This window comes from Chlamydotis macqueenii, chromosome 7, assembly GCF_036417535.1.
Source record: "Chlamydotis macqueenii isolate bChlMac1 chromosome 7, bChlMac1.mat, whole genome shotgun sequence".
Lineage (NCBI taxonomy): Eukaryota > Metazoa > Chordata > Aves > Otidiformes > Otididae > Chlamydotis > Chlamydotis macqueenii.
In genome coordinates this window covers 7,619,819-7,675,267 of record NC_141562.1, presented here as the reverse complement: position 1 = coordinate 7,675,267, position 55,449 = coordinate 7,619,819, and the positions used below count along the sequence as shown (strand labels likewise).

Sequence of the window (55,449 nt, the reverse complement as noted above, 5' to 3'; positions counted from 1 at the left end):
ATTGTTAGGCTCAAAGTGAGAGGATGCTTTACCATTTCCAAATTGCTTTGCTTTAAGAAGAGATTATACTTTAGATTTGAGCCTATGTTAGTTTGTAGTCTCCATGTGTAATACACTCATTGGGAAACAAAGTAAAATGGAGTCTCTGTGCTTGGCTTAAGAGAACTTCTGGTAAACCTCGTCTCTAGTGGAATTACATTGCTAATAACTAATGAAGAGTTGCCAAAAATACATAAATGTATCTGTCTCAGGAGGGGAAGCTATTAATGAGATTGTCCTTCTATGAGTAATCCTGTACCTAGACCACCTCCTATGAGATTACCCTTTGAAGAGACAAGCCTACTGAGAAGTCATGCTGTGTTAGAGAGAGCCGTGTGAAGCAATTAACCACAGGAACCACAATGCTGATTGCGAGTAGCTGCTGATCTGGCAAGGAAAACTGGTGTACCAAAACCAAGCAAAGACAGAAGCAAGGCATTAAAGAGTCATGCAATACTATACTGTGGAACAAATGATGGGTCACGTTGTGCCCTCAGTGGGCCACATGCTGTGTTTCCAAAACCAGCTTGGTTCTAGTTTTGTTAAGACATGCTGTGGTTTGTTCATATAGGTTGGTTCCAAGCTTGGTTAACTCATGCCTGAGTTAAGACATAAAGCAGGCAGAAATAAGTAAGAAAGCCTATCAGATTCACACTGATATGCTACAGAAAATAAGGATAAACATAAAAATAGATGATGGTGACGCAGTGTGTCTTTCAGCATAACAGACAATTTCACATCTGACTTCCCTCTCAGGGGTACTATGGTGACTATCCTGTGTTACACATTTCATTCACTTCAAAACTTCTCTAATGCGTAACACTTTTTCAGTGCAGAGCTGGCCTGAGAACGATGCTAAGCAAGCTGGCAAATTTGGCTCTGTGTCTGCTATGAATTGCACTTTTTCTAAGTTTTCATTCCACTGATGGCCTTTCATTCCAGCCAATTTCAAAGTGTGATTGTTTAGCAGAAAGCAGAGCCAATGTTTTTGTCTCCCTTTGAGTGGTGGGAGGGAGAGGTAAGCATACAAGTGGGCACATAAATGGGCAGGTAAACATGAACTGTAATTCAAAATTTTAAGAATTAAAACTAGAATCATGAGAAAATAGCTGATTGTCCATCAGAGGGGCTCACTGGAGAGCAAACATGAGTGGCAAGAGGGTATGGCTCAGGAGGCACAGACTGGTGGCAAAGTGACACTGAATGAAGGAAAGCCAGCAGCAGTAAGGCAATGCCTCAGCACTGGAAGAGCTGGTGGGGCAGGCACCGAAAGCTGAGTGGGAGAGGTGGGAGGGAAATCCAGTTATAGTAAATACTGGAGAACTTGGGAGTTGCTTCAAAGCACAATAAACCAGAATGTTGCTGTTTCAAGCACTCAAATTCCCATTGTGTAAAGAATTTAAAAAAAAAAAAAAGAAGAAGAGAAAGAATATAAATATTGTGAAACTGGGCAAAGGCTTCAGGGAACAACATAAGCACTTTAAACATACTGTAGTACCTCAGTGTCTATCCAAGCGTATTTACCCTGTTCACTGCAATGGTATTCAAAGTCAGATTTGACATGTGGGTTTCCCTCTGAAGTAGAGGAGAGGTCTGCTTGTCCTCACTATAATTTTTAATTGAATTTATGTTCAATCAGCATAACATGATTGCTCTAAAGATGGCTTATTTTGGCTCATAATAAGGTTAAAACTCAATTAGTAGCTGCAGCATCTAACAATATTTCACGACTTGCCAGAAGGCTCAACCAGCATCTGGCTAGCTGTAAGTAACTGGTGCAGCACACGTTTCATTTTGCAGTGGTGATGGACTCCCCCAGGCAGCGTGGTGGCCACCCTCGCTGGCAGCACCGTCCGCAGGATGGGCTGTCCTGCAGTGCTTCCCGAGCCATCGCTCTGTGCAATCTAGTTCCTAGGCTAAATACTGTATCACAAAAATGTTAACACAAAGTCATTCACACCTTCACTCCGCAGTATTTATCAATTTTTTGAAGACACACAGCTGCTAAGAAAACTGCTGAGATGATAATAAGGCTTTTGATTTATTTATGTGAGAGTTAATATTTTTTTTTTATCTAGAAGAAAGTAATTTTACTCTAATCAGCAATTGTAATAACCAACAAGTCTCATTAAAATCTGTGTGACCATTAGGCGACAATGCCCCAGATGAAGCCTGTTGTGTTCCTTCCTATGGGTTTTACTTTCCATTTCTGCCCACCTGACCCTGATAAACTCATTTTTGCAGTATACCCTTTGCACAAAACAAATTACAGCTCTTTTTCTCTTCTCCTTCCTTTTGAGGCACACCCACTTTTCCCATTATACATATCTTATTATTTATCCAGAAAAGTATCAAACATTGGTATTTATGTAATGGTGACAATATTTACCTGAAACATCAATTTCAGTGTCTGTATAGATGATTGACCTTGGTTGTATGTACAGTGTGACTTGATTAAGAGCAGGTAAATAGCAAATATGTCATATTGTGCATTATTACAGAAAATGGCTAGACATTTATAATTTGAAGACATCCAGGACAGAAGAAGACTTGGAAGATATAAATAAAAATTCTGCCAGCAAAGGAATACCTAAAATCATATTGTTTTGCATTTTATATTTGGCCACTTAACCTGCGATAATAACTCACTCAAAAAAATGCCTCAAATGTAGTTCAAATCATTTTGTCAAGGTCTATTACTTTCAGTCTACTTTATGTACTAATTTTGAAGAGAAAACATGTGTCCATGGAACACTTTACCACTCTTTTGTGAAACTTCCAGTCATTTCTGTACAGGGAACAACTTGTTCTTTAGATGTGTTTTCCTTTGTGTTCCCTTCACAGCTATCCATCTGAAAAGTGCTTTTGTTTATACTTAGATTGTATTTTTAATGAAAACTGTTGGGCAGGGATCACCAAAGGACTTTCTATGATTAGACATAAGGAAGAAATGTTTTACAATGAGGGTGCTGGAACACTGGAACAGGCTGCCCAGAGAGGTGGTGGATGCCCCATCCCTGGAAACAGTCAAGGCCAGGTTGGATGAGGCTCTGAGCAACCTGATCTAGTCGGGGATGTCCCTGCTCCTTGCAGAGGGGTTGGACTAGATGACCTTTGAAGGTCCCTTCCAACCCAAACTGTTCTATGATTCTACGTACACACAAAGTTGAATGCTGCCCTCTGCCATTAATGTCAAGCGTGATTACTTTGTTTGTGCTGTTATCTTTATAGGCCTGAAGACTATAAAGGAGGGCGTAGCACACTGTCTTCACAGCCAGGACAATCTTTTACATCCCTGAGATGCCTCACACTGTGCAGTTGCAAAAGTGTCCACTTCTGTCCTTAGTTTTACTGACAATCACCCAGAAATCTTGCAAATGCATGTTCATTTTACCCTGTTTTCTGTCCGACCAGGTAGATCTCCTGTTGCACAACCCCCATGGCAGGTGGCCATACCAGAGGGTCACACTCTCTGGCCGGGGTGGCATCCAGCCCAGCACTGCTTTCACGCTACAGCAGGAGAGGTGACTGCAGCAGCCACGGGGCTTCCGAGAACGCCCAGCTCCTTGCTGGAGCACATCAGCACCGAGATATTCCCCACCTCGCACCTTGCCAGCAGCCCGCACCCTGGACCTAAAATGGCGTCGCTGGTGATCGGCGCTGAGAGGCCGCGAGACAGGGCGTGGCCTTCGGCGGGGGCGTGGCCGAGGGTGCGGCGGCCGCGCCTGGCGGCCGCGATGCCGAAGACAGCGCCCCGCGGCCCCGCCCCGCCGTGACCTCACCGCGCGCACCGGGCGCGGCGGCCGTTGCGGCGCGCGCCTCACGTGACGCAGGTAACGGTTCCCCGCCCCGCCGCTCCCTTGGCGCGGCCGGTGCCCCGGGCGCTGCCGCTGCCCACGGGCGGGCCGGAGCTTCCCCGCCCCCGCAGGTCTGTCGGCGTCGGCGAGGGGCGGGGGGCGACGGGCGACGGTCCTGGCGACCAGGCCGGACCCGGCTTGGCTCGGCTCGGGGGCGGCAGGCTGCGGGTGGCGCGGCGCAGCGCAGCCAGGCCGGGCTCGGCCCGTGTGAACGTACCGGGCGGTCGGAGTCACCGCCCTCCGAGGCGGCGGGGACCGCTTGCCGTGCGGCTGTGAGGGGTCGCGCCGCAGGGCCGGGCCTGGCCACGGAGCGCGGCCTTTCGGCGGGGCCCCGCAGCTGGGGCGAGTGGGGCAGGCGGCCCACCTGGGCCGGGCTCCGGTGAAACCTCAGCCCCGCCGTGGCCGGGAGCGCCTTGGCAGCCTCGCTGGCTCCGGCCTCTGGTCGCAGACAAGGTGAACAGGACGCTGGCCTGGCAAGGTTTTGCCGGGTGGCCGTGGAGGGACGCGTCCTTGCGTTACGGGCAGAGGCGGAAAAATAGAACAAGCCTCTTCCAGGTGTTTGCCCCTAGCTCTTTTCCAGCGGTTTGGTAGCTTAGAGTCTGTGGGGATGTTATCCCTTTGGTACGCACTGAAGATGTTTTCTTTGAGGGGAGAGTAATGTGTTGGGTAGTTTTCCTGCGTGGAGATGCCTCCCTTGCCCCAGACTTCCAGCATACGCCTTGTGGTGAATGCGCGGCTTGTCAGCTTCCTCCGGGCCAACTTTTTGGATGGAGAATTATGCTTCTTTTTGCAGTATGTCACATCTGTGCTGAAAAGAAAATAAATGTTTAGCATGTGGAGGTGTATATTCCTGAAGTAGCCTTATTTAATAAGGATATTCCATGCCTCTCTAGTTTCAATTACCCGTGACAGACTTTTGGAGATACTTTATTATCTTAATCCATTTTTTTTTCCACTGTTGGCCTCGTTTTGTTAGCATTATTCACTCTTAAGAAGAGCTTTAGGAGTGAGTTGTACAGTGAATATAGGAGAAAATGGCCATGACAGTGGAGGAAGGAGCATTTTTGTAAAATATAGACCAGATATATTAATGACTACTTCTGCAGAGCATAACAAACGTTTGTTAGCATTGGTAGCAGGACTTCATGCTGTGTTAAGAAACTCAGTAAGGGTACTGGCAATACCAGGAGAATATTGATTCATATGACATGAGCCTGTGCAATGTACTTATGTTTAAAGTGATCTTGAAAAAAATCTAGATAAACATTAACTATCAGAAGTGTCTTGCTGTCTCTTTTTCGTATGCTTCTGTTACCCTTTAGAAACCTGGGTATAATAATTGACAAGATTGTCCATAGCATTAGGCCACTTCTAGAGTTGAAAGTGCCAAGGTGAAAGCTAGCTCATAGCTTGAGACACACGTGCTGTCATAGAATCTATACTGCAGAACAGCTGCAGGAATTTTCAACTGCTTAGGGCTTTCATTTACTTCCACCATTTTAAGGGTGCTTTGGTGCATTAAATAACAGTCTGTTCTTTTGGTTCACTGCTTCTTTCTTATTTTTGACCTCCGGTAGAGATTTAATTAATATCTTCCTTTAGGTTGCTCTTAACTCAGCTTGATTCCTTGCCAATCACTCTTTTTCATTTCAGGGTTGATTTAGGAAACATAGCAGAGTGGAACAATCCTAACTATTTCTGACTTCTGCTTGCTGATTTTTGACTGACAGTCTCAAGGCTGAGTGGGCTGGAATGGTCTATGATCATGCTGGTGGTCTCCAATTTGTTTAGCTGCTGACAGCTGACATCTGTGCTGAAGAGTGGTATGTGCCAAAGGAAAAACTAGGAAGAAGTCAGTTTTGTTGAATGAAATTAATCTGTAGTTGAAATCTGACGGGAATTACACCGTTAGTGGCTTTGTCCATTTTTTGTTTCGTGCCTGCATAAAAATGGAGGCATTACTTTTTCATGAGGTGGGAATAACGTCTGTGATAACAGTTTTCTTCACCCATGATCTTTATATCTTCACGGGAGTGACATAGCCCATATCCGCTCTTACAGATTGCATATTCGATAGTTACAACTTGAAATATGGCTCTCACCCCATTTTGAAATTTAAATGGAACTGGAGGGAAGTGACTGCTACCACTTATAAGTGCTTTGTTTCTATTATATCTTATGTCATTGGCATGCATTTTCACATCTCCCTGACAAATTGTTGTTATTTTGCTATACGTTCTTCGCTAACTGCTAGAAGAAAGATCTATGCGTCCTCCAGGGAGACATCTTAGCAGGAGAGAATGGGAAATTACCTGTACTTAAGAAGCTTGCCACTGTAGTGTGATAAACTGAGGAAAATGTTCCTCTTATTCCTTTCTTTCCCAGCTCTTTGCAAAGTGCTTTAAATGAGGGTAGGTAACCCTTCGGGAATGAGTGTCCACTCCTGGGGTATGTGTGCAGAGGTTTGGGTTGGGTGGGATGTGCGTGGAATAAGATAGGTGGAATAGTAATTTATATCAGAATGATACAAGCTAGGCATCAGATCTGCTAGTGGATGAGAGCGAAAAGGCTGCAGATGTCTTGAAAGAGGAAACAAGGGAGTTTGGTGTGCTGAAGGAGGAGAGTTCACTGCTGGCATGATATGGTTAAAGTCAGTGACTAGGAAAGGGATCCAGTCAGCAGCTGTCAAAATAGATGTAGAGTTTAAAATGTCATGTTAAAAATGTGATGCCAGAGAAGAGTGTACTGTTTTATTCAGTAGGTGACTTTTTTTCAAGACCAATATTGGTTTTTAAAGTGGATGATGAAAAATATAGTGCTGCCTATCCCTTGCAAATTTAGGAAATTTATGACCACATATTTCCTTTTCTGAAGGGAGAGAGGGAAGAAGAAAACAGTGAGAAAATAATTTAATGGGATTTATATACTGAAAATGTTTATACAGAATTTTTAAGGTATCTATTGCTTCTTGAATTAGAGCTAAAATAATCTTTACATGTAATAGGTAACATAAAATGTGATCTATGACTCAAAATGACAGTGTTGTTTTTAAAACACTTTAAAGTTCATTTGGCAGTTGAGTACTATTGTTTGGTTTTAGCAATTGTTCAACTAGGCACACTAAACAACAAAAAACTTGAATTTTGCCTTCTGACCAAATAAATTATTTCTCTAGATGAACAACAAAACAAATGAGAGACACTTCAGAGTTAAACCTGCATTTTTCTTCCTTTTGATTAATATTTAAGTTTATGTTCCTGTAGCTTTCCAAATACTTCTAAAATAAAAACAAAACTAGTAATTTATTTTCACATTATTGCCATGCCTTTGCAATTTTAGCAACTTCAGCATTAGTATTACACTGCTCTTGGTCTAAATCTAAGCTACATTTGTTCTTTTTATTCTGAAGGTGAGCTTTGATTCTCTTTGCTAGCACTGGAGCTGATGGTGTTCAGCATTCCCAGGATTCAACTCTTACTGTTTTTCTCACTGTATTCAAAATTACAGGGAATCTGCTCTTCTTGTTAAAAAGCTCATAAGAGGTCTTTGGAAGGACAAGTTAAATGTTGCTAGTTAGGAAAGGAAATTAAACTGAGCCTTTTCTTAGCGTAACACTGTTTGATTCAAGGCTAATATCAGTATGAACACTTAACTAACACTTTTAATTATTTTTTCAGCTCCATTATTCATGGCATAAATTTGAGGTAGGAGACTTTTTTTTCAGCCACTGCGTTTGTGGTTCCCGCTTTTCATTGAACCTACCCCAGTCTGGCTTGGTAAAAGGCCGCAGCTTTCTACAACCCAGAGACAGCAGTTACGGTTGCCAAGAGCTCCAGAGAAGTCAATAATTAGCAGACGTGTTTGTTCCCAGGGAATCAGGGCTCAGAGGGCATGTGGTACAAGTGGTATCATGGTAACTTCAGGAACCAGGATGATGTTATCGGTTACAGAAGCTGTGAGGTGAACTGACCGATGTGGGAATGGCTGTCAGCAGCGTTTCCGCTGCTGTGAAGTATAGCTCTACAATCAGTCACGGAGAGGCCTCTCTCCTGAAGAGACCTTCGTGCCTAGGCCTGTTGAAGAGCACCCTAGCCGTAAACCTCAGTTTTCTCTGTGAGACTGAAACGCGTCTGCAGTTCATTGGCTCTTTTTCTGATTAGGTTTGGTTTTGTCTTTATTAATAGACTTGGATCTTGTGTCTCATAAACAAACATGAGTTATCTGAAGTTGTTTGCGGCTACGCTGAAGTGGCATGGCATTAAACTTCTGGAAAAGCAAAGTATAGCCAGAGGGGTATTTTTACATGGCCAACGGTATGCTTCATCAGGATCCTCAGAACCATTCCTGAGTGGGAGTAATTCAAATTATGTGGAGGAGATGTATTACGCATGGCTTGAAAACCCTAAAAGCGTACATAAGGTAAGTCTAAAATTTTACTGTAAATGATCATATTAGGTTAAGAGTGGAATTGATTTTTTTTTTAACTTGTTTTATAAAAAGTCCAGAAAAAGGTCTTACGTGAAATGAAAAATGTGAAACTAATTTTCCACATATTGATTGTTGTAAGATGTGATATTGTAGCAGAAACAGTACAGAGGAGCCACAAGCATGATGAGCTGAGCGGAAAGGATGAGAAGTCCAGACCAGATATAGTAAGCTGTTCAGAAACTTTCAGCATTCCTCCATGGAAACGCTGTTCAAGCAGTCTGTTAGGTAATTAGTTACATCTGGAAGAAGACATAAGAAGTAAAATACTTTAAATTTTTTTGTTTATTATAACAAGATGGTATCAGAGGGTACGTGGTATTTAAATAGTATGTGTTGACATTGGTACTGCTCAGCTGTCTGAAGATGAATGTTCAGTCTCCTTTAGGCAGCTGTGGAAGTTGCAACCTTTAAACTGAACCTGACATTGTCAGAAAAGCCTTCTGAAGTATCTTGAAAAGTATTTTGTTCTGCCTCTCTCTCTGCAGCCTACATAATTTATTTACTTTTACTTTAAATCTATTGCCCAAATCCTTTCTTCCGGGCAAAATGCATGGACTTACTTTTAACAAGCTTTCTGCTTGTTAAGGCTCTCTTATGGTGATACATGTATAGTAACTCAAGAAGCTGATGAGAAGTCTGATAAATTCTCAGACAGACAAGTCATTTTCTGGAGAAGTAATGTGAATTGTTCCCAAAATGTTCACCAAATTGGTTATGTATTCCCTTATTCTTGAGGCATATATATAAAATTGTCACTTAGAAGTTGTTGCTCTAAGTCTGAGAATCTTTCTAGAGCATGAGGAAGTGACGCATGTTGAGGGAAAAAAAGAAGAGACAAAAAAAAAGCAGTTTGGTAGATGGATTTTTTGGATGTTGTGTATGAATTTAGTCTTGTTGGAAGGTGACAGATGCAGTGACAACTCTGAAGCCTGAATGTTATTCACATAGTAGATAGATCCTGGGTCTTTTGTGTAATGCCTTAACTTGGAACTGAAGAGACCTTCTCCAGGGGTGGCTCTTCTCATCCTATCTATCTGTCTTTGATTCTTCATCATTAACTGCCAGCTAAATTTCCAGCCAGTGCAGAGCAGGGTAGCACATTGTGTGGATGCCTTGAATTAATTTCTGAGAAGCCCTCATGATGTGTTGGTGCTATAGATCGATATTAACCCACTATTTTGAGGACACTGAAGGGGTGAGGGAGGTCATGTGGAAGGAGCGTGTGTGGTGACATCTTGTTTTCACTTGTTTAATTTAAGTCACATCGACTCACCACAAGCTTCTTTCCTTTAAGCAGGACTAAATTTCTTGTTCAGACCCTTTACAGCGGAGTGTACTGTGCTGCTGTGAAGTCTGGCACACTTCTCATGGGGCTTTCACCCCGGCAGACGGGCAGGAGCGTCAGGCGCCGAGAGCGGGGCTGAGCTGGAGCCGCCCCCGCTGCCGCCCGGAGCTGGCCAGGGTGCTGAACGGCGAGGCCCGCCCCGCCCCGCAGGCCAGCCACGTCCTCTGCGGGGCGGGATACCCAGCGAAGAGCAAAGGCTTCTGCTAAGTTTAGACCTGCTCGTTATTTTACTGATATGTGGGGGTAGGTGGAAATGCCAGAAATCCTGCCGAAAGACTGTCCAGTTCTTCTGGCAGTTCAGGCATGGTTGGGCGATGGATCCTGATGAAGTGATGCAGTTTGTAGGTTGAACAGCGACTGATAGATTAGCAGAAGTGAATGGACAGAGGAATGTAAATGTAGGGTGTAGGGTGTCACCTAGGGAGTGGATCCCAGGTAGTTCAAGATGCATTTTGAAAATGTGTCAATTCTTTTCCAACTTAACTATATGTAATATAGTTTCAACAGTAATGAACTGAAGTAAATTCACTGTGTGCCTGGTTTATGAGGCTTAAAAGAATATGATTGATGGACATCATAGATACTTTACAGCTATTCTTGCCTAAATAATTAGGTTTTTCACAGCCTGGAGAAAAAGAGGGGGAGGAGAATGATGCTGATTAATTTTACTTTGTGTTATTAACAAAATTAATTTTTAGTTTTTGAAAATAATCTTGTTTTGTCAGCTGAAAGCTGTAATTACTTACCCAAGATTTTTGTTGACAGAAATTGTACAATTTGAGCTTTAATAAAACAAGTTTAAAATGTTGAGAGTTTAACTCACCCTGTTTTCTTAAAAATACAGAAAAATTCATGCTGAACTTGCATGGCTAAAGGCAAGTTGTGAATTTGTCATTATGCTACAGAAAGTGGTGGAAGTATTGGAAAATAATGTCAAGAGACACCAACGGCCTATTTGGTGTTGGTTATGGTATTATTAATAGTTTGAATCTCTCTGCAGGCCACTCGTATATAGTTGTTTTATCTGCTATGTCCAGCATTGATAAGAGAGCCATTTTGTGCTAGGCATTTAGACCTTATATTCTCTTTCCTCTTTACTTCCTATTTTTCCTCGTGTTTCTTCTTCTTGGATATCCCCTTCTTGTCAGAGAGGATGTATTTCCTTCCAATTGATTAGATGAAAAAGCTTTATTTTTTCCTGGGCTTTAAAAATCATACTTTATTCACTACTTCTTAAAAATTCCAATTAATCAAAGCTCCTCAAATTATTTCCCTCTCAGAAGATTTGACTGAACATCTCTTCCCATGTGTCCTTATTTAAAACTGTTTGAAATATGGCTGTCGCGTTCCAATGAGCATATTCAGCATTACTTGTGGTTTTTTTCTAAGAATCTCTCCTTTCTATATATACTGTGGTTATATAAAAAAGAATATGCATTTATATCCATAGGAGCTTTTATTTTTTTGTGCAAACCCATTCTTGATGATTTCCTGCTTTTCCTTGTCTTTTGGATTTCTATCCTTAGAGCGGGCCAGAACAACAATCAGAATAAAATGACGTGGGCTCTGAAAAAGGCTTCATTATTTCTCCTTGAAGCATAGTGTCAGGGCCATAGATCATAAGGGAGAAGCTTGACAAGGCTCAGTTATTACTATCACAAGATTAATTACAAAACTGCATGGTTGGATATTGAGTACATCATGCCTGCCATATTATCCTGTATGCAGCCGCTGTACCATGAGTGTGTAACCACTTCCTTGTTTTATGTACTTGAAAGAAGTGTGGGGTTTTTGTTTTGTTTTCACTTAATATTTTTCATTTATTTATTTATTTTATTTTAAATGATGTGATTCTCAGTGGATGTCATCTAAGGCTTTACTGTCCTCACTACAGTTGATAAATATTGTGATATCACTAGGAAAAAACCAAACCATCAAGATAATGAATATGTTACTTGTGATTCAATGTGTAACACTGCTAATTATATGAAAGTAGAATATTGCTGCTGAATCACTTAAGTTGTATTATATTATTTGAGAAAATAATGGTTAACTACAATATAGATTTGCTGATAGGAAAAAAACCCAGGAATTTATCATGTATCACTATAGTAATTTAGTTTTTACATATGTATTTTTCTGTTATAAATCTCCTCTACAATTTTCTTGAAGACCTTTACTAATTTAGTTGAGAACCTGCAGGTTTGCTGTGAGACCAAGCTGGTCTTCTGTCTATTCAGTCACATGGCAAATGCTGTTGCCAAAGACTGACATTGATACACAGGACTTGAAGACTATAATCTGATATCAATCTTGAAAGACACTATAGAAATTTGTAAAGGCTTTGATGGATGTGTATCTAGAAAAAACTAATTTTCTGTAGCCAAATGATGTATTTTCCCTCCCCTCTGATTAAATGTCAAGCCTGCCCAACAAATCAATAAGTTCAGAAATGTGATAGGAAAAAATACTGTAAGTTCCTTCTGTCCCAGCTGGCTGCATCTTCAGATGTAAACATTTTGAAGGTATTTATTTATGTCTGTGGGTTTGCATGGAGAAAGGGTCCTATGCTTTTTCTCCTTAAATGAGTAGCTTGTTAAGCAAGTGTATTTGGATTTTGTTAGCAACTGTCTCAGCAGAGCACTTGTCTAAAAATGTATTCAGTTGTTTGTGGGACTGTACTGTGATAAGTTTTGCATCTTAATGATGCATTGTTTTGGCTCAACAATGGAATAGTTATATTATCATCACCATTGTATGTGTATCATGGTGTTATAAAAAGCGAGGAGGGAATCTTAATGTAAACAAAGCATAAGCTTTATTAAAACTTCCAATGAATACTGAATATCAGATTTGTCATGCATCCAAATATATGTTTGGGATTTCCTAATTTAATGAAAATTAATAACTGTGTATAGCCAGGATAATTCCTCCGGTTTGAGTAGCTGTAGTTGTGAGACAAAGGGATTCTATCTGTTTTTCACCGTCTGGGAACTGCAAGCACTCAGACTAGGTGCTGCATAGGCGTGGAATAACAATACTGTTGTTAATACAGAGTAAAAAGATGTATAGAGAGACTACTGGAGGAAGTGCAGCTACACTAATAGTCTCTTGTAGACCATTTGTAGGATGTTGTGTAAGTTCAAACTTCTGATCTCAGTGCAGTTAGCAAGGTGTCAAGGTAAGAAGAATATGGGAAATGGGCATAAATGAGAGAAGGAAGGAGGAATGAATTCTTCTTGTGTCTGGAACTGACCACCAAGCATGATCTGTCTGCTTTATTTATCATGGCATATAAAAGTTATGCTATGTTTAGATCAAGTCTGAGCAAGAGTAGAGTGATGAATCAAGTTAGTTTGTTGTATTTGTATCAGTTCAGTTTTGTATTAGTAAAGAAGTGAGAGGGGTGCATTAAAGCAGTGTTTATTGGGCAGTGGCTTCATGCTCGTAATGAGGTTTACACCACAGGTTCAGTAATGTTCTTCAAATCTTTGGGCTACTTTTTGTCTTTTCTGACACTGGTTCCTTGAAATGTGTTAGTAAGCTCACAGCCAGGGTACGTAACATGCACTGTACAAAATTAAATTTAGCTTTTACAATTCTTCTATTCCAGTCACAACGATTTTAAAGTTTTGAAGTAGCTCCCTTTTTTTCCCAAGTTGGCCAAACTGAGGAAAGTGCTTTATGACCTTTTGTTACCTTTTATGGAAACTGTAACCCAAGCATAAGTATTGATTAGTCCTCTGCTAGTGCAGGCTTTCTTCTCTGTTGGGTTTAAGCATCTGAGATGTTTTATCCCATTCTGCTGCTGTCTGTTGGCATCCATATATTTAATACTATTCTAACCTGGGACAGTGACCACCTCGTCAAAATGGAAACAGTTCAGGAAAACTAGATTTGGGCATATATGGAGGAAGTGGCTTGTGTAAAAGTGCGGATGGAAATAAAAGGATCTTTTGTTGTGATTCAGTTTCTGAAATATGTACTCTTCTAAAGTTATGACTTGCACCTGAAACCAGGTCCATAACTTCTTTCATAGTAAGGTAACTTAAGCTAGTGAGGAAAGGATCTTAGACCAAAAGCCTCACTCAGAAAAGCTGTAATTGCTTTTAAACAGTTTTTTCAACAAAGGCCCTTAAGGCCTGATTCTGATTCAGCATATTCAGTGAGTGTCTTAAGTATCATAAATTCTTTAAGTATCGTTAAAGGAATGGATTAATTTAATTTATTAAGGTTTTTCAGTTTTGTAGGCTTGATAACTCCTTACTAGCAGCGTAACATCATACCCTTTACCGGTTGCCTGAGTAAACATCACAGTTAAAAAGAGCTGTGTGAATGAATAATGTACGAAGATACTTTGCACTGATACATGCTGGAAGAGTTATCCACCGAACAAGCTCAGTGTAAGAAATGAGATGAGGAGGGCTTTGTGTAATGACACACACAGTTGCTACCAAGTTGTGGACATATCAGTGCTCTCGTTTTGCTGGCTGTTAGTGGTACTTAATACTGTAATGCAGTGAGGTACCATTTGCAGCTTGAAGGAGCTGCTTTTGATTGGGACTTTTGTTTAAGGTAATAAATTTTCCTTCTTTCCTTTTCTCTACACATATCCAGTCCTGGGATTTGTTTTTCCAAAAAGTTAATGCTGGCCAAGCATATGATCCCCATCTACCAGACCAGTTGGAAAGAAAGGCATCATTTCTTCAGAGCCATGGCCTGGCCCAGACACCAGGTAAAGCTGAAAAGCTTGTTGAAGATCACCTTGCTGTGCAGTCTTTGATAAGAGCATACCAAGTAAGTATACCTTGGGGTAGGTGCGGAAGAGCCTCTCCTTTGCAAACAACCTTTTTCTTCCTTGTTATATTCTTGTTTGTTTTCTGGTCTTAACTCTTGCTTCTGATCCAAAATGTCTTGAACTAGACAGTCGTCCCTGCACAGTGTCTGAGCACTGAGCTCCTGGATTCAGACTGGGATGCTCTTCTGCCTTAGCAAATTCAAGATTCAGATTGCGCACAGCCCTGATGCTGATCATCTGACTTAACCTGGAAGCTCTTTATGGAGATAGTCTTTTGTGAAAGGGAACATGGATCTCTTGGGTCCTGTTTAGCAGGAGCCAAACATGTTAAAGCTTAGTCTTTACTATTCTTTTGGCTCACTTGACTATATTAGTGGGGTGTTTTTGTGTGTGTGTGTGTGTGTCTGATTCAGTAGGTTACTCAGCCAAATTAGAAAACTAAGTTACCTGAAATAGTTTTGCTTTTTATAAAGGGAGTTGTCCTGGATATACTGGTACTAATGAATCTCCTGATATGTGCAACGAAATAAGAGCTTTTCCCTCTCTTCAACAGCAAACTTCCATGTTCCAAGTCTGTATTCACCTCTGGGAAAGTTTGTATTACAGTTCTAAATGTTAGTACCTTTCTTTAAGAAAGGAGGAAGTGTGCTTGCCTTCTTATACCTTTAGTGTGAATTTTGAGATTCCTGGTTTGAGCAGGGTTGTAGGTAAAAAGAGAGAGGAGAAATAATGAATTAACCAGACGTTGACTTCTTGGAGGCTAACAGTACTGAGTTTGGGTCAGCTTTGATAAATTTATTTTAGAGAGCTGTTCATCAAAGTTGACTTTTCCACTTATTATTATGAAATAAAAAATTTAAATGGTTTTATTAAATTAAGAAAGTAAGTCTAATTTCCTTTTCCTCTAAAAGAAGGAGGATTTTTTAAATACCATAATGGTTTTGGTTAGATGTATTCTAAATGTAAAACAAGTTTAAACATTTATATTTAGGCTTGGCTTTAATATCTTAATTTCAATAAGAGACTTAAAACCAGTGTGAAACAAAAAATATCACGCTAAACATGTACATCTCTGTGGAGCAAAACATTCCAGTTTGATTTTTAAATTGGGAGGGGGTTTACCTTTTTTTAAAAATAAGTGTGTAACTTCCAAAGAAGTTTGCTACAGTTTGACTTGGGCATATCTGTTCTGCCCTGCGCTAAGATTTTTAACTACTGTTTGCTATCATCAGAGGAGTAGAAGAGGGACTTTTTTAAAAACCTTTTTTTTTCTGTACACATCACATTGTCACTATTGATTCAGGTACGAAGCATGTTAATCCAGCTGTTGCAGAAGTGTTGTAAAAGAATTGAAAGGTTTGTGAACATAAAGAATATACAAAATTTACGTAGAAATAGATATGTAGAAAACAACCACTTCATCCTATTCACTTTTGCTTGCGGTAAAAATTTGTTGAAGAATTAGAGAAATTGGAGAATGTTAGGCTACTTTGACATCATTTACCTGAAAATACTTCAGACATTGTAATTTTGTTTCCTGTATTTGAAAGAGTGTGCTCTTCAACTCAAGTGATGGAACAGAAATGTCTGTATAAATGGCAGGCAGCCATATGTCTACAACAGACAATGAAAGAGGATTACCTAAGGCAACGGTCTGTTTTTAAAAGGTGTTTAATACCCTCTACACTCAGCGTTGAAGGGATGCGATCAATTTGTGACCTTCCTTTGCCTGATAATGAAATGAAATGAAATGGAGAAGGATGCAGAATTCAGTTTCTCAAACCTGTCAGTATTTGATGGTTTTTGAGGTAAACTGCTTTGTGGTCTGTTGAGCTGGTCTTCTGGAAAGACAGTTAATCTGTTGCTTTTTCTAATGCAGAGTGCTGGATTTACTGAAAGAAGAATTTCAAGTTAAATGTGTCTGCTTAACAAAAATGAGTGTAGATAAATTAATTTATTGAGTCATCTTTTTTTTTTATGTAGATTTTGTTTTTTTCATCTGTGAAATATGTTTTAAAGTCTCCTTTCAGGTAGTCTGTACTTACATTTAGTAAAATTTATTGCAATTGCTTAAAATTTTCTGTGCATGTGTTTTCATAAGTTTGATCTCTGATTTTTGCAGTTTTTGCTTTTTTCTGTATCCAGTGAAAAAAAATGGAAGTTATTAAAAAATGACTTGATATTGAATAAAATACTGTCTTTTAGTTAAAGACCAAACTGCTACTGGAGTGTAATATGGCACAGCACTTTACTGATTTGCTCTCCTGGATTTTAGCATTCTTGCTAATCCTCTTCTTCTTCCTGCTAATACTGCAGAGCAGATGTAGCTTAGGAAGGTGAATTATTTCCTGTTGATGATGCTTGAGCAGAATTGTTTGCTTAGTTCCAGTCAGATAGACTTTGTGTTGCTGTAAACAATGAGGTGGCACAGATGTTGCCATGGGCATCATTTGGCCTGTCAGAGTTTTATTACTGGTGATTCATGAGGTGCAAAGAATCTCAGAGGCCAGTCTGAATTTACAGGTCTGGTGGTGCTATAAAAGATGCCATATTTCTATTTGCTTATGAGTAGAAAGCATTTTGTTATGAACTGTCCTGCAAATATAGAACATTTGAATAGTGTTTTTTACAAGTCACTTCCTGATGAAGTACACTTTAATCTCACTCTATTACTGTATGATGCAATTCATTATTAATATTGCATTTTGCTAATATTTTTCTTCAGAGACAATTAGGATACTAATAGTGTGAATGAAATTCTCCCCAAGTGAATCCTTTTGTCCTTAAAAAGAAAAATATTAAGGAGAAAGTATTCCTATGTTGATCTACAAACAGCTCTTAATGAGCTAATTTGGTATATAAGATTTACGCACAAGAGAGATTATATTAAAAAATTGGTTTTATTTGTGGCTCTATTGAATCAATTAGGTATTTCTTCTGTAGCAATGTTATATGTTACTATAAGGTACTAGTTTATAGCAACTTGTGGTTTGCATTAAACTAGTCATATTGGTAACTGAAAGCTGGATAAATTCCCCATTGAGTTTGTTCTTTGGTGTCTTGAATGTCAATTTTCTCCCTTCTGGTGAGAGTGGAGTACTGTGTCCAGCCTTCTGCACAAGAAAGACATGGGCCACTTGGAGAGGGTCCAGAGGAGGCCACGAAGATGGTCAGAGGGCTGGAGCACCTCTCCTGTGAGGACAGGCTGAGAGAGTTGGGGCTGTTCAGCCTGGAGAAGGCTCCAGGGAGACCTTAGAGCGGCCTTCCAGTACCCAAAGGGGGCTTATAAGGAAAAATAGGGGGAAACTCTTTAGCAGGGCCTGTTCTGATAGGACAAGGGGTAATCGTTTTAAAACAGGAGGAGGTAGATTCAGACTGAAGAATTTCTCCCCATCTTTCCCAACCCCCCTTAGGTACTGGTCTTCCAGTACCTGAAGGAGACTTATAAAAAAGATGAGGAGGAACATTTTAGCAGGGCCTGCAGCTATCGGACAAGGGATAGTGGTTTTAAACTAAAAGAAAGTGTATTTAGACTAGATATAAGGAAGAAGGTTTTTACAATGAGGATGGTGAAGCACTGGAATAGGTTGCCCAGCGATGGATGCCCCATCCCTGGAAACATTCAAGGCCAGATTGGGTGAGGCTGGATGAGCAACCTGATCTGGTTGGAGATGCCCCTGCTTCTTGCAGGGGGGTGGGACTGGATGACCTTTAAAGGTCCCTTCCAACCCTAACCATTCTATGATTCTATGAATTTTATCATAGATGAAATTCCTGAGATTTTATGAATGAAAATAAATCTGTGGAGCAGAACTCATGAAGAGTGATCTCTTCACTTCCAATATAAACTTCTTCAGCACCAATCTATGTTTTAGGTCAGTGGTGTTGTGTTTTAATATTCTGCAGGTGCAGAAAGGAAGATTCAGGCAAAATACAAAATGACTGAATTAGCAAATGATGGAATCTATAGGCTGGTCATAGTTTCTTAATCTTATCCAGAGATTTAGAGTACAATCTTTAGTAGTTGTCTTTATTTAGACTTCAGTGTAATTCTGGCTTGAATTGTATGTCAGACAAAATAAAGGTTATATTCTAATGTTTATTCAGCAGTTTTTAATAGAGATAGTATACATACCCAGAGATATAATGCTTCTTTCCTTGTCTTACGGGAAAACTTGGGAAATAGGACCCTCTCTTGACATTGGTGGTGTTTGCTTGTTTGACTTCATGACTGATATACATACTGTAGAGATGTATCAGTGACTTCTTCCCTTTGTCTGACTATTGCTAGTGTGATTTTGTTTTTCTCTTACTTTCCTCCTTTTTCAGATCCGTGGCCATCATGTGGCTCAGCTGGATCCCCTTGGAATTCTGGATGCAGATTTGGATTCGTTTGTTCCATCTGACTTAATCACTACAATCGATAAACTCGGTGCGTACACTGTATGCCTTGTTATTTGCAATGGACATTTGTCTCTTTTGTCTCATTGGGCTGAGGTGATTTAATAAGATGGTTCAGGGAAGCTTCTAATTCTTCTGTTTGCTGGTATCATGAAATACTTTTTTTGAGCATTTGTAAGGAGGCTCAAATTTCAGAACGATGGAATTTCTACTATGACATCACAAGTGAGGTTCCTGTGAAGTCACCTTTTGATGAATGATTATTATAAACACTTTATAAAAACTCCAAATCTTACTGTTTTGAACCACAACAGAAATTAATACTAATCAAGACATCAGACCAAGATTCCGGTAATCTAAATTACTTTTATAGCATTGTGCTCGATACTTGGTTTGACGAAGGACATCTGAAGGCTAGCCAGTAGGAAAAACGAGCGATTAAAAAAAAACAGTGGATAGAGTAACTTAGGGTAGATTTCATACCAAATTTGGATTCTAGCCTCTGATAGTTATTCCTTCTGTATAGCTTGGAGAAGCTTGTTTGAAGTTATCAGAAGAAAACATTGAAAGTGTAGAATTCTTGACTTGTGTATGTAATCCAGTGGTGATCATTTTGGTTTACTGCTGGAAGAGTGTAGTACGCTAGGGTTTGCTTTTGCAAAGGTTTTCTGGTTGCTAAGAGGGCATGTCTTTGAGAAATTGCACTCATCAATTTATTTGGTCCTCTCTGCTTGAATAAAAAAACCCATCTGATTGATTTTTCTTTACTCTTCAACCTACCTGGTATGTTTAAAAGGTGCTTTTCTACTTGATAAAGACACTGAATCAATTTTTCTTTGATATGTAGGGAAGCTTTTTGGACCAGACATAAAACATAGTGCAAATAATAGATAAAATACATTCTACTTAATTTTGCTGTAAGTACATCTACTGCCTCTTTGCTGCTGTGTTTTCTATTTCTGGTGGTAGGCAAAGAAGCAATTCTAACCCTTGATCATATAAAGGCAGTGGAGTGCTTGACTGTAAATAGAGAGGTGCTTACACAAATCAGGGATTCTTTTTGAAGTCTGTCAGCTTTAATTCAAGGAAAGTACCTACTAGAAAGTACATTAGACATTTACTGAATAAATATAATTTCTTTGGAGCATGGGTGGTGCTAGCACATCAGTACAAATCTCTTCAAACTCTACAGATAGCTTGGTACAGAGTGTTGCGAGTGGTCAGAAGGCATCGTACTGAAGCCCTCGTGAGCATAGCAAAAATATGCTAGACCTCTGAATGAGATGAGGGCGTGTGTCTGGGAGTATAACTGAGGTGATATTTCAGTTTGTGAGGGGAAACAAAACTTCTAATCTAGTTTTGGCACAGCAGAAAAGAGAAGGATCTCAAATGTTGCCTTTCATTGAATGTTCCAGGCAGGAAACTTACAAAAGGTCTTTGATAGTACAGAAAGTATTTCAGTGCTTGATTCTTCCCTGCATTTTCTTTGTTCCATCTTCTGGTTTCTATTTTGAGAAACGTTCTGGTAGAAAGTTTCTTCTAGGAGTTGCTTCTAAAAATACAGCTAGTTACAGGTGTACCTACTGCGTGATTCAAGTTATAGAATTGCTTTCAGGAACTTTTGGATTTCAATAAGGGTCGTATCTCTTTAAACATGAGGTGATGCTTCAATAGATATGCAGGGCTGCAGTACAAAGCACAGATGTTCTGTGTGTGTCCAAATCACTCCTGCACGTGTTCTGGTTTTTGCATGACAGAACATGAAGAGCCTGTGAAGTCTGAGAGAAAGTCAGTGAAGGAAAAAAAAAAACCCACCAAACCAAAAAACCCTGATGTTAGCACTGCTTTGTTTCAAATGACACTAAAGGCTTTGTCATTCTCTGTGTCCTTCCTCCTTTTTTCTTCCTTTTAATATTTTTTTGGTTTTCAGCATTATAGAAAACCAGAATTAATCTGGTGCTGGAAAAACCCATTACAGTACCAAAAAGGAGAAATAGTGGTACACAGTCAATTTTTTGGCACTTCAGATTTGACATTTTAATATATTATTAAAATTATTATTAAAATGTAAATTCATATTATAAAACATATTAATTTTAAATATATTATTTAAAAAACACAAAATGTGTTATTACTGATAGTGCTGTATAGTAAAAGTGGTGACAACACAATCCTATGGCCTGACTTCAACTCTAAATGCTAAGTTCCATTATTATTTTGTCTTTAAATTGGTTCTTTGTTTTCATCTTCAGAAATTCATTTAACAGGTAATACGGAGCGCTATTCTCTATTGATTTAAGAGTTATGTGGAGGCTATCATCAGTGTTAAAGTAGATGCCTGCAGCTTATCTGGAACTAAGATAAAGAGTTCAAAATTAAAAACAGAGAAGCTATTTTTAGTTTTTAAAATATTTTTACATGTGCACACACATACCTATATATGATTTTTATGTACATATATCTTTCTATAACTGTATGTAATGTGTATTATACATTCGCTTTTTAAGATTGTAAGAAGCTATTTTCCCTTTCTTCCTAGAACAGGTCTAGATTAAACTTTATCGTGCAAAGCCTTTAACTTGCACTGATACCAGTCTTCCAGTCTTGTCTGTTGTGTATTTTGGCTTTTGAAACTGCATAATAATTAAGTTAAATATTTTCTTAAACTGTATTCTCAGCCAGAAAAAGTTTAGATCTGTCTAAATCAAGCTGGGACGATATGATGAAACAAGGCCTTGTTTTAGTTGGGGAGGGGTGTGTGTGTAAATCTGTTTTATAAGAGTTTGCTGATTTGAAAATAGAGCTGTGCAGGCCGTTATTACATGGCTATTTCAAATTAACTTCCCTATAAAGAGAAAGAGGGTGAATGAAGATACCTTGAAAGTTCTACCAGAGTGTTTGCACAGTGTTACATTGAACATGTTCTGTATTTTCTCTTAGTCTATGTATTAATGTTATATAAATTAATCTAGTATGCTTCCAACCATTTCTGTGAAAAGTGGTTCTTTTTGTGTTTGTTGCTCATGATAGAGCAAGGAAGAAATCCCAGTCATTAGAATTAGTTATTTTTCTAAACAGTGAAGTGCAAGGTATAGTATGGCATATATGTTACTATGCTAAAATGTAAAAAAATTTGGATTATTTTAATTTCAGTTGTTCTATCTGAGCATTTAAGAAAGAGTGGTTTGGTACTTCTAATCAGAAAATAACTATTTAATTTAAACATTTCTTTTAAAAATCACACTAAAGTACATTGTACTAATGAATGCCTTCAAAATATTGGCACTTTCAATTTTTAATCTGGTCCCTTCTCACTTAATATTGCTTTATTAAACTTAATTGTTTGAAAAACAATACTAATTCCCTTTTTTTCCTCCTGCCCTACTTTGCAAATTGATAATGTACCTGTTGTAGGGTTTTATGGCTTGCATGAATCAGATTTGGACAAAGTCTTTCAGCTGCCTACAACCACCTTCATAGGAGGAAACGAGAACAGTCTTTCTTTACGGGAGATCATCAAACGATTGGAGGTCAGTGGGATGGTTTTGGATTTGTGATTGTTTTCATGCAAACAGAAGTTAACTTTTTCCAGTTGTCAGTCACAGAAACGTTATCATTTGTCGATTATTAATACAGCACATAAAGAATTCAAATGACATTAAAAATAACCCTTGTATTGTTTCTAGAGATGGCAGCACCATTAGTTTCATTGCCTGGTTATCTCAAATACGTAGATTAAGGATGAGTATAAAAGAGGTGAATATGATAGAATACTAATTCAAGCCCTAGTTCTGTAAAGAGCTGATGTTGTTTAAAAGGAGTAGAGCCTTTAGAACTTGTCTTGTAAGTGTCCTACCACGATAAAACACCTTTGCATACAGTATTTAAGATGTGCAGGGGTTGCTGTAAGAGCCCTGGCTTTAGTGAGACTTTTTACCTGAGTAAAAATATGAGAGTTGGGTACCAAATTCATGAAAGCCCAGCTGTAGTTTCTAGATAGTGATAGTCCCTGTCTTCCATTCACAATAGTTTTTCTAAGAGTTTCATTATCTGACAGGTGTTGTGGTTATGCCATGTGAAGCCATCAAAGCTAAAATAATTTAAAGCAAAAATAATTTAAAGGAATAAATACAATTAGAGGATAACGCCAAACAGCAAAACAGCAAGTAGGAGTGGTAATGGATTTGTAAACTACTGAGTTAATAAGCATTGGATATTCTCGATTGTGCTTTTCCCAGGATTTTGGAGCACTGAAGTTGTAGAAATTTCTGTTGCACGGTAGCAAAATGCTTTGCCATAAAAAGTGCTAGGGGTGAGGAAATATTTTAAAGGATGAAATGTGGAACTGATTTACAATAATGTAAAAATAAAATAATTACTAAGCATATAAGAGTTTGTGGCTTTGACCTGTTGCAAGTGTGAGAGAATGTGTTGATTTGCATGTTGACTTGCTTCAGCTTAGCTGAAGCACGGTAAGTTGTTATGCAACAATATCTCTGTTGTGCATTTGAGCTCTATATTTACTTTTTGGTTTTTGCACTTCTAGCATTGTCTGTGCAGCAGTTTTCAAGAGATAATCCTTAAAATTGTAATGTGCAAATAAATGAACAAAATCAATAGCCAAATCTAAAAGCCTCAAGGAACTGATTTGTGTTAAAGAAAAAATAACCTTCTGGTTTTCCTCTTCTCTCCAGAGCTTTGGATTTTTTTCTTATTTAAGTTAACATTAAATTCCTTTTTAGAGGCAGTAGAGATCACATACTGTGTGTTCAGAGTGGTTTTATCTCAAAGTAAACTCACAATGGATCTTATTTCTTTTTTACTTGTATTTTGGACACATTTTTTCTGGTGAAGTATTCTTTTTAAGGTAAGAAAAAGAAAATTAAAAAAATGCAACAAGGAGATAAAATTTCTGAAGTGTCTGTGTTTTTTCCTGCCCTTTCTCTGCTCTCAGCTGCTTGAATTCTTTTTCAGATTTCCAGCCTTCTGAGACTTGACAGTTATCAGATAATTTGCATGAGGCTTCATAGCTGTCTTCTCATTGTCTTTATTGCCTGATTTCAGATGACATTTTAAAAAAGACAGGGTAAATTTTGATAAATGACCTGAAATTTTTGCTGGTGCATCTGAAGAAAAGACTCTGTTATGCCTATAAGAACAGTAGCGAGTTAGGTGAAATATGCCAGTCAATTTAAGGCAGGTTTTTTGGCCTTCTTTGAATGTGCTACTAAATGAGAATCTTCCAGATTCAAAATTTTTAAATGTTCCTTTGTAGAGAAAGCTTTCTGGCATAAAACTAGATTCAATAGAATAGTTTATTCACTTATGGGATTACTGTGGGGAACAGGAAGATGACAAGATCACTTTCAGAAGAGTAATACACGCAGAAAATATAATTTAAAAATATATTTGTTTCTTCATGGCCCATTAACTTCTAAAGCTTCTGTGTTGATGTTTTCACATCCTAGAACACCTACTGCCAACACATTGGCTTGGAGTTCATGTTCATCAATGATGTGGAGCAGTGCCAGTGGATCCGGCAGAAGTTTGAGACGCCGGGAGTTATGAAGTTTTCTAACGAGGAAAAAAGGACTTTGTTGGCAAGGCTGGTGCGCTCAATGAGGTATGCTGAGGTGGTGCTGGGAAACTGTTCTGTGACTGCTGGTTGTAAGCAGATGCAGGAAGTTGGTGTGGTCTGTAAAGTTCTAAGGTGGAGGTGAAGAGTCTTCAGTGAAATCTTGAGTGCAGGTGGGTGTAGTTAACTTGGCTGTAATATCAAAGGAAAGTGTATGCTGGGGTATGTCAGGGTCTGTGTAGTCACTGTTAATATTCTGTTTTCTTAAAAGGCAGGTTGTGTTGTCTAACGCTCGTGCTGCCTTTACTAGCATATCTGGCAGTGTTTTTATTGACTTGCAGAGATAAACTGGAAAAAAAATTGTTTCTACAGTCTAGTAATATGCATCTATGTTAAAGATTCATAACCTGTCTCAGAAAATACGTGTTGGAAAAATGTTGGATATTGATCTTCTGCTATATTCTGTCTACTGTGCATCTTTCTAGTAGCACATGATCAAAGGAAGCCATCCTAACAGTCAGCTTAAGGAGAGTTTTTAGATGGGTGAAATGTTGGCATGAGCATTGTTTGATTCACTGGGGTGCTAAAGGTCTCTTGGGAAGATGGAAGATCCCAAGATGGGACTGGATTTGAGAGGCATAATGTGATTCCAAGTCCTTTTTTTGCCCTTTTCCTTTTGAGATATGCCAAGATGTGCTGTACTCTTGCATGACCTGGCAGCAGGAGTTTTGGTCTCTGCAATATGTGAAAGCATGTCTGGAAACAGCTTATTGGTTGCTCCCATTGTGGCTGCCTGTATGGAAATACTGTGATACCAGAGACTGACTTACTCTCTCGCCCCTAGACCAAGACTTCTTCTCAGGCACAAGATTTATTACAGTTCTTGCAACAGTTTTCTGAAACAGTTTGCATGCCCTTTGATAAACACAAGAATTAGAGATTTATTAAGGCACATTTTTGATTAAGCTTCTATGTTCAAAGACTTAAAAATGAAGTGCTCATTGGAGGTGTTGGAAGGTATTTTTGCCAGGCTTTGTTTGCCAATATTGCAGCAAGCTTGTTTGTCTGGTTAAAAGTTTCATTTAAACAGAAATAAAAAAAAAGTCATTTAATGGTTGAATGAATATTGCACTTGAGTAAGTTTGCTTAACAAGCTCTCAGTATGAACCACCTCCATTTATCTTCAGACAAAGATAATCTTTCCTGCCTGTCTGAGCTGCGGAAAGATCTGGGGTTTCTAGTAACATGAAGGAGCTGAACTTTCATCTTCTGCCAAACTAATTGTCTGCTGAAAATAGAAGAAAAAAACTTTTACATTAATTTCTATTCAGCTATTTCTAACATGCTTTTTTTTTTTTTGTCTGAAAACGATCAAGAAAAAAAAATCAGTTTCGTGGATAGCTGATTGTGCTCTTGAGATTCATGGCTTTGTAAAGTAGATAGTCCTCATTTTGCTCAAGAATACTATCTTCAAAAATGTTAATTCTGAGTACTACATACTTCAGGTACTTGGAACTGAATTTTACATTAGGGTTTCTCACCCTTTGTAGCCTTCACTGATAGGTTATTGAACAAAAGGTCATTTTTAATTCTTCCTCCTGTAAAATATTCATTGTATATCTTTGAGCTACTTGTTGTATGCATTAGTAAACATGTTAGACTTAGATTGTGTAGTCTGATCTGGGCATCTTCTTAAGACTGTGAAGGGTCAAGCATTTCTAGATGATCGCTTCTGAGAGTAACCATCTTTCGTAAGACTTGCTTCTTGTTGGGTACCGAACACATGCAGTGACAGCGGATGAGCTGCCAGCCCTTGTGAACTCACAGTGGCATGTGGGGGACTTGCAAGATGTGCAGAACTACAATATTTCACAGTCACACTTAGTGGCAGTTTGCCTGAAATAACAAACTTTCTGCTTGTCCAATACTGACTTAACTTGCAGCTGCAAAGAGGAGGAAAAAAGCATGTACAACCACCACTTTGATTTGCTCTGAAGGACTTACTGTTCACATGGGACCTTATTTTCAGTTTATATAAACTGGCATAGCCCTGCAGACTTCCCTGAGGAATTCTGGCAGCATAGCTCAGCTGAGGATCTGGCTTGTTGCTTAGATGGCTGAATTGTAAGGGTATTGATGGGTGAGCTAAGGAGAGTCTTTTGGCAACTCTTCATTTCATTGCTTTTAGGACTTCAGTCTGAAGAGGTAAATGTCAGAATTCTAAGTGAGGAATAAGCTGAGTATTAATGGATTATGGCAGTGTTACGAGTCAAGGCATTCCACAGATGATGTATCCAATACAGTTATTTTCATGAAGATGTGTTTTCTTTGCCTTTTCTGTCTCCAAGCTTTACAACATATAATCCCTTCAGCATTTGTTAAAAGGTCCTTTGTAACCACTCACATTGCCTCTGGCCCAAATGCATTAAAGAATGAAAGAACATAGAGCTGTTAAGGATTGACATCTTTCTCCTGCTGCAGCTGAGGCCGAGATACCAGTGTCCTAGTTCTTAGCACGTTACCAACCATTACATCACACAGTCTGAGGAGCCCTGCCATTGAATAGGACCTATGAAATAGGCGTTCTTTCAACTGTATTTCTGCTAGTTTTTAGTCATTACTTCCAGAAAATACAGGTTCTGTTATGTCTTCTTCAATCCACAGAAGAGACTTCTCTGCTGTTACTCTGCCTTCCCAGTGGACAGTATACATATTGTATACAAGGGAAGGAGCAGAATTTAACTTAGGAAGTGAGTCTTGTCTGAGGTGGAGACTCTTCTTCCTGTCTGAATTGTTTCAAAGTCCTGGTAAATACTTCTCAGATGGAGAGAAAGAAGTCTTAATTCTCTCCTGTGTCTGCCTCCCTACATGTAACTTAATTCCAGAGGCCTAAAAACATGTATTCACAGATGTTTTAAAACAGAGTAAAGTAATTTTATTTGCTAAAAGATGTTTGACGGTAAGTATTTTCTACATTATTTTAATACAAACTCTCTCTTTTGTTTTTGTTTGTTTGTTTGTTTGTTTGTTTGTTTGTTTTTGGTGAAGATTTGAAGACTTCCTGGCTCGCAAGTGGTCTTCCGAGAAGAGATTTGGTTTGGAAGGATGTGAAGTAATGATTCCTGCACTTAAGACCATCATTGATAAATCCAGTGAAATGGGAATTGAATATGTTATAATGGGCATGCCTCACAGGTAATGTCAATGGAAACTCCCCAACAAATGGGCTTGTTGTCTTAAGACAAGTTTCAGGCTCTGGAATTTTATTAATCAGGTTGATATTAGAGAAGCTAGGGTAGCAAGAGTCATTCATAGCGAGTAATGGGAACACAGAACTGTAAGATGTACCTGTCAATGAAAGGCTATAGGCTTCACAGGTAAATTCTAGCGAAACTCTCTTCAGTGTACTTTAAAGCTGCAAGCAAATGTGGCAGCAGCCATGGTATCTATCCATTGCATAGAGTCTAGAACTGAGAAAGCTTGGCGCGATAATGTCAAACTTACTTTTGCAGTCTGCCTTAGTTATTTATTAATGTAATCATATTAAAACTGCTAGATAGCTACAAAAATAATTGTTCATACTTGGAAAATTCAATGTTATAAAATGTCTGTGAAAATCTATTGGAGGAACTTTGTAATGGGAGGAAAAGGCTAGAATAAAGTGTTTAAGGTTCAGAAGTCTCAAGTTAACTTCTTACTTGCAAATTTCTGACAGAGATGGCTTGTTGATTTTTTTAAGTTTTATGCTGTTAACTCTGTTATTACCATTTTTGAGACATAACTGTTTGAAATTTTCTTAGAGGTAGGCTGAATGTATTGGCTAACGTAATCCGAAAAGAGCTGGAGCAGATCTTCTGTCAGTTTGATCCCAAACTTGAAGCAGCTGATGAGGTAAGATGCTTCTTCAGTAGATCTATATAGAAAAGTCAGCATTTGAGGTAGCTTTTCGTCATTTTGGTTATGGTTATTAAGAAAATAGCATTATCAGTTGCTGTATTCTTTTCTAGTTTGAGCAATATGGTTCAGTGAAATTTCTTGACAAATATAAAAACTGTGCTGTACCTCTAACATGGAGAAGGGGTCTCAGGAATGACTGTAGATAGCTAAGTTCCAGGTCATTTGACTGAGTTCATAATCTCTAAGCATCTTTCTTTGTTTCGTATAAATGAAATGAGTATCAGTATTCGGTAAATATTTATCCAATATTGGATAGTGACACTAAGATAATAAAATAGGAACAGTGTTCCAATTGGAAATTACAGTGTCAAACCCATAGTGCATACTGGTGTGCGATTAGCTAGATGCATTTTCCAGACCAAAGCACAAATTTTAGGTGTAGTCAATCAGATGCAGCTGGTATGAATGACATTCCTGAACTGTGACTACTTTTTGCATGTTAGGGATCTGGGGACGTAAAATACCATCTGGGAATGTACCATGAGAGGATCAACCGAGTGACAAACAAGAAAATCACTCTGTCCCTGGTGGCTAACCCTTCTCACTTGGAAGCAGTTGATCCTGTTGTGCAAGGGAAGACAAAAGCTGAGCAGTTTTATCGAGGGGATACGGCCGGGAAAAAGGTAAAGATTTTTTTTAATAGAATAACTCTTACTGGTAGTTTTCTATATTGTTTTTAATAAAAATAGTTTACCAGTAGTTTCATAGCTCAGAGTTTTCCTCTCTTCCTCCTTCACAAACAGTTATATCACCTGTTGAACTGTATAAGGTTCTTGATGTAGTACCTCAAGGGTAACTGCAGGAAGTAGGCTTAAAACTTTCTTTCATTTGCGAGCTGAGCAAAGGCGGCAGAACGCTGACAAGTCTGTGATTTATTATGAAAAGACAGTTCTGTTTTATAAGCACTGCAGAAATATAGAGCAAAGAAATCTTGCTGAGAAACTTAAATTGCAGTTGTGCTTTCTAATATGTGTGTGGATATGTGTGTATAATCCTCCCTCTTAGGTTATGTCCATATTATTGCATGGGGATGCTGCCTTTGCAGGACAAGGAGTGGTTTATGAGACATTTCATCTGAGTGACCTTCCATCCTACACCACAAATGGCACTATTCACGTTGTAGTAAACAATCAGGTAACAAGTAGAGCATTTTCCAATTGGTTTGTCTGCTGAATTGTTGCTAGTGTATTTCTTTTTATTCCTGTCTGTTATTAGCTGGGTGGATTGTTCTCTCTGTTTATTAGAATCATTAGGGTCCTGAAAATTCCTGAAAATGATCATAGTATCTAGCAACTCTTAAGTGGATAATATTTTATCACCTACATTTACTCCATTCAATTTAAAACACTTAATTGGATTAGGTTTGCTTTGTTTTGTTTTTAAGGGAGTAAAAAGAAACTAGCTAACCAAAATGAAAAGCTGATACTACTGCTGTGTAAATGAGTATGAAATTAAAACCTCAAGCATTCAAAACAAAGTAGAGGGAGATGCCCACTTTTTAATGGAAGTTTCTGGAATTTTTAGATTGGCTTCACCACAGACCCCCGTATGGCCCGTTCATCTCCATATCCTACTGATGTTGCTCGTGTGGTCAATGCTCCTATTTTTCATGTGAATGCTGATGACCCTGAAGCAGTGATGTATGTGTGCAGTGTAGCTGCAGAATGGCGAAATACATTCAATAAAGATGTGGTTATTGACTTGGTAAGTCTCAGTTTTCGTAACTGTTCATTCTGTCTATTATATACTACTCTCTTTATTTTTCTGTGGCTTAGAAGACCCAGTCAAGAAACATATTTTGAGTTTTAACGGCTTTTAAATTTTCTGAATTTAAAAAACCCAAACAACTAACAGCCCCACAAGAATCCATAAATTATTTTGTACCATATACCTCCTAAAATCTCTGTAAAACTATGACACTGAAACATTTAATTTTACATTTTCCTTACCAGCAGAAACAATTTTTCCCTTTGTAGGTTTGTTACCGTAGGAGAGGACACAATGAAATGGATGAACCGATGTTCACCCAACCTCTAATGTACAAGCAGATTCATAAGCAGGTGCCGGTGCTGAAGAAGTATGCTGACAAACTAATTGCAGATGGGACTGTAACCCTGCAGGAGTTTGAGGTACACATCAACAGCGTTAAAGGGACCTTCAGAAGCTGTCAGTAGGAAGACTGTTAGACTTGTTTATCTCAGTAACTTCAGTGTGGTTTTGGATTGAAACATAGATATGTTTCAATACAGAAACTAGGGAAGATGGCTTTGTATCTGTTGCCATTGATAGGTGTGGCCAGCAGATTCTTAGTTAAACTCTTCTAGCCAGACTAGTTTTTTTGGGAGGTTGTTTTCTAGTCTTTAGTGGCTTCTGTAACCTGAAGTATGAGAGCTGGTTAATGCTGATCTTAGAAGTATGACTGTAAATTATATTTGGTATTTCAGTTCTGTCTCACTCTAGAGTACTGCTTGCAACTTCAGCTCTTGGTACTCACCAACACCTATCCAATAAACTAAATAATTTATTTAGAGTAATGTGGGTAAGCATGTTTCTAGAAGGCAATTTGATTGTAAATAAAATGAAATTGTTTGTTTGCATAATTGTAACTAAACTTTCTCCTGGAGTTAAGTAACTGCTTTTATCATACTGAATGGTAGGTGTCATCTGTAAGATACAAAAATGTTATGTTTATACATCTTTAGAAAACTTTTGTTCTACAGGAAGAAATTGCAAAGTATGATAGAATATGTGAGGAAGCATATGCTAGATCTAAAGATAACAAGATCCTACATATCAAGCACTGGCTTGATTCACCTTGGCCTGGTAAGAAGTGTCCTTTCACTTATCCTAGTGTTAATATTACTGTGCTTTTATTTTGAATCCATATTCTAGGACTTTTAAATGTCTTTTATCAGTCAGTGTTCCTTTAAAATAAAATATGTGACCTTTGTTTTGCCTCTGTTAATAGTAAATAAAACATTCTGCCAGATCAACTTGGAAGAGATACTTTTCTTAAAAAACATGCAAACTAAGGTGTGACTTTGAAACAGATGTGTTTTTCACTTTTAGCAGAGAAGTGGTTTTCCTGTAATGTTAACTGCCTGTGCCTTCAGGAAGGAGTATGTCTCATGTTCCTGTTGGCACGGAAGTCATGGACACTGCACACTGATCAATGTGATCAAGCAAATGCCACTTTATTGCCCTAATAGCTCAGGTTATATAGATATTTTAGTTCCTGTTCATGTGCAAGCCATCTATTGATTGGTTAGTATGTACTGTCCATACTCCTAAAGCAATAATTTGATTGGTTAAAGATGTATACTGGATACAGTCACGTACTTCTTACTTTGTCCATCATACCGTTGCTTCTCAGCACGTATTCTCGCTTTGTCCATTGTGCTCAGATCCTGTTCACTTCGATACATTCACCCATATTCCCATCCGCATAACTCACTTCGCTACATTCGCATACATTGATACACTTGCTCATATTCCCATCCACTACATCTCTGCTGCCTGCAGAGGCCTCCTGCTCACAGATTTAACAGTCCCATTGTGTCTGGATTGTTCACTATATGTCCATTGCTTTCCAAATATCCTACATGTTCCTTTTTGTGTGCCGCTGCACACACAGTTGGACATCACAGGGAGTGAAAGCAGAAGCAAAACAGATCACTGTGTGCCTGTGAGATCAAGTTCTGTTGTCATGCAGACAATCAAAATGATTGTGTCTCCCAGTGAAAGGTGAAGAACTAGGTTTAGGATACTGCTTAGAATGTCTTTTAAGAGTTGTGAATTTTTAAATAAATTGTAGATAGTGTAGATATCTCTTAATGAATCCTTAAACATCTCACCAAATCTTTTACTTACAGGATTCTTTAACGTGGATGGAGAACCCAAGAGCATGTCTTGTCCTCCAACTGGCATTTCGGAAGACCTGCTGACTCACATTGGCAATGTGGCTAGTTCAGTGCCAGTCAAAGACTTCAAAATACATGCAGGTCAGCTGGAGTCTTTGTTTCTCCTGGCAGCTACGTTTCTTGCTCAGAATTTGTATTTCTGCACACAAGTTGCTATTCGGCCAAAGGAAAATGCCTATGACTTTTATTTTAACTCTTCCACCCTATGGGCAAGGAGAATGTTACAATTAAGGTCCTGCTGCTTGTTCTCAGCATAATGTTTTTTCAGTATCACACCACTTCTGTTCCCTACCTCATTAAAATAGATTTTCCTCTGAGGGAGGTGAAAGTCTCTTTGTAACATTGAGTTAATACCTCCTTTCATTTGTCAAGTCCTTGTGGAAAATGCTGCCTCTATGTAGCACATTTGTGGGACTTACTGGGAAGTAAGGCACCCATCTCAGGAAGCAGTATTAATGATTTTTGTTTCTTTTTTTAAATGCTAAAACCAGTGGTAATTTGAGGTCCACTTAGGACACTTCTCTTATAGCTGGGCAACTTTCTACTCAGGAATATAGCTTGGTCTTTTCAAACGTGGCAACATTGCTGATATACTAGGAGCCTAATTTTAATGCAGCTAAATGGACTCTGTGTGGGCAGATTCAGACACAGTTTTTCTTTCAACTTACCATTTAACGTTAATGCTAGCACAAATCTAGTATTTTCTCAAGAAGTCTTAGCTTTTGGTCTGAAGAGATTCAATTCTGAATTTGGCATCTGTTACAGTAAGAAGTTAAATGTGCCTGTCTCACTGGGGAGCACCTGGCACTGCGTCAAAGTTAATTCTTCTACTCCCTGGTCAGGTTGAAGTCTAGCAGCTCTAGAGGAAGCAATAACGTGGTCATTCCATGGGGAAACATGGAGATACTTTGTTTGGGGATCTTTTTTTTCTTTTGTTGGCTGGTAGGGAATGTACTTAGGATCAGGAAGAAGAGGTTTTTTTTTTTGGTAAATCTCTAGCTAATTTTTCTTCTCTAGTGTCATCCATCAAGGAATAAAGTGTGTGTGCTGTACATGTTCATAGAATCATAGAATGGTTAGGGCTGTAAGGGACCTTTAAAGGCCGTCTAGTCCAACCCCTTCCAAGGAGCAGGGACATCTCCAACCAGATCAGGTCGCTCAGAGCCTCATCCAACCTGGCCTTGAATGTTTCCCGGGATGGGGTATCACCTTTCTGGGCAACGTGTTCCAGTGTTCCACCACCCTCATTGTAAAAGATTTCTTCCTTATGTCCAGTCTAAATCTACCTCCTTCTGTTTTAAAACCATTACCCCTTGCCCTTTCACAAGAGACCCTGCTAAAGAGTTTCTCCCCATCTTTCCTTATAAGCCCCCTTTAGGTACTGCAAGGCAGCTATGTGTTTATATTCCTTTGGGGCAATGATACACTGTTACAAGTAATGATGATGTCAATTGCAAGCTTGTTGAGCAGATACAATTAATGGATTAACTGTAAAACTCTTGTACACATTTGTGCACTTTGTTGTGACACTGATGAAGTTGAAATTATATGTAGCCAATAAAATTTAATATTAGACATTCTAATTAAAAAGGTAAGACAGTCTCTCTTTAGTAACCTGGTTAACCATTGATACTTAAGTAACACTTGCCAGTATATAAGATAGATTTGTGATCTAAAGCAAACTTTGGTCTGCTAGATTCTTTCAGGCAGTTTAAAAGGCCATGAAAGAGAAAATTTTGGGAGAATTAGAAGGGGAAGAGTGCCTTTGAAGTACTTTGTCCTTCCTCTAGAACAAAACAGCTTAATATCTCGCAATCTTTCAACAAACAATTGGAAGATAATTTTGTTTTATTGAATGTTCAGTATATTCTACAGAGAAAATTTTCAGGTTTTTTTGTTTTTTTTTTTTTTTTTAGTTAAAATGCAATAATTTTGATGAAATGATAGTTTTATGTGGAAGGAAAGCAGGTGATTTTTGTAAAAATGGGAAAGTAACAAAGGGAAGTATGGGAAAATAACAAATAGGACAGCTTGCCGAAAGCATCAGTGCAGATATGAAAACAAGATGGTGTCAAGTGACACTGAATGCATTAGGCTTATAGCCTTAAAGCTGGAAGCACTAGTGTGCCGCTTTCAAATTTTATTCCCTGTAAAAGTCACAGTGTTGCAACTTGTGTTTTGGCTTACCAAGTTATAAAATCTTAACTGTAAAAAAAACAGCTTTTGGCTACGAGTTGAAAATTTGTTGGTAGCTGCTACGATTTCCTACTTATATGGTATTCATAGTGTTGATTAATCCAGCCTTTTCTCTTTGTAACATCTCCAGAAGTCTAATAAGGCAAATGCCAAGCAAAAAATGAGAGAGAGAGAGAGAGAGAGAAGAAAAAGTCATGAACCCGATAGCTGATGTTTTCAGCCTCTTATAAAACAATGCTTGGTGTTAGGGATGTGAAAATAAATCTTTAAGGAGTAGTATTTCACCTTGAGTCTTTTAAATTGTTCTCAGTAGTTTGTGACACAGCCAGTCTTATTTTCTTCTTCTAAAACAAGGTATGAACATTATGCAACTCTGCCTAGGAAACAAGTTATTTTACTTTTCTAGCAGCTCGGTTCTAGAAGAACAATTTGTAGACCTTATTAGGATCTGTGTTTAACTTAGCCAGTGGGGAAGGAGAATCGTGAATCTAATGTGAATATGAAATATCTCTGAAGTGGATGCATTGATTTCTGATCTTTATTCCAATGTAGGACTCTCTCGGATTTTGAGAGCCCGTTTGGAAATGACCAAGAACAGGGTTGTTGACTGGGCCTTAGCAGAATACATGGCTTTTGGCTCTTTTCTGAAAGAAGGGATCCATGTCCGACTAAGTGGACAGGATGTGGAGAGGGGTACTTTTAGGTGAGTACTGACATAACTGTTAAGTGCTGTCCCATACTTAAAGAAACACCTTGACATGTTTTTAAACAGTATGGTCTTTTGCAGGGAAGGGTAAGGTGAAGCTATTCAGCATCAGTCTGGATGTTACAGATTCTGGCAGTCAAGAATAATAAAATCTCCTGTGTCTCTGTAAACAGCATTTTAAATAATTGTATTTAAGACAGAACAAATGTTCTTAGATACTTTCTTCCTTTTCTTGCTGAAAAGCAGAATTACTTTTTTCTTCTGCTTTTTAACTAAAAATTCAGCAGCAATCCATCTAATTGCTGAGAAGTGAAAGAATGGTATTTGCTGCTGCAGATTCTGAACTCTTTTAACTACCATTCCAGTGATGCCTGCTTGAAACTCGGCATCCTGTGAACAAACACATTGCCAGTTGGCAAGACTTTTTAAAGTGAAAGATGATCTTTTGTACCAAGACTTTTAATGACTATGGAGCATGAATGAATGCAGAGTCTGATCACTTGGTAAAAATATATACAATTCTGCTGTCTTACCTGATTCTCTGTGGAGTGAAATCTTAATGATGTATTTAATTGAAAGCTTTGATGCGAAGCCTGTTGCTGGGGGTGAATGAACTAGCAGCTGCACTGTACTTCATTGTGAATGCTTGCAGAAAACAGAGATAAATTTTGGTGCCTGTCTTCTCTGGTACAGTGCTCTGTTTCCACGCTGAGCTTTATTTGGTATCTAGTCTTTTGGGCTTTCTTCTTTTTGCTCCCATTCTAATGGCAGTTTAACAAAATCCTTCAGACAAGACCTGAAAACAAAACTGAAAATGGGGACATTCCTTCCGTGTCCCTCGCAATTTCTCACCCTCCTTGATTTCAGTACCATGGTCTTGTAAAGTGGTGAGCATCTCCTGGGAGAGGATCACACGTGCTCATTGTTTAGCAACCTACCCACCTATTCAGGTGAGTGCTAATTCATGTCAAGCACACGCCTGTAGACTTGTGTTGAGAATACTGATTCTCTGTATTCCCAATTCTCTCACTGGTGAAAGAGGATTTTCCAGAACTATCGTCCATATTTTCTTGATGTTTGTTTTAGATAAAAATAATTGTTGTGCTCACAGCAATATAGGGGAAAAAAGAAGAAACGTGTTTAAATAAAAAGCTATTCAGATTGGCAAAGATTAGCTAAGGATTCCTTTGCCATTTGGATTTTATTATTCAGTCTTTCAGAAAAGGAGTAAAAAAGCATTCAGATAAATTAATTTATAGTTCAGGACTGAAGCTGGTACTGCAGATTTATAGTAACCTGGTTCTGCTTTACTGCTGGGTTTTGAGTTTGCCTGATGGGTACCGGGATCTACAAAATAGTAGCCTATGGTGTGATTATGAATTTTTCTTATGAATGTGATAGGACAGTTGAACAAGAAAGAGTGAGATTAAAAAAATGCCTTGGACCTGAGGAAGTCAGAGAACAGTCAATTGCTCTGTTAAATAGAAGAGAGCATTGCAAGAAATGTGTAAGACTTAGCCTATTATACTGTATTCAAGCTCATTTCATCAGAGGAATAGGTAGAAAAGTTTACTTGTGGTACAAGCACATCTAAGTGATACTGCAGCTCTCAGTAAAGCTGCTCTTTTTTAGCTGTGGTTCAGTTTCTTTGTAATTTGTAATACAGGTGAGCAACTTCCCTAAAAACTGAAGACTTTTGCAAATAAAATGACAGTGGCAAAAATTATTTCTGCCTAACAGCTGTCTGATGTGTGTATTTTCCCCTATCTACCTCCCTCCCTGTGCTGTTCTTCAAAGATTCTGTCTTTCCTGGCCTTGTGTTGTTGACTTCTAAATACATTTCAGAGCTCTCTTGCTAGCATTCGTTATAGCAAAGGGAAGTAAAAAAAGATTCAGTCTTCAGTTCAGTGTTGGCAGCCATACAACACACAGTAGTTGTTACCAGTATAATAACTGTCCTTAAGTTAGCGGTTGCAAAGCTGGACGTACTGGGGTGATTCACTCAGTTACTCTGCTCAGAGAGTTAATGGATTACAGTAATTACTTCAGTCATCTCTGGTTTGTTAGTGTTCCTTGGTGCCCCATTCTAATGCTGATTAATGGTGTTTTAGAGAACTGTAAATGGTGCATGCGAGTAGAAATAGCAGGAAAGAGGATACAACTGCTTCAAGTCTTGCTGCTGAGATTAGATTAAATTTTTTGCATAAAAGACAAACAACACTTGTTTTAAGGAAAAGTTTAATAGAATTTTCCAGGGAGGCAGAGTGAAATGGTTTTAATAACAATTTTTTCCTTGTTTTTTTTTTTTTCTTACTTCAATTGGTCTATTTTATAGCAACCACCCCTCCTCCCCTTCCACTCTCCCCTCTGCTCTACTAGTGATGAGATATTTTCAGTTTCCACGAGTGCTTGAGAAGAAGCCTTGGATAGTCAGTGAAAATTCTTATAGTGCAGCAATTGTATTTAGACATTTTGCTAGGTGTTGCTAGGTTTCAAGCAAAGCAGGGAGTTATGTGAAGAAAAGATAACTGTGTTGCTTGCATGCTTTCTAGAATATAGCTTTGATGGTTTATCTTTGAAGATAGCTTTGTTAAAGCCCAAAGTTATTCTTGGCTAATAAATTTGTTTCAATGCCTATTTGCAGCCATCGTCATCATGTGCTTCATGATCAAGAAGTTGACAAGAGAACGTGTGTTCCCATGAATCACCTCTGGGAGCAGCAGGCCCCCTATACCGTGTGCAACAGCTCCCTTTCCGAATACGGTGTCTTAGGTATGTCTTGGGGTAACTATCTGACAGATCTGCTTCTGTTTTAATAGGTCTCAAACAAGATGTAGGAACTGATGACTACTAATTAAGAGGAATTTTTTTTCTGATTTTGCTTTGATGTGGTTAAGCCTCCTGGCTGCAAAGTTTTACTTTGTTACTTGAATTTGCCAAGCCTCAAAACAAACAAACAGAAGTCTCATTCTGCAAGTGGCATTTCAAAATAAACAAACTCTGCCTTTGTTGTATTTTGACATTATCACCCTTATAGCAGTTTCGTATCAGGTGAGAGCTAGGAGTTGCAGAACAGGGGCCTAAAATCCAATCAAAATGCCGAAACTGATTTCCCCCCAAACCTCACTCCCTGAAAAAAAGTGGTTCTACCAAGAGATTCAATAAATTTACTCTGTTCATTGTAAGATTTGTCCCTTGTTGTCTTCTGATCTTGAAAAAAACACATTATAGTATAAACTTTAAGACAAACTCTTGTTTTTTTCCCTACACTGTGCTATGATGGTTTCACTTTTAACCTATATTTTAGTTTTAACATTTTAGCATACATGAAAAATTAGAGGGGAAAACTTCAACTAAGTGCTTGTTTGTTTGTAGTTTTGTTTCTTTTTTTGTTTTCTTTAATTTTTGAATATGATGCCTGTGGTATCAGGCATATGAATTTGCAGGTTTCAGTGTGCTTGCGGTGCAGAACTGTCTGCGCTCTTCAAATGGTATACTTGTTTGTTTAGGGTGCTTAGCACATACATGTTTGTACTTCAAAACTATAAACTGGTAGACTTAAGCAGCTTTTGATGGAAAAGTCACAGAATATGCTAGCATTGGTCTCATTAGTATTCAACAGGAAATTACAGAAGATTAATTTCAGAGAATGATGTAGCTATACGAAAAGCAAACCTCAGCAAGAAAGAGAATGTAGAAAAAAGCTGTAAAACGGTTATATATGAAGCAGGTATCAAAGTTCTCCCTCTCAGGTTCTGGCATCTCTTAAACAAACACCCCCACATTTTACAATTATGAGATTTAGTTGAGAGTCTCTGTCTATTGTGGTTGATTTTCACGATTCTGGAACATGCAGCAGATGCTTTTTCAAAAGAGGAGGAACTGTCAACAAAATTAGGGACACTTTGTAATACAAATATAAAAATCCACCCTAGCCTTATCTGAACTGCTATTCTGAATAGTGCTATTTCAAGAAAACTAGTTCTTGTTAGTGAAAGTATTAATCATAATGAATTATCTTTTTGGTACTAGACGTTTAACCTTCAGTTGCAGAGAATGGATAACCTCGCTCTGACATGATGAGGGTGGTAAGAGGAATGTGGAGCACGAAACAAATACATCTAACAATTTATCAAAAATGTTATTGATTCTATAGATAAATAATGAAATATTGTTTCATATCCATTTTAGAGCTAGCGTGAAGGAAAAAGAGGAAACATTATAGTAGTTAAAGATGGTAGTTGTTAGCTGCTTGCTTCAAAGTTCCAGAGATATTTGATCACCTAGTCATTTTTACATAGGTCATGGTTTAATCTCAGCCAGCAACTAAGCACCACACAGCTGCTTGCTCACTCCCCCTGCTCCAGTGGGATGAGGGAGAGAATCAGAAGGGTAAAAGCGAGAAAACTCATGGGTTGAGATAAAGGCAGTTTAATAGGTAAAGCAAAAGCTGTGCACACAAGCAAAGCAAACCAAGGAATTCATTCAATGCTTCTCATCGGCAGGCAGGTGCTCAGCCATCTCCAGGGAAGTAGGGCTCCATCATGCGTAACGGTTAAATGGGAAGACAAACACCATCGTTCTGAATCTCCCTCTTCCTCCTCTTCCTTCCCCCAGCTTTATACGCTGAGCACAATGTCCTATGGTATGGAATATCCATCCCTTTTGGTCTTTGGGGTCAGCTGTCCCGGCTGTGTTGCCCTTCCAGCTTCTTGTGCACCGCCAGCCTACTCACTGGTGGGGTTGTGTGAGAGGCAGAAAAGGTCTTGACTCTGTGCAGGCACTGCTCAGCACTAACGAAAGCACCCCTGTGTTATCAACACTGTTTCAGCACAAATCCAAAACATAGCCCTGTACTAGGTATTATGAGGAAATTTGACTCTCTCCCAGCCAAACCAGCAAAATGTATGCAACATATTACCTGTTGCTAATAATGTGAAAATTAAAACGGTATAAAACTGTATAGTTGGAGCATCAGCTGAAGAGCTGAGGTGTTTCAGGTCTTTTTGTTAGCTCTGTGGCAGAATTGGTGTGAAGAGAAGTTTGTATCTCTGTAAGCTAATATAGGAATGTAAATGCAAACTCTAAATAGGAGAGTGCAAAAGAGGATGTGTATAAATATAAGAAAAATAATTGGTATAGATAAAAAGCAAGAATTTAATTTTAGAGAATGATGTTTGTTTGTTTGTTTGTTTCCAGTTTCCTATTGTTTCTTACAATTTGTTCTGGAGTTTCTTAACTTGAGCCTGTTTATAGTGATGCAGCAAATTTTATGGGCAAGTGGGTCATAGGTTCCTGGTTTTGGCTTTTTTACATTCAAATAACATATCCAAATATGAAAGTGACAAATGTCTGCATATGGTTGAAACCTGGTTTTGTTAAAAAAATTACACCTCAGTAAATCTAGGAAGCCTAGTCTTGATGTGGTGTGAAGGGCCATTCGTATTGCCACAATTCTGTTCTGTAAAAAAATGAACCAAGTGGGTTCTCTTTCTTTCTCTTTCTTGATCTCATCCTGCTCATTATTGCTCTTCCCCCTTCCCCAGCAGCAGAAACGTGAAAGTTGATTTAATAACTTTCATTGAATACAAGCAATATGGAGAAATACAGGTTTGTTCATACACTGAAGATAAGAGTACCATTTCTGTGCAGTTCTGCTTTGGCAGATGTGACGACAGGTTCTTCAAAACTAACAATATTGATATTTTAACTGTTAAAAACTCAAAATCTCTCATGTCTGATACATTTTCTAATATTAAAGGAAATTAAATTGATAGAAATAGTTGATTAATTATTTATTTTTAAATTAAAAATGCTATGTGGCTATGTTAAAGTGATTTTATAATTAAGCTTCCCTACCCTTGATGGCTTTTACTTGTCAGCCTTCTCCAACATGCTTACTCTTTTGTACCCACAGAGAGACAGAATTGGCATAAGCAGCAGTGTGTGAACATGTCTCTTCTAGTTAAGCATCTTGGTCGGAGAGGACATATTAGAATTGTTTCCTATTTGGCTGCTAACATCACTGGGGATCCTTTTTAGTACATGGAAGAATAAGTGAATGCTTGCAGTTCAAGGAGTTGATTCTTCAGGAACAGCACACGTGGCGCTCCCCACCCCCCCCCCCCGCCCCCCCCCACACTCCCCCAACTGCTATTGCTACTATGTAAGCGGGTTACAAGCAACAGTTTGGAATTAATGCCCTAAAGTATTTGGTGGGGAGTGGGAGGGTTGTGAGAAGATATAAAGGGGCGGGGGGGAGGTGTTAAGAATTTAATTTATGACTGTGTTAACATGCAGCACTTCAGAAGCATTTTGGGAACTACCTTGGTTTCTGTCAATTTAGAGCTAAGTAAAAATTGATTGAATAGCCCAGCATGATAAAATTACAGATTATTTCCTTGGCAGGTACATAACCCAAGAGCTGGCATCCATTCAGATCTGTGAGCTTTGCACCAAGTTATTGTTGAGCTGGTTAGGAACACCTGGGGTGTAACTGCTCCATTAAAACGATCCTCTGACAAGATTGATTTCACTTAGAAATAAAACAAAGGCAATCTTGTTAACTTGTAGTTCAAACAATTGCTTATGTTTTGTGTACAGGAAGCTGTGGAATGTGTGTACTGAGGCATTAAATCAGAGTATTTAACAACCTCTGATAATTTTGTTTGACATCCTATGTCTGCTATTTTTAGCTGTATCCAGATTATTACAATTTACTTGTGCATCCACTCATCTAGCTGTAAATTTTCCCTTTTACTGAAATTGAGTGTCTTGGAGTACAAGTGATGGCTGTGTGAAGTTGTTTAAGCAAATAAGTTTGTCTGAGTTTATTTGCTGATCAAGGTAGAGGAGAAAAGCAAAAGTAGTTTACAGGCACTGCATGCTACCTCTTCAGCATTTTTTAAATACTTCAAAGGATCTCCTCTCTTTCTTTACTGTCCTCAGAATGACTTGTGTAGTATTGATCTTACATCCAGGAGGTGTGGTTCTCTCTGTCACGTTCAGTACTGGTCTTGGGCTGTAGCATCCTGTTTGGGAATTTCCAAGAAACATCCAGACAAGATAGACTTGGAACTAGTGTGTAGTTCAGCAAATTCCTGAACGATGAGACCTGGAGTACAGCTCTTTCAAGGGCAAAGTTCATGTTTAAAGCAGAAGATGAAGGCAAGAGGACAGGTATTGATTTAAACTTTTTTTTTAGCAATACACTCCTAGAGTGAAATGTGTAGTATTACTACTCATTCAGAACAACATATTTTTAAGGTTAGGAGTAGCAAATACATTACCTGTCAGAAATTGTGTTAGGAAATAGGCCAGACTGTAGTAACCAAAGACCAAGCATCTGCATGGAGCTCTAAGAAGGCATCGGTCTTTCTGTTTAATAGAGTCAGCTACCAGATGGGCATTAACTTGGCTTTCTCCTAGGCTGTGTTTGGGTTCGTGGAAGGATGCATGTCCCTCTCTTAGTCCCTGAGCTTAGATTTTCTGTTAAACATAGCACAAGTCTGTCTTTGTAACTTCACTCATTCTGACATTAAATCCCTGATAAACCCTCTATAATCATTAGTTAACATTCATGCCTTAAGCCACTTTGAAATCATATTGAATTAGGTTATAGCTTTAGTTAATTGAAAAACTGCACTTCTTATGACAATCATGAGAAGTGCTGTGGGGAAAAGCACAGCATAATATGCTGTGTTAGCTGCCACTTTGCCTGACAACACCTCTTTCTCTGCCAGAGTGACAAAAGAACAGTAAGGGAGCACAGCAGGAACTGGACTGATAGAAACAAGCGTTTCTGCTATGCCTGTCATCTAGGGACCTTAATGATCTTCAGCAATTAAAACATTAGTTTTGCAACCTTAGTCAAGTGCTGTGTATTTTTCTTTCCTCTCTCCCCTCAGTTTGGAAGTTTACCAAACTGCTGTGCTGGGTCCTGGTCCCCTGTGCTCTGAGCCCTGAGTACCTGCCTGGTGTTTGGGAGCTGGCTGGTGGCTCTCTGCCACCCTTTGGGTGTGCAGATTCCTTACTTGGCATTCTTTGAAAGCTACGTCTTGCAGCCCGGTTATCTTGGCACTGGATTTCCTCACAGCTTAAAACTGTTCTCTGTGTTTCTAGCTGTGTAAGAGTTAATCCTTTTAAACTCACAAAGTTTGCACAGCATTTTCTCCACATGCAAGTAGGAGTCGTAATTCTTGACAGAATCCCTAGCAATTGCTATAATCACTGGTGGAATTGCTTCAATGTTAGGAACTTTCATGGTCATTTGCCTGGTGGAAAATCAGTTCTGGTGTACTAAAGATGGGTACACCACAGACACATATTCCATGAAATTGTAGTCTTGGCAGATTTGATTTCAAAATATTAATCAGAATGTATAGATTACATTTGGATGTATTTTCCTAGATATTTTTATGATTGTGAGAAAGCTTGCAAAAGGTATCTGTGCAGCTTCACCTGGGACATTGTCACTTTGTGGAGATTATTAGCACAAAGTGGACAAGATAGGAAATCAGAAATGACACTCTTTTTTTTTTTCCATATGAATTTTAGGGGTGATTTCGGTATATGAAACAGAATTATGTGTGTGCTCTGACCGAGTTTTAAATATTCATAGAGCTCCACCTTCTTTGAAAAGCACTGTGTGATTATTGATAACTCCAAACGGTCAAGACCTCGGTTCGTTCTTTTCTAAAAGCTAGATTACTCCATCCTTACAGAGAGTAGCATATGCGCAAATAAGTCTTGAACATATTGCATATTTTCTCAACCATGTCACCCAATCAGTAGAAATGGTCTCTAAATGCTTATGTAAAATTAGAATGGGATTCAAGCCTATCTAGGGAAATCTATTTTTCAGATACCTTTGGGAACATGCATTGAAGGAGTTGTGTAAAATTTTCCACTGTTTGCATTTTGTTAAAAAGAATCGAATCACACAAATAAGGAGGGCAGAGATTGAAAATGTGTTCTTAAAGGCTGTTCAGGCAGTGAGGCCAAAGGAACGGTTAGCAAAAGCCATCCTCTTTGGTAATGCACTCTCATGGTGACTCACAGGTGAAAGGCCATCTGTCAGACTGTCAGTCACCTTTGGCCTCTAACGTACTAGTTGCCTTTCTGGTGTGAGCATGAGCATCTGCTGGAGTCATGGATGGACCGTTCAGAGTTCAGCAGTCCAGAAGCAAAGTGACTCAAAGATTTCTTGCCGTGGAGATGGTAAACAAAAAGCTGGGTTGGAATTACCAAGGAGTAGACTATGAAGACACACTATAAAAACAATACGTAAAACTGTTTTCTCAGTGAATAAACAATTTCACTTGAAGCTCTTGTTGCTTTTTCTCTCATGCAGTTAATTTGTCCTGCAGTGTCCCTCTACTAACCTTCCAGGAAAGTTTGTATACTGACATTGACTGAAGAGCCTGTTCCTGGAGCAGAAGAAAAGAATCCTGTAGTTCCAATTTAGCTGTAGTCGTTGAGTTAAGCTAAAGCAATTTCAGTTTCAGGCATAGATGACCTATGTCAGAACTTCATGTCGGATTGGAAGGATGTTCTTGTAGTTCTTGTTATAGAGGGACTTCTTTGATACATGACTAATCTCAATAGTTTTGTTGAAATGGTATTACTGAAAACTGCATGACTTACAACAGGGCAACAAAAATCCAGTTGATGCTCTCATTTTGGTTTTGGTTTAAGTTAATTGGTTTTAATGAGAAATGAACAGAATTCTCAGCAAGTCTGTTTCTTTTCTAATTCTCCTGCTTGTTTGGTTCTCAGGTTTTGAACTTGGCTTCGCTATGGCAAGTCCCAATGCTTTGGTGTGCTGGGAGGCCCAGTTTGGTGACTTCCACAACACAGCGCAGTGTATAATAGACCAGTTCATCAGCTCTGGCCAGGCCAAGTGGGTTCGTCACAACGGGATTGTCCTGCTCTTGCCACATGGAATGGAAGGAATGGTGAGGGCCACTGGCTGGCTCGTGTGGGAGGGGCGTTGCTGGCTACTGCACCTTCCTCTGCAGCTGTAAAGGCCAAAGGTGTTTTGGGGATCAGATGGTGATAGGAACCCGGGAGGAGGAAGGCACTGTTTAGCATGTTGGACTACTTCAGTGCTACAGAAGAGAATGTAGATAGATTGATTGGTGAGAACCAAAGTGAGAATTATTTCTGAGCTCTTAGCTATGTGTCCTTCTTAGTGGCATGTACCACATTTTCCCCATTTTTTTTCTTTTTTTTCCTCTCTTTTTTTTTGTATTTTTTCCCTAAGACTTCTTTCCCTAGAAAGCCAGATTCCTAATGTACGGTAAGAAAGAAATCATTAGCGTCTAGCAGTACTTGCTTGGTTTTATTTTGCCTGAAGTATGTCTCTGTAAAGTCTGCACTAAATTCACTTACAATGAAATTATATGAAACAACTTTAAAACTTCTTCAGAAATCATTGACATTGGACTTTGATATAATAAGAAATTTCCCTCTTTCTGAGAAAGAAAATATTTCCTCTAGCTATTGATTATCTTTAGCAGCTAGTAGGATGAACTGGACAGTGTCTTAGAGGGAAAGGGCATGGACAAACTCTATATATTTATATAACATCATATAAAGTTCATATCGGCAGTAGAATTCTTCTTCAAATCTCTTTAAATTATTTTTAAAGGCTACATGAACATCATGTCAGGCTAGATCAATTTTCTCCTTTTCAAATGCGTTAACATTCATGAATGTATGTATGTATGTTTCTAGTTTTCTATTAAGAAAAGCATAGTATGTGCCACAGTGGCAATCTCCATCCGTATAAACGCACTAGACCCTTTCACTACAAACTGTGTCATTTCCATTCTCACAAACACTTTTCTTTATTTCTATTCAATTATAATCCTGTCCTGAGATACTGGAGTGCATTCATACCTTATGAATGGTGTTCTGTACCCATTTGTGCGTAAAGAATAAAGGGTCTGATGCTGTTCATAAGAGTTTTGACAAATTAATTTTTTTTAAATGAATCTTGAGGGACAGCCCGAATGTGCCCTCGGCAGGAGGTGTGGTCCTCTGCAGGGAAGCACTTAACTGAGGGGAGCCGGTTCTCTGCTGCTTGCAATACAGTTGATCTTTCTTTTCTTATAGCCACTCAGCAGCTAAGATTTTGCTACTAGTTTCAGGTGTTTTCGGAATATTTAAGAATCCCACCAGGCTGTTGAAATCCATTCTCTTCCCAGCAGAGGAGCTTCCATTACAGGAGTGTTATTTTCTTTATAACTACAGTGTTGGGGACAGAATGATTTGGGGAAGGATTCGTAATGGGATATGGATCCCTTCACCTCTAGGTCATGCATTCACAGGCAAGTTGGCTGTGATTGAAAGACTGCTGCCTAATGGCTCCTTGGAGACTCATCTGAAAGTAGCTAATGGATTCAGTATAGGTCTCACTGGATAGGTGGTCACAGTAGAAATAAACCCTGCCCCATCCTACGCAGCAGTTGCTGGCAATCTGACTGGCGGTGTCAGCAGAGAAATCTAAGATGGATGTGAACACTGAGGCTCTGGATTGAGGTTGTTGCTGGGGCAGCACCTGTGTGTGTTAGGGAAGCCTCACATGTGTCTCCTGTAATTGTTTGCTGGTGACATCTCTGTTTCCAGCATACTGAATTCAGTGTGCTTGTGAAGCACTGTTGCACGGGTGTAGGTTGTACTTTGTGTAGGATTTGATTTACAGCAATTAGATGTATACAGCAGAGGTATTGCAATATTGACTGTTACTGTGCACCATAGTTTTGTGCGGCTTTGCTTCTTGTTCTCAAGCCCTTTGGAGAGCATACGTTAAGGTTTCAACAGAGGAAGTTATGATGAGAGACAGCCATATAAAGAAAAAAGTGCTTTATGAACATCGTTAGCTTAAGAGCCATGGAGAGATTTGAGAGGTGTAATAGTTTATGTCTTCAGGTTAAATTATCTTGCCACTATCTCCAAAATGAAAGTCCTTCCTAACACTAACTGTCACTTGAACAAGCAAACGCTGCCAGCATGAGCAATAAATAGAAAAGCACACTGCATTCTTGTAGTCCTCACAGCGTTCTTTCATCCTCTATAAACAAGGACATGAGAGGGAAGATAATAGATTGTTACAGTCCTTTTTCCTGATAATTGTCTGTGACCAGCATGCATGTTTTGCTAGTGTAAAATGGATCTAACAGTGTTTGTGCACTAAAAGAAATTACCTTGGGTACCGCTAGTGAGACAGCGGATGTGAGTGTTCAGTACTTTGCCAGAACCTAAAATGCCTCCTGAGGAAGCAGAAATTAATCATAGGTTAGTTTGGCAGATAATGTGAACGTGTATTTTGATCCATTTTAGCTGAAGCATTCATCTAGGCTATTTTGTCCTGTACTGAAGAGTGAACAATGGTAGGAGAGAGGTCCTGAGTCTGCTTGTTGTGTTGCTAATATAGCAAAGATCATCAGCAGTTAACTTTGTGTTTGCTCCTGTTCAGCCTGCAAGTGTGGTTTGGCCCAAAGAAGTGTGAGTCACTGCAGCTCACTGAGGCACGCGGTGTTTCTTATCCTGACATGCCTCCTGCTACTTTTTACCCTGCTTTAGCAAGGTCATTCTTGTGCCCACATGGACCTACTGCCCTTTCACTGGTCTTCGTTGTGCAGCTATACTAAGGCTAGAATTTACTTGCAGCTGGTAAAAACATTGGAAATCCATGTAAAACCTAATTTTCTCCTATGAAAACAGTTTATGGAAGACAAAGAATTCCAGTCCTGCAGTGTGTCCTCTCCTCTCTCACTGCTGCTGCCATTGATGCCTTTGGCTGGGGGTGTGCAGCCTGCTGTGGACCTGGCAGGGTGACAGGAGGCGCTTACGCAGTGAGTGACCTAGAGTCATGTCTAACTGCTGCTTTGCCTTCTAACGTTGTTTTAAACGATACCTCTACCAGGGTCCGGAGCATTCATCAGCCAGGCCCGAGAGGTTTCTGCAGATGAGCAATGATGATTCTGATGCTTATCCAGTAAGTAGATTTGTCAAAGGCCATGTCCTTTTTTTGCTTTTCATGTCTCAGATTTTTTTTTTTTTTTTTTTTTTGTTAAGAAGCATCCTTTTAGCTAGGCATAATGGGTTAAAATTTAGCATCAAGAGTTGTGTAACATTAACTTGATCCCAGTAAAAGTAACGGAAGCATGCAGTATGTGCTGCTTCATTTCAAAGCTGAGGTCATATACAATTAATCTCTGGCGGTGTGATCTTTTTATGGCTGTTCCTCAGGGCCAGTGATTCTGCTTGTTTATATTGCTGTGTGTACTGCAAATAGGTGTCTCTAGCTACTTTGTAAAGGAAGCCAAGTGAGACTACCCCTGGCTTTTTGCAGTGGAGCTAAATTGTACTACTGGGAGCATGAAAATAAGCAACTTCTAAATTTGATTCAACGAAGACCTTCATATGTTGGTCATTCATTTCTACAGATAAAGTAAATAGCTCTACAGGATACTGGGCATGCACTTACCCACTGCAGATTTTCTACGAAACACTGCTATACATTAATGAAAAAGCCCACCAATTAAAATAAAAGGCAAAATAAAATGGATGTTTCAATTTTCACCCTGAGTTTGTTATCCTTGGGGCAATGATAGTTCCAAAGCCATGTCCCTTCTCCTCATCTAAAAGTGATTTTTGTCAGTATGCTGTCAGAATAAAGACCTGTTTGATTGACTACATTTAAGCACCGTTATAAATTTTATTATAGAAGCCAGCAGCTCAAACTGTGGATCAGGAAACTGTGGATCAGGAAACTGTGTTAGATGCTGTACCAACCTGTAATGAGATTATTGTACCTATACCTATATATATGCTTACCTAACATATATGTACATAGATGCAGATTAAACAACTCCTATATTAATAAAATACATAAATATGAAGTATATGAAATTTATGTATTAAGGACAGGACACCTACCAAAAAATGGGAGCAAGAGAGTTAACTATACACTCAAAAATGAATTATAGCTTTAAGATTCTTTCAAAGGGGTTCTATTTTGTGTCTTCCACTTACTGGAGTCCTAGTACTCATCATGCTTCCTTGCTGGACTTCCTAATTTGCTGAAATTAATGGAAGCTTTTTTGCCTTTATTTGCATATATTTTTAGGAAGAAGTAGAAACAAAAGAGAATTATTTGTAGGGATGCTAGGGATGCTTCCGTAGCTAATGATATAATCTCAGTAGAGATCTGCTAATTAAGTTTTTTGAGGAAGGGAGTTGCTGAGAGTCAGAAATAGAAGGATGGCTTTCAAGCCTTTTTTTTTTTTTTTTTTTTTTCTGATCTTTTAGACATTTTTCTAATGCACTTAATGTCTCTCTCAGGAGTTCAGTGAGCAGTTTGAAGTTTCCCAGCTGTATGAATGCAACTGGATTGTGGTGAATTGTTCAACTCCAGCCAATTACTTTCATGTCCTCAGAAGACAGATCTTGCTGCCATTCAGAAAACCGGTAAATTTACTTTAATGGACTTGATTATTCTAGGTATATTAACCCTCCCATGAAGAGGAGTCTTTGTTTGCATATGACATACTGCTGGAAAGAACAAGAATTGTTGGTGAAAAACCTTAATTGAACACAGATTGAAGTAACTGATTTGATGGAATGAAACTCAGGTCTGATTTACTACAATTCTAAAACTTGATTTTCAGCTTTCCTTCCTTCTGGCTGTGCAGACTTATAGCTGAGCTTGTCAAGACACCACGTAGCTAACAGGTTGCATAACTATAATCTGCATGTCTAACTGCTGGAGCTTCAAAACCTGAATATACAACTGTTGGATGTTTTAGTGGTTTGTAGCCTGTGATCTGATTTTGTTCTGAAAGAGAAGCATAAGGAATGGGTTTTGAGAGCCTTTAAAAGGGAGTGGACTACCCGAATATTTTGACTAATTTTGAAACTTTCTAGACTTTCCAAACAGGAAAAAGTAATTCACTGTGTTTGTTATTCACATTAATTTGATCTATAGCATATTCAGTTTGTGGGTTTTGTATGAACACTGTTACAAATGTTGCATATAATAATGTAGATAAAACAGCTCCCGAGTGTTGGAAAAATTTCTGTCTTACAGCTGATTGTTTTGACACCCAAGTCACTACTGAGGCATCCAGAAGCTAAATCCAGTTTTGATGAAATGGTGTCTGGTAGGTCATCTTAAAGTATTATGGATATAATACCAAATTGCATGTCAGATTGTGAAGGAAAGAATCTGCTCTGGGAAGTTTGCCTTCTCCTTTGGTGTAATTTTTGTGGAGCTGTTGTAGTGAGATCTAGTATGGACTTTTTCTGAAAAGTTTGTTTTCAAGTATGGATTCTTAATTTTTAAGAGGCTGATCTTGTAACAACCATTAATCTTAAAGGCAGTTAAAAGTCCATTCCCCTCTCTGCAGGAGTGTTCCCCTCAATAGGCTTTTAGGTCCCTCCACTCTTTTTCTCTTCATATAAAAAATGAATTGTTCTTTGTACTGCCTCCCCTAGATGTGAGGGATAGGTTGTAATCACACTGTGCCCATTTGGAAGAATAAGTGGCCCATTGCTTCTTTCAGTACTCAGTTCTGTGGCTGCCATGTCACACCAGTGATCTAAAGTTGAGATCAAGTGAGTTCAGAGCTTTGGACTACCACCCTAGCTGCTGTTGGCATGCCATCAGCACCAAGAGATATGTAGCAACTGCAGAGGTAATACCAAAAACTGAAGATTTGTCTTGCCATGCACTGGTTAGCACGTGGTAGGGTGGCATGAGGAAATGCCGTGAAATGTAGTGAGTGATTCGAGCGATTGTGTGCATAGGTGTGGTGGTCTGTCTCCAGTTCTAGGGGGTGTCTTGACTGCTATCAGGAAAGTGTAACTGCTCAGTTTTTTAAAAGCAAATTACAGTGTATAAACATGCTTAAATGTTGTATTACCTACTTTTTGTAGGTGAGTAAAGTTTGCTTCTCAAGCAAAGACATTTGCTGGTTTTGATTACTTTTTAAAAGCTTTGTAGAATGAGTCAGATTAGAAATTCTGTAGGGATTTTGATTTGACACTTTGCCTTGGGAGTCTCCTCTACTTCCAGCTAACCCTCAATAGTGGCCAAACTCCTATTTAACATTGAATTCTGACATACTTTAATGTTCCTACTGAAGAGGAGAGCAAGTAGTAAAGTATAACTGACTCTCAGCTAACTCTTTTTGCTCTGATTTTTAATGTAAAGCTGAGAAGGAGAGGAACACTCACTCCAGCTGACCCAACGAAGTGCAGATTCAGTCTTTTTTTTTTTAATGATGAATTCTGCTGTTCAGTGAGACAGGATAATTCTGACATAAATCAGTAGTTCCTCTTTCATATGTTTGTGCTGCTGCTTTTCTCCCCCCAAGATAAATGGTTCAAACAGGAGCTTATTCTCCTGGTAAGTGGGTGTGCTGATTCAGACTGGGAGGTCATGCCACTATCTGCTGCCTTGCAGTTGTTTAATGTGGGAACAGTTCTAATCAATCATATAAGAGAGCAAAGAAAAGGATCTTTCAGACCATCAAGTCCCTCTTCCAGCTTCATGTATCCCAAGCAAATTGTTCTCCTGGGACATGATGTCACAGGGGAAAAGATATCTAGCAGTGAGGATATACATGTGAAATTGTATGTTGTCACCTATACATATGGCTCAGTACTATGCTAATTCTTCCTTTGGCTAATGCCGTTTTAGCTCTCAGAGGTTTAAATCACATAAATATATAGCAGTAATGTGTGTGCTTATGTAAATATTTCTGTAGTGGCCAGATTTAGTTGCATTACGCGTATGTGCTATGCTTTTGTATAAAAATGTTCTAAAATTTTCTAATCCTATATTAACGTTACATATTTGAGATCATCTTGTAATGAAGAAACAATATTTCAGGTAATTCTGTGAAAAAAAAAAACTAAGCAAAGTTGAGCTATCCAGTCAATTTAAAATTAAAGGTGTGATGCACAACACAAAGCTAAAAAAGAATCCACTGTTTATATGTTTCTGTCTATTAAATGTGAAAGAGTGGATTGTTGTCAATCTTTTAACTTCTTGAAACTATAATTAGCAGAATTACCCATCTGAAAAGTAGCAATAGAGAGGCAGCAGAGCCCCATGACCATTGCAACCCGCTGCTTGCTCAGTAAAGGACTGTTTCTTGGGCTGCTCTATTACAACGTCGGTTCCACTGGGAGCACTTTTCTAACTTGTGCTCTAACCAGGTACCACTTTCCAACGTGTGATTCCTGAGAATGGACTGGCAGCTCACACACCACATGAGGTCAAGCGAGTGATTTTCTGCACAGGAAAAGTGTACTATGATCTTGTGAAAGAGAGAAAGAGTCAAGACCTGGAGAAACAAGTAGCTATAACCAGACTCGAACAGGTGAGCTCCCTGATCCTCAGAAGACAGAAGCCAGCAAAGGGTTCCTGTGCTTTTAAATAGATATTACTTACCAGAAAGGATCGTGATAGCATTTTTGTGGCACTTTGTGAAATCAATTGAAGAAATATGTCTCATTTTAAAGAACATACAGCAATTATATTAGGTACTAAATGATTAATTACAATGGTTGGTTCTAATACCCAGTAGGTAAAAGGCTTTCCTACTATGGGCCAACAACCATGTAAGAGAAAGCTTTACCAGTTATTACCCTCTCTTTCCAGATCTCACCATTCCCCTTTGACCTGCTGAAAGACGAACTGGAGAAGTATCCAAGTGCTGATCTAGTTTGGTGTCAGGAGGAACACAAAAACAGTGGATATTATGATTATGTCAAACCTCGTTTCCGCACTATTGTGAACCACACTCGACCTATATGGTATGAGACTTTAAACAATTGCTCTGTCTCCTGGGCTCATTTGTTTGCTTTTAAATTTGCTTGGTGGTTTGTTTTTGTTTTTTTTTCTTTTAAATTTGTTTTTGATTTAGAATGTTATTCATGGGGAAGTCAGGTTGTTCACTGTCGTGGTTTTGTTAGTGAGGGGGGGCCTAAGGTGGTAGCTTCTGTAGGAAACTGCTAGAAGTCGCTCCCCTTTGTTCAGTGGACTTGGCCGGGCCTAGGGCGGACCTGCTTCTGGCCAAGGCCGAGCCGATTGGTAGCAGAATGTTCCGTGATAACGCCTCTGCGATAACGTATTTAAGAAGGGGAAAACAGAAAAAAAAAAAAGAGAAGAGAAGATGTGAAGAAGCTGAGCGGGTACAGAGGCGCAGAGGGGGAGGCGCAGGCCTCATGAGCCTTGCAGGCCTCACCCTCTGGCCTCTCGCCGCGCAGCCGACTGGGCCCGACTCGGTCCGGCCTGGCTGCAAGAAGTGGAGAGGAGATGAGAAGTGAATAAGATGTAAAAAAGATCCTGAGAGACATCTACCAGCCTGTTGTGAGGAACGGCTGCAGACGCCAAGGTCAGTTCAGAAGGAGGGGGAGGAGTAATGCGGCTCCTGGCCAAGATTCCCCTGCAGCCTGTGGTGACGACCATGGTGGAGCAGGTTGTCCCCCTGCAGCCCATGGAGGTCTACGGAGGAGAAGAGATCCACTTGGAGCCCGTGAAGGACTCCACACCGGGGGAGGTGGATGCCTGAAGGTGGTTGTGGCCCATGGAGGGCCTGCTGGGACAGCTGTTCTGGAGGGACTGAACTCTGTGGAAGAGATGACCCACGCCGGAGCAGTTCCACGAAGGACTGTGGCGTAGGGGTGGGACCCCGAGGAGTTCTTCCCCAAACCATGAAGCAGTGGCGTGAAACAACATGTGATGAACTGACTGCAACCCCATTCCCTCTTCCCCCCTGTACCGCTCGGGGGGAGGGGGGGAAGGTAGTAGAGATCATGTTAAGCTCGGGAGGATGGAGGGGTGGAGGGAGGTTATCTTGTTCTCTGTCTCATTATCCTGCTATTTGTAGTAATAAATGAATAGTTTTCCCCAAGTCGAGTCTGTTTTGCCCGTAATGGTAACTTTAAGGATTTCTCCCTGTCCTTATCTCAAACCTCGAGCCATTTTTCCTTATATTTTCTCTCCCTGTTCTCTCAGAAGGTGGGGAAAGTGAGAGAGACTGCGTAGTCTGGTCCCGATCAGGGCTGAACTACGACATTCACAAATCAAAACCTCTGAGTCTAGGTTCTTGGGTGAAGGAGGGAAAAGTCTAGATGACTATTTCTCAAATACATCACGCCTATCTTGCTCTTCCTTGTAGTTCTAAAAGAAAACCAGTAGCAACTAGCTCTATGTTTATCACCACTTACCACAGCACTTAGTTCTCCTGGGTTTTTCTCTCTTCTTGCCTATGATTCTGTCTTTTTTAAGAATTTCACTCCAAATATTAGGTTTCTGCAGGAAACAGTTATAAGAGCTCAGTCCAGGTACCTTTGCATTTATTTTAGATGATTGACTCTGAGATCTGCCCGTGCCTCTGTCAGAGGAATGAGTATTCATTGCCAAAAGCTAGTTATCTAATTATGAGATAGTGTAGCAGGCTTTCCTGGGAGGGATGAGGGAGAAAACACAGCTTAATATTGATGGGGGGAGGAAAAGAGAGGGAAGCTGACCGGAAGGTATAACTGATGTTATAAGTTGTACAACTTAGATTGATTTTATTTAAGAAATATTGATAATTAAATGTCCAAGTCCGCGAGCTGACTTGAATGCATTTAGCAGCATGTTCTCACGCTTGTTAGTGTCAAAATGGTCTCTCTTCTCACCTCATTTGTCTGCCCAATTCTTTTTGTCACAAAGGTATGTTGGCAGAGAGCCTGCTGCTGCAGCTGCTACAGGCAACAAGAACATGCATCTGGTGTCACTCAGAAGGTTCTTGGATACAGCTTTCAACCTGGAGGCCTTTGAAGGAAAGACATTCTGACTGCAAGGCACTGACCCATCTGACTAGTAGTCTCTCAAATCACTGCATCCAAAACAGGAAATAAAAGTGTGAAAAATACTATCAATTGTGTATTTTTGCTTTACCAGATAAAACAATCCAGCAGCTGACTTCATTAATCTGCAGCTTGTTCCCCAGTCTGTAATGAAAAAAAAAAAAAAAATTCCAACTTACCTGCCACCATTTTTTGTCACTCTTCTATTTAGATTGGGACCTCTGTGGCACAAGGAGAGTCTCCTATCCAAGGCTGCAGTGTCTAGCTCAGTGAGGCTCCGATCTTGGTCTGT

The 55,449-nt window shown here is 39.2% G+C and overlaps 1 protein-coding gene across 2 annotated transcripts; it reads left to right on the top strand.

The window, feature by feature from the left end:
* The first annotated feature begins 3,821 nt into the window (after positions 1 to 3,821).
* On the top strand, positions 3,822 to 55,225 carry OGDHL (oxoglutarate dehydrogenase L). Of its 2 annotated transcripts, none has more exons than XM_086751935.1 (23): positions 3,822 to 3,872; positions 8,081 to 8,315; positions 14,347 to 14,526; positions 18,857 to 18,959; positions 22,343 to 22,458; positions 24,397 to 24,551; positions 27,552 to 27,698; positions 28,304 to 28,394; positions 28,904 to 29,083; positions 29,466 to 29,594; positions 29,985 to 30,164; positions 30,437 to 30,589; positions 31,181 to 31,283; positions 32,333 to 32,461; positions 35,129 to 35,279; positions 37,927 to 38,054; positions 45,060 to 45,238; positions 48,214 to 48,285; positions 49,635 to 49,760; positions 50,380 to 50,452; positions 52,515 to 52,678; positions 52,960 to 53,114; positions 55,021 to 55,225. In XM_086751935.1, the coding sequence occupies exons 2-23, from the start codon at positions 8,109 to 8,111 to the stop codon at positions 55,142 to 55,144; spliced, it is 3,045 nt and encodes a 1,014-aa protein (XP_086608061.1). In that variant the 5' UTR covers positions 3,822 to 3,872; positions 8,081 to 8,108; the 3' UTR covers positions 55,145 to 55,225. The 2 variants fall into 2 exon arrangements, with proteins under 2 accessions (XP_086608061.1, XP_086608060.1); XM_086751934.1 differs by lacking the exon at positions 3,822 to 3,872 and adding an exon at positions 3,886 to 3,967.
* The last annotated feature ends 224 nt before the right edge of the window (positions 55,226 to 55,449 follow it).

Excerpts from the sequence above, each read along its gene's own strand:
- OGDHL (XM_086751935.1), top strand. The coding sequence starts at position 8,109 with ATGAGTTATCTGAAGTTGTTTGCGGCTACGCTGAAGTGGCATGGCATT. Across the intron at positions 22,459-24,396 it reads AGATCATCAAACGATTGGAG|AACACCTACTGCCAACACAT; the intron begins GTCAGTGGGATG and ends TTCACATCCTAG. Across the intron at positions 30,165-30,436 it reads AAGATGTGGTTATTGACTTG|GTTTGTTACCGTAGGAGAGG; the intron begins GTAAGTCTCAGT and ends TTCCCTTTGTAG.